General features: G+C 44.1%; 2 pseudogenes; both read left to right on the top strand.

Moving 5' to 3' along the window:
• Positions 1-24562: 24562 nt before the first annotated feature.
• On the top strand, positions 24563-26185 carry LOC147733482 (uncharacterized; annotated as a pseudogene).
• Positions 26186-26232: 47 nt separating this feature from the next.
• LOC147733481 (uncharacterized) lies at positions 26233-28150 on the top strand (annotated as a pseudogene).
• The last annotated feature ends 43939 nt before the right edge of the window (positions 28151-72089 follow it).

Genomic DNA, 72089 nt, shown 5'->3' with positions numbered 1-72089 from the left:
GTAGGTGGCTGTAAAAGGTGGAATGGTAGTGTAAGATGTTGAGAGCAGGCAATATTGGATATGGAGGCAGGTGGTGATATTGGTTATCTTTGGTTGAAAGGATGAGATGAAATGCAGGTGGTGAGGTGGGATGTAGGGTTGTGATAAAGATGTGGGTGTTGGTAGACATTTAGAATGCGGGTGGTGATGCAAGGTGTGGTATACATCTGTTATGGAGTATAGGGTTATTGAGGTGCAAGGTAGTGGTGCTACGGATTTCAGCAGTGTTGTTGGTATTCATGTAGTGTGGGTGAAAGTAGGTGGCCTAGGTGTAGGTTGTACATGATAATTTGCCTGCCTGCAATATCATAGCATTGGATATAGGTTAGTGTGTAGGGTGTATGTGATAGTTTAAGCACTGGAATAATCCTAGCCCTGCCCTTAATTTCTTCCCCTGTACGCTCCCTAATACTGCAATCATTCAAATGGGCCTGCCCTTGATGTTTTTTAAAATGATCCAAGCATCGTTATCTCAGTTGGCCGGGAACATCTGTTTGCTATGAGGAGGAGATGGAAAAATGGCGACGTTGTGATTGATTTCATTGTGGTGAAGGAAAGTGTAAAGGATAAAAACATATAAAGTGAGTTATGGGGTGCTGAAGGACAGTAGATATTCAGCTGGGGATATGTTAAAAGTTAGGAAACCAGGAACAATTCAGAAGGTTGTGTTTATTTACTCCCACCACTAAAGAATATGTGAGGTGGAAAACGGACATGTGGTGTTGTAAAACAGTATGTTGGAACAGTGGGAGGATTATAAATGTGAGGTGTCTAATTGGCATGGTTTAAATTCTTGTGAGTTTTTGGTTATGTAGTACTGCTGTTTCGTCAATTAGAAAACAGGGTGTGTTGTAATGGGTACTTAGGGGAAGTAGGTAGATATTCCAGTTAAGTTGTCTCCGATTGCCAAGGGAATGCTGGGGAGGGCCGTTTGAGGAGAGGAAGGCAGAGGACACTTGATAGTGCTGATGGCATGCTTTACGATCACAATTCGAATCTGATGCTTCGGCAAATACTGCATTATTTGCTTGCTTCAAGGAGGTGAGAGAGAGAACACTGTGAGTGAGTGACATCACTACTAGATGGCCCATTCTACTTTGAAGAGGTGGGTTTTAAACTGCTTTGTGTTTTCAGAAAGTCAGATTGAAACTACGACTTAGAGATAGGACATTTCATGGAGTAGAACCTTTCAAACATGGACAGTTCCAGTGCTTTGTTTGAGCCGGTGGTTGCAGGTAGAGCTCACTGGAACTCATTTTCAGGTACTGGGGCTTATTTTCCTTGAAAACTTTTTGACCCAGAGGAAGACAGAGAAAAACACAAAAGGAGGAAAAAGGAGGAAGAGAGTGAGCATTGACAAAGCCAAAAGGTCACGTCAATGCAAGAGCTATTGGCTTTGTCAATATATTTTAGCAATGTTATACACCAGAGTGGCCTCTGTTTAGCATTGCTAAACGTTATTAGGGTAAAAAGGAGAGCGGTGTTGAGTGTCATAAAGTAGAGTAGAGTGGAGTGTTATGGAGTAGCATAGAGTGGAGTACAGTAGAGTTGAATGGTGTGGCATGACGGCGTGAAGTGGAGTGTCATGGAGTAGCATATTGTGTTGTGGAGTGTTGTGGAGGGAGTAGAGTGTCGTAGAGTGAAAGGACACAAAGCTGATTGGTGTAGAGGGAGAACAGTATCAGAGTTGCATAGAGTGTCGGAAATAAGAGTGGCATAGAGTGTTGTGCAGTGGTGTAACACAGAGTGAAGTGGTGTAGAGTGTGTTGCATAGAGTGGAATAGAGTATTATAGAGTAGAGTGGTATACAGTGGAGTAGATTTTCAGAGTGGAGTAGTGTGTCTTAGAACAGAGAGGAGAAAAGTGGCATTGAGTAGCATAAAGGGAGCTGCGTAGAGCATTGTACAGTGGAATAGTGTCGTAGAATAGCATTGAGTGGAGTGGCATACAGTGGAGTACAGTGTCAGTGGAGCAGAGTTTAATGGAGCTCAATGTAGTAGACTATCTTAGAGTGAAGTATTGGGGAGTGGAGTGTCGTAGAGTAGAGTGGAGTAGAGTGGCCTAGATTGAAGTGGCATAAAGTACAGTGGTGCAGAGAAGACCGGTGAAGAGTGTAGTGCAATGGAATGTATTGGGTTTGAGTAAAGTGGTGTAGCGTGCATTGACGTAGAGTAGTGTAGCGTGCATTGACATAGAGTAGTGTAGAGTTCATTGACATAGAGTAGAGCAGTGTAGAGTAGACTGCAGTGGCTTAGAGTGCAATGGCATAGAGTAGAGAGGTGCAGAGTGGAGTAGAGTGGCACATACTGTAGTAGAGTGGCGTAGAGTGAAGTGCAGGGTGGAGTGCAGAGGTGTAAAGTAGAGTGGCGTAGAGTGCAGGGTCGTAGAGTGCAGTGGCATATAGTGTAGTGGTGTAGAGTGCAGTGGAGTGGTGTAGAGCTGAGTGGTGCAGAGTTAGGTGCAGTGACATAGGGTGCAGTGGTTCAGAGCACAGTCATAGAGAGAAGAGGGTCAGAGTGCCTGGGTGTAGAGTGCAGGGTCACAGAGTGAAGGGTCGTAGAGTGGTGCAGAGTAGAGTGGTGCAGGGTAGAGTTGTATAGAGAGCATTGACATAGATTACAGTGGTGCAGCGTAGAATAGAGTAGCAGTGATGTAGAGTGCAGTGGCATAGAGTGCAGTGGCTAAGAGTAGAATTGTGTAGAGTATAGTGGCATAAATTGCAGTGGTGCAAAGATGTTGGCATAGGTGAAGTAGTTTAGGGTGCATTGGTTTTGAATAGAGTGCAGTACTTTAGAGTACTGTGGCAAAGAGTAGACTGCAGCTGTGTAGAGTGCAGTATAGTGGCATAGAGAGTGCAGTGGCATTTTGTAGATTGTTTCAGAGTAGAGTGAAGTGGTGCAGAGTAGAGTGGTGCAGGATTGAGTGTAGTGGTGCACAGTAGAGTAGAGTGTTACAGAGTAGTGGTGTAAAGTGCATTGGCATGCATTCAATGTTGCAGAGTGGAGTCGCTTAGATTGGAATGGTGTAAAGTGCAGTGTCATGGAGTGCAGTGGTTCACAGTAGATTACAGTGGCATGGAGCGAATCAGCATATATAGTGTAGAGTGGTGTAGAGTAGAGTGTAGTGGCATGGAGTTCAGTGGCAGAGAGTTCAGTGCTGTAGAGTAGAGTGCCCTAGAGTGCATTGATCTAGAGTTCAATGGGCTAGAGAGGTGCAGAGTAAAGTGACAAAGAGCAATGGTGTAGAGTGGGACAGAATGCAGTGTCATAAAGTAGAGTATAGTGGTGTACACTGTAGTGGTCCATAGTAGATTGATTTAGAGTGCAGTGCCATAGACTGTTGGTTTTGAGTAAAGTGATGTACAGAGCATTGCTGTAGAATGCAGTGGCAAACAGTAGTGGCATACAATTGAGTGGCAGAGTGTGGAGTGGCATACAGTCAATTAGCGCAGAGTAAAATAGAATGGCGGAGACCGCATGGGCTTAAAGTATAGTGATGTAGAATACAGTGACGTGGGTTGCAGTGGTGAAGGGTAGATTAGAATGGCTTAGAGTGAATTGGCGTAGATTGGAGCGATGCTCAGTAGAGTGGCGTAGAGTTCAGTGGTGGTGAGAGTAGTGTTGCAGAGTAGAGTGACAGAGTGAAGTGGTATAGGGTGGAGTGCTGCACAGTAGAGTGGAGTGGTGCAGGGTAGAGCACAGTGGCATAAGAGTGGAGTGATACAGAGCACTGGTTTCGAGTAAAGTGGTATAAAGTGAATTGGCATAGAGTAGAGTAGCATAGCGTAGAGTACAGTGACATTGAGTAGTGCAGCATGAAGTGCAGTGGCGTAGAGTAGGGTGGCGCAGAGTAGACTGTTTCAGATAGAGTGAAGTAGAATGGAGTTGTGCAGAGTAGAGTATAGTGGTTCAGGGTGGAGAGCAGTAGCATCCAGTAGTGGTGTAAAGTGCAGTGGCGTATAGTAGAGTGACATAGAGTAGAGCAGCACAGCATTGATTTTGGTGGTGTAGACTGAAATTGGGCAGAGTGGAGTAGAGTGATGTAAAATGCAGTGCATAGAGTGCATTTGTGCAGAGGGGAATGTTTCAGAGTAGAGCAAAGTAAAGTAGAGAGGAGTGGTGCCGGCTAGAGTGGAGTGATATAGAGTAGTGGTATAGAGTGTTTTGGTGTAGAGTACAGTGTTGCAGAGCGGAGTGGCGTGAAGTTGTGTAGAGTGCAATGGCAAAGAGTGCAGTAATGCATAGTAGAGTGGGATAGAGTACACAGGCATAGAGTAGAGTGATGCAGAGTAGTGTAGAGAGATGTAGAGTTATGTGGTGTAGAGTGCAGTGTTAGATTGAAGATGTGCACAGTAGATTATCATGGAGTAGAGTGCGTTGGCATAGAGTGCAGAAGAGTGGCATAGAGTGGTGCAGAGTAAAGTGCAGAGGCATAGACAAAGGTGGCACAGAGTAGAGTGGCACAGAATGAAGTAGAGCAGAGTAGAATGGCATAGAATGCTGTGGCATAGAGTAGAGTATAATGGTGTACAGTGGTGCAGAGTAGTTACTTAGAGTGCAATGGCATAGAGTAGAGTATAGTGCTGTGCAGTACAGTGATGCAGAGTAGATTGGTATCGAGTGGAGTGGTTTAGAGTGTATTGGGTGTGAGTAAAGTGGCATAGAGTACATTGGCATAGAGTGCAGTGGCATGGTGTGCACTGGTGTGGTGTGGAGCGCTGCAGAGTACAATAGAGTGGCATAGACTGCCGTGACAAAGTATATTGTTACAGAGTAGAGTTAAGTGGCGTAGAGTGCAGTGGTGTAGAATAGATTAGAGTGGCTTAGAGATGAGTGACATTGAGTGCAGTGGCATAGAGTTCAGTAGTGTAGAGTTCAGTGGCATAACATAGAGTTGTAGAGAGTGCAGTGTTGCAGAGTATACTGTTGTAAAATTCATTGGTGTATAGTAGAGTGGTGTGGAGTGCATTGGCATAGAGTGCAGTGGAACAGAGTAGAGTGGCATAGGGTGCAGTGGCACAAAGTTGAGTGGTGCAGAGTACAGTGGTGCAAAGAAGAATAGAATGACCATGGGGCAGATGTATCAAAGGAATTTTTAGTCGCAAACGCTGCGATTCACAAAAAAGCAGTTTTTGCGACTAAAAATTCGCTATTTGGAATGTATGAAACAAATTGTATAGCAAAATTAAGGAATCGCAAAATTTGTGAATCTTTAATTTTGCATAAGCATTTAAGGAATCGCAAATTGCGATTCCTTAAATGCTATGCATCAAGCATTTCAATTTAGCGATTTTTCCTTAAGAAATCACAAATTACCACCAACTTCAAGTTCGTGCTAACTTGCAAATTCTTACACAAACACACTTTTTTGCATTTGTGAAGGTGCCATGTGGCGCACATACATGCCCTTAGGGCATGTATGTGTGCCTTATATGCACACATGTGAATTTCAGGGGTGCAGCTGGGTGTCCTTAGGACACCCTTGCACCCTTGAAATGATTCTCAATTTGCGATGCTCAAATTGAGAATCACTTCCCATTCATTCCTATGGGCCTCCTGACCCATAGAAAAGAATGGGAAATTATTCCTTAATTGTGATTAGCAATTTGCTAATCGCAATTAAGGAATTTTAAGAAATCACAAAAAAAATTGATTTTTTATATGCATACCATTTTGCAATTCTCAAATAGCGATTCTCAAAAAATCGCAATTTGAGAATCGCAAATAGGTATTTTGATACATCTGCCCCATAGAGTGCAGTGGTGTAGAGTGTAGTGGTGTAGAGTAATTTGGTACAAAGTAGATCATGTAGAGTACTTTGCTTTTGAGTAAAGTGGTGTAGAGTGCATTGGCATAGGATGCAGTGGCAGAGAGTTTGGTGTTGCATAGTAGGTTTGTATAGAGTGTAGTGGCGTGGAGTGATATAGAGAGCAGGGGCGAAGACTTCAGTTCTGCTGCATAGTAGAGTAGAGTGGGGTAGAGTGCATTGCCATAGAGTAGAGTGGAGTGATGTAGAGTAGAGAGGTGTAAAGTGGAGTGGTGCCGATAAGAGTGCAGTGATGCATGTGGACTGGGGTGGCATAATAAAGTGAAGTGGGGGTAATGTAGAGTATGCATAGTCATTACAGATAGCACATCTTCAATTGAAATGTTGACTCCCTTTGCACTCACATAGGGTTTTACTGATAAAAGCATGCAGCACACAAACAATAATGTGTGGAAATGTCATCACCTAATGAACTGATTTGATCCACAGCACAGTTCATTTATAGACATTCAACTTTTGTTGTGCTAGAAAGAAAAAACAAATAACATCTGTACATCCTTCCACAAGCAGCCCCCACTAGACTAAATGATTGTCACATAAATCCTCTCACTTTGAAGCCAGAGAAAGAAAAATAAATACCAAGCACCCTGGAAGACACCACAGGACATTTGACTTCTGTCGTTGAATGCACAGCAAATGTGATTTTTTTTGTAAATCTGTTTATTACGCTTTTAAAACATGACTAGTCATGTAAAGCAACAAATACAACAATAACTAGAGCACAGTTGCAGACAGGCATAATGAGTAAGACTGGGGTATTCGGCACATCATCATGAACATGACGTGAATGAAAATGTTACAAACGGATAATACAATCATCAGAGGCATTGTATAGAATATGTTGTTCCGCAGGCAAATTCAATCAACATAGTACATGGCAAGGAAGAAAAAAAGGGGCAACCATATAAGAACAAGATTTAAAGGCCTGTTTAAAGAAAGCGAGTTAGTGGAAGAATTCCGTAAACAAAGTTTGGGCAACTAAAGAAATGAAATTGAGCTGGACAGCTTAAAGCAAATAAAGCCAGCAAATAGAAAGCCAGAAATATGAGTTACAAACCACAGAGCCAATGGTAAACATGGGGCATAATGCCTTCCCAGGTCAACTTTCTGAATGTCCCAAGGTGTCTACCTGCAAACCATACATTTGCGCTGTCTGCTAGGCTGCGACCGAAAAATGTAGAAACCGTGACTGAGGGAGAAAGCAGGGATAAGAAAGAACGGGCAGGGATAGGTAGTGTCTTGTGCTGGATGAAAGAGACATGAGGTGCAATCAAGACTACGTTTCCCTGGTATTTGGCAGCGATGGCAGGGGACTTCTGAGAAATTGTTGGGCACCGGCTCTTACTATTTTACAAATTAAGCCCTGGAGAGGTCACCAGATAAGCGATTTGCATTTAACTAGCGAGATGACTAAAAAGTTGCGGGGGTCCTCTATTAGCTGACTACTTGACGGTATAGGGGGCTAGGTTTGGCATGGTGAACAGGTGCTTGTCCTTTCAGTGATGGAAGAGGGGGCTAGGTTTGGCATGGTGAACAGGTGCTTGTCCTTTCAGTGATGGAAGAGGGGGGTAGGTTTGGCATGGTGAACAGGTGCTTGTCCGTTCAGTGATGGACAGTGCAAAGTGATTTGAATTAAAAACTTTCCTTGATTGAGAGACTTGAGGTAAACGTGTCTAAGCTCTTGCTGACTGAGGGTGCATGTTGGCATATGGGCCCAGTCAAATGTCACTGAGCGATATATTATGCTTATTTTAGTAAACTACTCTCCAGAAACCACTTTAATTCCGTGTAATGCAGGTATCTGAGTGAACCAGCACAGGCTGCGGAGCACATTCATAGCCAGCTCCACCGAGTGGCTGATCCTGCAACAGTTAAAAGAAGCTTGTAGCAATCTCCTCTGTTTATGAAAATCTTACTCGAAACATCCCGGGTGTGGAAGGAATCCATTTATCACCATGCCAGGGGAAATTGGTTTTAAGAGAGACATTATAGCTGGTACTTCTTACATTTAGAGGAGAGACTGGGAGGCGTCAAAACGCGTGGTTCATTTGTACTACCCACTTTGCATATGGTGAGAATCTCACACATACTACCACCAGAGTTTTAACCTCTATAATTGGGATCACTGCATTCACACACTAAAGATGCGCATTTCACACATATTACTTCAGGGCTTTTAATAACGGAGGAAGATATATGGGTGGCAGTGAGACAGTATAAAATTAAACACCCTCTGAAGCATTCTATCAGGTTGTAGTAATAATGCAGGCATCCTTAGCCGTTTCAAAGAACTTTCCAAGGCAACAACTAGTGCTGGTCCAGTGGTGTGCTATGATGCAAGGTTGCCCAGCAACCGCGCCACACTTTCCGAAGAGGCTTGTGCTGGCCGCCAATGAAACAGAGGTTTGCTCGCATTGTGGTATGCCCTAACATTTAGCTTGATTATTCAATGCTTCATGGTAAAAGCTATTGTTAGCTTTTACTCTCTCTTGTCTTCTTTGGCTTTTTTCTTATTCCTTTATGTGTGTTTATTTCCATTCTTGACTTCCTCGTTCACTTCAAGCTCGATCAGACTTGCTGGCCATCAATTGTAAATCCTGCTTCTGCCTTTATGTCGATCTCTCCTATCGCCACACATTTTGAATCGTTCATTTTCTTTCTTTTTATATGAACCCGTCTCATTTCACATGTCTCGGTCTTTCACAGATCCCTGCAAATTCTCTTTTTACCTAGATCTCAATTCTGGCCATGCAGCATCTTCATATCCATGTCTGCACTTCCCTAACTCCATCTATCCGTCCCGTCTTATGCAGTTGTTAAGAACAAATGGATATTGACAACATAAGATCATCTTTTTACCATGCAAACATTTAGAGAGGCATAGCATTATGACACATGAGGCTCAGTAGGTTACCCGCTTGTTGCTGACATCTCCTGAGATCTGCAGATCACAAGTTTGGTTCCTAGCAAGGCAAACTTAGGTTTTCATCCTTCCGAAGGCTCTAAATTGAGTACCATTATATTAGATAATAATAACAGATATGTATAGCAGGTAGAAAAGTCAGATGTCTGGTATGCAGTGCTACATAAATAAAAATTACTTAGCAGATCAAGTCAAATTTGAATTTGAAGTGCAAAGCTTGCAAAGCAATTTTACACTAGCAAACTGTCATCACCCTCTGAGGTACACAGGTCAACCAAGGACATCACTGCTGGAAACCCCTTCTTGCTTCCAAGCAAGCTTTGCTGTATCTTAACAAGGCCACAACTATTGTCGCCATCCGAGGCACCGGAGATAAACAGTTTTCTGGAGTTTTTAATGTGACTCGTTTCTCAAAAGTGCTTTCATGGCATGAGGTTTTGCAGCTCTTTGGTACTGCTTGGTATAAAAGCAGCACCAAATCGGAAAATCTTACTTTAGTTAGCCAATTTTACCATGTAAACATTCTAAGCTCAAGTGTCATAAATTGGCATATCCCCTCCAAACTGTGAGTCATGACAAATTCCCTATTGTCTGCTGTGGCCTCTGACCTATGGCCCAAATGTTGTAGACTATTATTGAAACAATTATGAGTTCTTGGTATTATTCAGTTAAGTTATAAAGCTTGCTTATCCTTGATATTGGTTTATCTTTGATGACATATACATTCGTTTTCATATTAGTAATGCTTGTGTATTCTACACACTCCTGTTATAAAAATGAAAAGCTGAGTCAGCATTATTAGTATTGTGCTCTATTTATCTATATTTCTCACACCTTATTTTCTCGTACAACATAGATACAGCACTTTCCCTCTCCGTGTGCTTGTTTTAGATCATGAAACCCAGTATCAAAGGCTTCTGTGTCTGTTTTCAGCAAGCTAGCAGAGAAAAAAGTGTTCATGCATGGGGCCATTCTGAAACACAGGTGCCTTCGATAAGCTCATAACCAATTGCCATTCTCTGGTTGCAAAAGTGAGGTCTTCACGCAGCCTAGAAGCAGTATGTGGGGAGGTGGATATAGTTCTCATCCTGGAAGAACAGGAGGCAGCATTTCTGCTAAGCTCTGTATAATGTTTTGTATCTTTATATAATTTACTTTTTAGTTGTTTGCCTGTGCTTCGTGCACGGATAATTCTTGCAATCAATCAATCAATCATATCATTTGTAAAGCGCACTACTCACCCGTGAGGGTCTCAAGGCGCTGGGGTGGGGACTGCTGCTACTGTTCAAAAAAGCCAGGTCTTGAGGAGTTTTCTGAAGGTCAGCAGGTCTTGGGTCTGCCGTAGGTGGATAACTCGGCTTTTTTATTTTGCATTAGGAGAAAATAAATTAAAGATTTGTAGATGCAAGTGTGTGTCTGTATGTGTGAGTGTCTGTGTGTATGCTTTTGCATAGGCACTAATTTGGGTGGAACTTGAGGCGGTGCTTCTTCTACAAATATTGTTTTTTGCATGTTGCTAAACCGACCTTTCTTGTTATATAGCACATGGAAGGAACTATGAACCTCTGTCTGCTGCTGCTTCTAGCCGTAATACTTGAGAACAAGAATGATCTACCAGGTGAGCCGATTTTCTGAATATCCGCTATAGTGCTCATGAATTAACTGCTAGAGTGCTCAAGGTGGAGTCTCCAGTTAGTCCAGAGACACGTTTTGTATTAACTCTGAAGCCAATCTCAGACCATATCAAAACGCAATTGTCTGGTTGGAACTCATAAAATCCCTATTTAAGAATTGAGAAGGGGCCTCCTTTTCCTCTAAAGTTTTCTTAGCTCAACAATTACAAAGGATGCTCCCCCTGGTATATCTAACGATGGCTTCCTTAACAATACCAACAAATGTGTATTTCCCACTTGCTGTCCACTTAAATTGGCCAGATATCCCTATTACAGGTAACAGCATAATTTTTGCACATTTGTTTTGCTCGTTTGTTGTAGGAGACAACCGATGATATTACATTTAAAAGGTGCACTCCACACCAACAATGGGACCAGCAAGATTTACACTGCACAATAAAAATGTTTCTTGAATTTTAATTTGTCTATAAGCAGCTAATAATGATGGGCACAAACATTTTCATAACTTGTTCCCACCCCTTCTCGAGCTATTAATCCGCAGACCATAAACAAGATAGGTCATGGGCAAATGCTCAACTAAACAAGATGAGAACCCGATCTGTCTTTGAACTAGCCTTGATGATGAAGCTTTTGAAAGGAGGCTTTCACCTTGCAGCAAGTTAGACCCTGGAGTATTGTATAGGCTAGGCTTCACCAATAACTGCTCTCCGGACCTCACCTAGTGTACGCCCACATGCACGCACGGACACACTCTCTCTCTTCTATCTACCACCATGGATCAAGGGACACTCCAAGAAAATGCCCAAAACAAATAACTTTTTTTTTGTTTAAATCTTTTTATTGATGAACATTTATTTGTTTTCACATTTTAAGCATACAGTCAGAGCAGTGCTCATGCATCAAGAAAGAAGGAAAGAAAGAAAAGTGATTGTTAACAGCATAATGTGCAGTACCCAACAGCAAAAGGAGAGACAGATGAGTAGGTCACAGCGATCACAAGAAGTCATGGGATAATATCCATAGACAGGGCAGATCAGTACTGATGAGTCTTACCACCGGGTGCCATGCAAACGGTTCAGATATATTGCAGTTTGAACCAAACTGGGGACATAGGGTAAAAGAAAATGAGGACAACATAAGTCAAGGAAGGGAAAGGGAGTCGCTTGAGACCTGCTTCCGCATCTAGTGTAGTCGGGGGGAGCCAGAGCTGCAAGGACCCAGTGGCAATGTAGTTCTGGAACAGGAGAGCCAAGTCAGCCTGGAGGTCAGTGTTATTCAACACCCCTGCTGGTGGGGGATAAACTATGGGTACCATCCCCAGATAACGTTTTCTGGTCCCCTGTGTCAGTGACCATTTCTTGGAGCTTGGAAATCATTGTGTCCCACTGAGGCGCTTGGGGGAATTTACAAATGCCGAGTAGGTCCTCCCTACGTAGCGCCACACCCTCTGCCTTAGCCCAATTAGGCATGGATCGGTGCCAGGCAAGTGGGTGAGGCGGCAGGGGGGACTTTGATCGCCTGGTGATCAATCGTTTGGCCTTTATTAGAGCCAGGTCGAGAAATCGTGTGGAGGTTCTATATTTTTTGTTTCTGCTAAAGAGGTGTAATACATGGGCTTCCCACCTGGGGGAATGGCTCGGAGGTGCAAGTTCTCCTGGTGACTGTCACATTGCACCAGTATTCAATTAAGACCAAACAATGCCAGAGCATATGGAGAATGTCGGCATCTAACTGCCCGGCATGGGGGGCAAGCCGCATCTGCGCGGAGGAAGTACCTGTTGATTTAAGCTGGAGTAAGTTAAGCCTGATGCAGCACGAAGAATTGAATTTGTTTGAACCGATGATTATGCAGAATGTATGTAGGGCTGCCTCGAACAACAATCCACTCTCTATATGTTAATGCCCTCCCCAGGGTCCCCTCTGTATGATGCCGAAGCCTAGTGAGGTCAGCCTCTGTGTGTTGCCGGATGTCCGATGCGAACCAGCACGTGAGAAAACTAATAACTTATAAGAACTGAGAAGTGTCAGTCAACAAACAAGCCGGAGTGGAGCAGAACAATTATTTAAATACATTCATTAAGTAATCAGGGGGTAGTGTATGGAGTGTAGCTGACTGAGTGTGGTAAACCATTTGCTCGTATTTCGGATAAGAAAGCAATATAAAAGCTCATCCATGAAAATATTTTTTGGTTGGAGAGAGGAGAATTATTTTTTAGGCATCCCCGAGGCTGTTTGGCAGCATAAACACCACTTCATCCGAAAGGTGTTTTTTAGTGAGGCACTGCAAAGTTAGGCTTCAGATGTCTGCTTTTTTCAGCAAACCACTTTGCAGTCATTTTTCAAATTATGTATTTTGAAGCAGGCTAAAAGTACGAAATGTAATTTGAGATCATTGGATTTAATGTGTCATTTTAGTTTTTTTGTCAACTACTTTGGGCACTTTCGGTAATCTGCAGACATTTTTAGTGGTGCACTGACTCTTTTCCATACTGCTTCCAGTTGTAAGTCAATGTAAGGATTAAAGCATGCCTCTGTCTATTGTATCAGTCAAAAGAAGAAGAGGACACCCTTGGTTCTATTACCCCTGTAAACATAGAAGCTATATAGATGAGTTGAATTCAACCAGATATTTGGTTGCCTAAATATTAATGGGTGGATGAAAGGTCCATTACTCCTAGCCTTTCGGAGCATGTACAGTCTGAAGTTATTCAATGCTAGTCAGTTTAAATAATTGTTGAGAGAGAATAGCCTTTCGTTTTTTTTTGGGAGGCCATCTTTGGTTTTTCTTTTCGAATGTTCATTACTCGGTATACAGTTTGAATGCTTCAAGCAACAATTTACTTCATCAAACTTGTCACTAAGATGATTCAGTGGCAGCTTTTTAGCATGACTTGATTCTCCCCTGTGCATAATCTACATATAACAGTACAACAGAAATAGTGTTGTTGTACAATACATCCTCCTTCCGGGCAAGGTCTTTTAAACCGTGCTCCAGCTTGATCTGTTTAAGGAGAACAAGGTAGGGGACCTTCTTCTACCGAGGTGCTCATATTGTTTTTGATTATGTAGTCTGTTGAAATTCCTTCATCTATTTTCCTAGAACTCTGCAACGCATTACCGCCCATTCCTTAGAAATCAGAGGAGAATATGAAAGATGCTGCATTGACTGTCTGCATGTGGTTGGTAATATTAACAAATAACATGTTTTTCTTTTGTGCCCTAGAATTTTGTATGAGCAATTACAAACCCATTTCTTTTTGCAAACGGTTCCAAACAGTCGAATATTAATATGCCAATGCCGGCAATGGCTTTTAATAGGAAATGTAAAGCCAACATTCTGTATAGTTCAAGCACTTTATACTTTTCTTAAAAGGCTTTGAAATGCCGCTATCATTCAAGATGAATTTCAGTGCTCTGTCACAATGATTGACCTCTTGAGGTATATTGTTGTCTCAATGGTTGACATTGAAGACATTTTACGAAGGAAAGGACAGTAAGAGCATCTAAAAATCCATATCAAACAAATAGGTAAAAGTATACAGAGTAAGTGAAACAGTCTACATTAATTATGTGAGAGACTCTACAACAAAGTCTCTTGCTTTCACACCTGAGTTCTAACTTGTTTATCAACACTTCTTTAAAAGTTTGCACTCTTTCCAAGTTCAGAAAATGTTTACACTGACAATGTTGTTTTGTATGATATCACACTTTTTGTAATTACCATCATATTAAATGTCTAATATCATTATTAAGTTTCAGCTACTATCACCACGATCCCCTGATGAACTATCTATGTGATTTAGTCAGCTTAATGAGTAATTGTTGCCGTGATGTTTTAAACTGCTAAAAATAACATTATTGGAAAATGTAGAGTTTGGAGAGAAATCAGAGGCACTCACACTATGGTATTTTGCTACAATAGATATATTTCGTTCTTTTCTACCCTTCCTACTTAATTGTGATATCTCCTAATCCAATGTTTTCTCCCTCTATGTATAGGTTAACACATGTAAAACCTCGCTGGGGAAGATTGTGGTTGAGTGTGCAAGTGGGTAAAAGATTGATCACATTCCTATCGGCTGACTGGATTAAAATGTCCTTAGTCTAGAGAGTTCTCATCTCTTATCTTTTCTAATGACAACTCAAATGAATGAGAAATAACATGTATGACATTTTTCCATACCATAAATGGATTTGGTCTACTCAAGGGATACAGCATAATGTAAGGATGATCGCAGACAGCAATAGTAGACTAGAAGTAGCCTTATTCTATATTACCCAGACATCGTACAGAGACTGAAACGCCCATTCCAACAGCGAGTAATACACCAACTGCCTAACGCCGCCCATGCCCAAGGTTCTATTTAGAACCCAAGTACATCACAATGCCTTGGGCATAGGAACACAATGTCTCCCCATGGTCATACACAGGTCAGCATGAAAGTTAATCACAATACACCTACCTTTTTTTCGGAAGAAAACCTTACATTCTCAAAGGTAACCCTGAAGTGGAAATCTAGAATGTATATGAAATAAAACCTATTCCAGATCTTTTCACTTCTTCCCACATTTACGCACTTTGCTCTCTACATGACATTGCACAACAATTTGGGGGCCTTTGTTGTCGTCCTGCCCTACCACATCATCGATAGAACGTCAAACACACTCTCCACCATCACTATGCCCTATAGGTTCCTCTGGTTCTTGTCTTCTAGGATCCTCAGTGACCCCCTCACCCGTGTTCTATACTCCTTGATGGCAAAAATTCTCTGTCAGCCTGTCAAACTAATGATTATAAGGCCTGAGCATGAAATTCCACTCCATTTGTGGAGTTTGCAGAGTTTTTCACACTCCGCGCACCCTGCAGTAGCGGCTGGTGTGCCATTGCAGTAGCAGAGTGGGGGGACCAAAAACAGTAACATAAAACATTTTAAAAAAAGAACTTACCTGCCGCATCGCGCCCGACAAAACGCCACTCTTCTGTTTCTTCCTTGCTGCAGCACAGGCTCCCAGCCTCCCCTGCGACCAATCGTGACGCTGCTCCCATTCATGAGAGCAGCATCAGTATTGGCCTAATCACCCTCAATTTGCGCTCCCAGGGAGACCGAGAGCCTGTGACAGTTGTCTCCAACCCAGCAATGCAGCTGGGGTTGGAGAGAGCTTCACTGTGCATTACACTTTGGCCAGCCTGAGATGGCCGGCCAAATCGTCATGCGCATTGAATCACAGTACTCACCACTGTCCGTCCTGCCTTGCTCCACTCACTACTGTGCGCATCACTGAAAAGGGCAATGCGCTTCACAGATTGATCAGTGAGCACATCACTGACAGATGATGAACTTGAAAGTGTGCACATCACTTAAAAGGAACATGCGCTCCAATGACGATTGAACCTCTCCAATGGCAACTGAACCATTGATGCTAACCAGCATAGATGAATGAATGCCCTCGTCACAAGGCAAATGCAGTGTATCCTCAAAATGAGCACTGACATAGAGCACGCTATACAAATTCAAAATGGGCAGCTAAATGTACCACGAATCAGGGCGGTTCAACAGACGTGCAGGACAATGCTTATCAGTGATATGGAACAAAGAGCTCCACTGACGTCGAGACTTCCAGCAAGAGACAGTTGCTGCCGACGGTTAACCTGCAAAAGGTGACAAACATATAAATGTCCAAACAGGCTCCATATAGACAGCCTGCAACAATTCTCCATGCAAAGAAACTTGACTATCCTTGCATGGAGACATTCGAACACAATAATCAAGTTAAAGATATTGAGTTGCAGAAATATCTAGTTTATAACACTGTGACACATAAAGATTGTGTGCAAAAATATAGCTGACAAAAAAATTGTTTAGTCATGCTTCTTATTGTACCCTTGAGGCCCATGTTTTCATTCTCATAGATTATCAGAATCCTTCTCAATTGTGTGATCAGTGTCCCTAAAAAGGCACTCTCCCTAGTGCATTTTAAGTTTTCTACTGAGATGATTATGTTGTTGAGTTATGTTTCCCTTCAACAGAGTGTTAGATGTAAGTATTCTAGACATTAAAAACTGAGTTTTTTCGAGGAGCAATTTTATTTTAATGTAGTAAGGCATGCAAAGTGTATTATTTTTCTTAAATATTAAAAAGCTAGAACTGATACTTTTACACCTTCTTCAGCCTCATGGTGTTGTTTTAATTCAGGAAACATTACATTGCTGTGGCCCCTCCTGCAAGGTACTGATAGATGATTGGTCTAATGGATCTTGATTGCGATCATACGTCACTGTTGGTGTTATGATGATTGAGAGACCATTTTATTATGTGAGACAAAAAAGATTTTTGAAGACTGGTCATGTTCGCTCACTTTTACTTATTTCTACCACAAACCGATTTCCAACTTCACTTGCAATAGATTTTGCTTTAAAATTACAATAATACAATGAAGAATCATCCTCACTAGGTTGACTAGCGGTTAGACACAGAGATACATATTACCGTAACCGTTACCCCACTTCACATAGCATATTTTCTGTTTCGCTGTGGGTTTTATTAGGAGTTGTTGGGAGTGATAGTGCAGAAATCAAAGTAATTTAATCAGTCCAACCAGTCTCTTTCAAAGCGGACTCCAGCTCCGCGCTATATTCTTCTTCAGGTGAATGTATTTTTGCTGTCATTTTAGAATAGAGCATAGGTTGAAGAAATCTCAACCAACATCCTCATTATAGTTGTTTAGTTCAGTCAATGATGTAAGATTTAAGGTTTAAGATTTGTTCAACAACCTTTATTTCTCGTTATAAGATTAGTCGATTTGCTTTTCTCACATTTATTCAGTGAGTAAGTCAATTAAATCCATTTACAGAAATATTAAGAAAATCATGGTTAAAGTAAAAAAAGTATGCATTGAATGACAACTGTATTCCTTAAAGGAAATGTTAGTCCATATTCGATTTATATAAGTTCAAAATGTAGGCTGAATTCAGCATTGTATGAGTATGTGGAATCTAGAAACTATAAATACAATAGGAACATAGGCGCTCTTTATGATGGTGGGTGGACCGCCACTGACAGGCCGCCTGTGATGGTCCACCCGCTAACTAGGGCATCGGTCCGACCACTGCATTACAATGCAGCTGGTCAGACCGCAGAGGTGCAGGGTTGGAATGCTGCCTCCGACAGGATCAAAGATACCATTGGGACAGCACTCGGATTCCTAATCCCTACAATGGGGGTGGTGCCAGCGCAAGCACCATCGTAGGGATTAGTATAGTCCTTTCCCACTGCCTGTTCATGGCGGTCCCACCGCCATGAACAGAAAGCCAGAAAGGGACTTTGGAGGCCCCTAGAAGGGCCCCCTTCCACCCTTCAGCCTCTTAGTTTGGAAAGAAGAAATACTTTTTTTTAAGTCAACACATTCTACAGCAAATCATATTAGGGTCATCTATAAAATATTTGCGAGTGGTTCAGTATTTCTCAAAGTCATTTACTTATTAAAGAGAGAAAAAAGGGGTGGAAAGAGGAAAAGGCCTAGTTAGGGCCTAGCAATGAAAATATGATAGAAATGAAAGCTTAGTGAGTTTTGCACCGGTTCTCGACATGTTATTTTTAAAACAAGCTGTATGATAACTATGCACCCAAGATTTTGTAAGTTTAGTAAAGGCATATGTTCCTAAATGTTAATCTACTGTCAGTTCCATTAATAGATTTTCGAGATATATTTTTTCTGCTGTATCAGGAAGAAACTGGATCGAAGGACAGCAGTATTTTCTGGATTAGTTTCTGGTTCAGTGTCTCTTCACAGACTGTTGATTCATCCGTCTTTGAGCACCAAAGAGGAGGGAGTAAGGTAGCAGTCTGGGGGATATAGGGAGAGCTTGCTTAATGAATGGTTAAAGAAAGTGATCATCTCAGGAATTTTGAAACAAAAGAAAATTCCAGTATTTCCTTTTAGGTTTGAAACCTTCTAAAGCAAGTAGTAAGTTAATATTCACAACAATATTTTCCATCATGTCTTTAACAGAATTTAAGCAAATGGTGAGCAAATTTAAATCCCGTACTTGCAAAAGTTGTCACCTTTGTGAAGAAGGATGACGCTTTCTGACTTTGGCTGAGGCGAAGTTTCAGTTAGTGTTGGAACTGACCTTTTTTGCAGGGTCATCCCCAAACTTTTTTGCCTTCATCCTATAATTTTCTGAACTGTTTTTGTTGGTTTTATGACTCTGGGCACTTTACCACTGCTGATAAGTGCCAAAGTTAATGTGCTCTCTCTTGTAAACTTGGTAAGATCGGTCTACACCTGTTTGGAATATTTAATTTACTTGTAAATCCCTTCTACAGTGGTATCTCATATACCCAGGGCCTATACATTAAATGGTACTAGTGGGCCTGCAGGGCTGCTTGTGCCAAACACCAAAGTAGCTTTTCAAACCTGTCTTAGGCCTCTGCCACTGCAGGGCCTGCACACGAAGTTGACTGCCGCAGTGTTGTGGCATGTAAAGTGATTGCCACATCCGAAACCCTCCTTTTAATACATATAAGTCACCGCTAAGGTAGGCCCTAGCGGATCTCTGACAGAATATTGACCTACAGAAATATTGGGAAATAAATATCGTTGTCAAAAATATTGACCTCCTATCTTTATAATGGTAAGTACAAAAATATCGAGAACATTTTTTTTTGTCAAAAATGTCGAAGTACAAAATATAGTTTTTTTACATGTATAAAAAATAATGTAAAATAAATTAACTAATACATTTAACTTATAAAATAAATGTTGATTTATTTGTAAATTTTAACAATTATAAGTACATTTAATTTATAAATAAATTAAACACACACATATATATATTTACTTAAAAATAATAAATAAATATACATTTTAATTAATTATAAAATGTTATAAATATATATGAAATTATAAATAAATATATATATACATACACCTGTAATATACAAATTACAAAAATATATATTATAAATTAAAATATTAAAATATTTAATTTTTTTAAATCTACATTTCACACTACATTTACTTTTAAGGAAAGTGTTGGATAGCGGAAGGGAAAAAATACTATTCCCACTCCAGAGAGGGCAACAGTAGGGAAAGTGTTGGGTAGAGTAGGGGAATAATTTACTATTCCCACTCCAGAGAGTCCAACAGTAGGGAAAGTTTTGGATAGTGGAAGGGTACAAAATTACGATTCCCACTCCGCGAGTTCAACAGTAGGGAAAGTGTTGGATATCATAGGGGTAAAATTGACTATCCCCAATCCCGCGAGTGCAACAGTAGGGAAACTGTTGGATAGTGGAGTTGTAAAAATGACTATTCCCACTACAGTGAGTTCAACAGTAGGGAATGTGTTGGATGGTGTAGGGTATACATTACTATTCCCACTGAAGAAAATGTAAATTTAAAAACAAAATATCAACTACAATACAAAATATATTAAAAATCACAAAAAACAAAACATATATAAAAATATAAAACATTACAAAACAAAGAAACATATTATAGTGTATACAAAATATAAAATTTACATAAAATTATAAAGAAAATTAATTTAAAAAAAATGTACAAATACATATTTTGTAATACAAATTAATTTTAATCTAAAAAAAGAATTATCACATAAATGTAATATTGTTTTCCAAAGAAAAAAGAGGACCTGGCCAAGAAGAAGAGCTGAAGGACTGTGTGAGGAGCACTGCCTTTTCTGTGTTGGGGTGGGTTGGCCTGTAGTTGCTGCTTCTGTCTGTAGTGGTGGGAAAGGACTGACTCTTTTTGCCCTGCTGGGGTATCCTGTTTGTACTGAATCTCGAAGGGCTTGTGTGTTCTATCCACCTGTTTTGGAAGACTCAGGGATATCAAAGACTTACACCCTTGTGCTATTCATTTGCTGAAGCTTCATGAGGATTATTGGAACTTCTGTGTGCTGTCACGCTATTTGGAAAAGCCCTGGTTGCTCTCTTGTTATTCATATGAGCCCTTGTGCTTTCACTGTTCTCCTGGAATTACCTGGTGCTTCACTGAGCTGGAAGCTCCCTTTTTGCTGTACTTTGCCGGGAATGTCGCTGTTGGTTCTGCTCTGCTAAAAATGTCCTCTGTTTTGCCCCCTTTTGCACTGTTGGTGCCACGTGCCGTGCCGTGTTGCGGGGTCCCAGGGAGGAGGGAAGACCACAGAGAAGGGAGCACAACCACTCTCCAGCTGAGCGAGCACTGAGGAGGCCCAAGCATCACCTAGGAACCTGCGCTGGGGCTAGGTGTACTGCTTTGCCTGGCGACACCCACAGAAGCCGAAGAGATCCCCCCATCCGCACCAGCACGCTGTGTCTACGTCCCCCTCAGAAAAAGAGAGTGGACTTGTGAAACCGTTCTGGGTCAAACGACAATGAGGGAAGGACCGAGGAACCTCACACGTCAGCAGGGGGGACGGGGCCCTACCGCAAATAGAAACTGCACTGTGTCCCTAGAAGGAGGCAGGAGAGCTACGCATCTCGCTGTGGTCGGGCCAGAGTCCCACCAGCAGTGCAATATTATAAGGACTCCGGAAAGCACTTGAGGCACCCCCCTGCATCCCAGGCAGGTGGCCCAAGATTGTTGCCAGCTGCGCTGCAGGCCCCAGCCAGCTAAAAGTTGGCTCAGTTGATGGTGGAGGCCGGTCGAGATTTCCCTCCTCATTTTTATGAATCAGGCAGATGCCTCAGGCAGTGAAGGTGTGAGTACCCTCACAATTAGTGAAAACTCCACTTGGGGGCATTTTCTGCAGCACAGGAAGAGCTCGAGAAGAGCATTGGATCGGAAACTGGCCACCTTAAAGGGAAACCTATCTGGGAATACCGTACTGTCCCTGATAGTAGGATGTGGAGGCAGAAATTTCCATATTGCCGATATTAGGAGTGCATGTGTGGCTCCTTGGGTGATTTATGGCTTAGGCCTCACACCTAACTGCTGCATTTTCTTTATGTTCTGATGTTGTGCTTCACCTGTGATGAAGACAGGTTGATGGCCTAATGTAGTGGATCATGCCAGTTGCACCTGGCTATGATATGGGGACGAGTACCCCTCTCAGAAACTGCACCAGATGTATAATGAGGTGCACTAAATGTGCTGGTATGTGTTTTCACAAGGTTTTCAGGCATGTGCAACTTATAGTTAACAGCATGCACTACATGTGATGTCATTAGAATTGTCTTATGGCAAAGTGATGTATAACTTGTACAACTTACAAGTATTTACTTAGTTGCAATACACGTAATGTTATGACCATTGCCTAGTAACACAGTGATTTGGTCTATGCGTTTTATATGCATTCTTCTGATAAGTGCCTAGTGGCACAGTGATTTATATGATTGTGTGTTTTTGTGTATAACACAAAGGTTTTATTCTATATCACCTTGTGTGGAGTCTCTTTTTGTGATGTGTCGGGTGTGTGACTGGTGTGTGTTTGTGCCTCTGGAATAAGCCTGACTGCTCTGACAAGCTACCAAGGGGGTGAGCAGGGGCTATCTTGTGTGTGTAACTCCCTTACCCTGACGAGAGTGGTGGGTTCCGCCTTGCTTAGGTGCACACACTAGCCAACTAGAAACCCCATTTCTAACAGTTAGGCAGACCCATTCCTCCAGTCATGCTTCCAAATCAAGATGAATGGGACATCATATCGTAGAGAACTGTAGTTCCTTGCTATCACTCGCTAAAATAACCTTAATTGCTAGTGGGCAATCATCAGTTTCTGCATGCAGAAACTGCATGTCCTGCAATTTGCGCTGCTGCAGGTTACATTCTAAAACTTAGGGCCTTATTGATGGGAGGCTTACACCAGTTTAACATCACTTTTTTATATTGCTCTGGTGGTGCAGGCCTCTTAGTCATATCTGTCAGGTGATGCAAAGCCACCCTGCAGGGTCTTTGTATGGCCTCATAGATATGGAGTAAGACAAAGCAGCACAAGTCGCTGCATTGCCTTAATCTGCATCAAGGAGCATTCCATGGGTGTTGCGGTGTCTGTTCCTACGCAACACTCATGGGTTTTGACGCTGCCACAGATTTACTTATTCGTATCAACCTGGGGCAGCACTAAAACCGTATGCCTCCCCAGACCAGGCGTTATAAGGGAAATGTTTTTATTTCTCCTAATTATTTCCTCTTTCTAAGTGTGCTGCATTCTACAGTACTCATGATTAGAGAAAGACGCCTCTCAGATTGTTTTTGTGCACGCAGGGGCCCCTTCCTGCACAAACACAAACCTGCCTGCAAGGGAGGTACCCTTACACAATGGTGCAAGGGTGCCTGTGCTGGCGCTAGGCAGCAATTTATGTGCCAGCTCAGGGGGAAGGGACAGGAATGCACAGTATTTAAAAAATGCAGTGTATTCCTGCCCTTTCACATTGGCATAGGGCAGTGCAGCAAGAAGACTTGTGATGTTGACCTACGCCAATTCCTTATAAATGAGTCACTTAGAGTCTTTGTATCTTATGAGCTAAGGTTACACTCTACTCCAAACATACATACATTTTGTCAGTGCGGAATAAGATTGTGTGCAAAACCATCAGCACACAAAAAATAAGCAATTGGTAATTAATGTTTTAGCAGCCATGAGATGCACCAATAGTAATCCTGTTGCATCACAGGGCCTCTATGTTTGTACCGTAATGTTTTACGTTCTGCAGCTTCACACCTCATGTTGCAAGGGCATGGACTTCTCAACTTCACACACCTCTTAGTAAACCTTCCCTCACTTTTACAAGTGAGTTTATGCATTATTTTTTGGGGAGATTATTTGTTGGTATGTAGTAGAAACAAATTCGAAACCCCTAGCCCTTAATACAATTTGTACAAATTTTCTTCACTAGTCCATCATCTTCATAGCTGCAAGAACTGTACTCTGCAAGAATGTAAAACTGGTTCTTGAAATTGGGTATACTTTTAAACAGGGGTTTGTTACTTTTTCACTTCAGATCAGGGGTAGGCTAGATATGCTGTTTTTAAACCTCACAAAATGCCAAAGAGTGAAATGATCCTACAAACAGAATTACTTCCTCTTGCAGAACTTAACATAGGATTGCAGCATGTGCAGTGGATTTTTTAACCGCCACAGTATATAGGTTTTTTTTTTATTCCCAATATAATTTCAGGTGTTTCTACAAAAGTAAGACAACTGGGTGGAAAGGTTTTTCAGACACCCACGAACCAGCAAGGCAGAACTGTTTTAAAGAACGAATCTTCAATATTTCTGGGTAATTTCAAGCCTGCAATATTGCACACAGATTATAATTTATAGATGTATGTTGTCCTTGAATACCTCAAGTTAATTTTTTTCAAACCTGAAATATTGCACACAGATTCTATGTCAGGAGCGGAGGCTTCTGATTAGGCTGTCACTTTCTCCGTTTATTGTACTCCAGCAGCCCTTAAAAGTGTAAACATTATAAACAAACTCCATTTCCCATGAACACCAGGGAAAATGGAAACAAAAAACGTCCCATCAGTAACTGTCCAATCCCGTGCCAGGACTCCTCATATCTTCCTCTGTTGGCACTCTATCCTCCTCTTTCTTCGCTGCTCCAGCAGCAGACAGATGAGTGCCTTTGTTTTCTATGCATTTCTGACTGAATTTTGACGTGTAATGTTATTGGTTAAAATGCGCTGTCTACCGCGTTACGGTTTTATTTGAGGTGACTGTGTGTGTTTTGCCGCAGGGCGATATCCGTCCCTTACGCAGTAGTGTTTCCTTTGGGCTCTGTGCGCGGGCAGCCTCCCGCCGCTAGGGGACCGCGCGTATGGTGCTGCCGCTCTGAAGAGCTTGACCCCCCGTGAGGCGCGAGTCGTTGAGTGCGCTTCGTTGTACGTCGGAGAAGCGGCTCGGCGCTCTCGCATATCACGGGGGAAGACCGGCGGGTATAATTGGCAGCGCTACAGCTAAAAATACAATAATCAGAGCCCCTGCCTGGAGCCTGAACACCCGCGTCGCGGGTACGGTATTTGGTTTGATTTTGGGACTGGCCCAGGCAGGCTTTCTTCGTGACTCATAACAGAGGCTGCTTGGTCCCAGTATCTTATTAACATGACCCCGCTGCGGTGGGAGGACGCATATCTCGGGGCCTTGTCCCATAATTAACCCCTGAGTAGCTTAAAGCCTTGTTGTGGAGGCATAATGGAATATGCAGAATATTACGAGGAGGAGGAAGAGCAGCAGGTCATTTACTTACCGGTGGATGACCACTTCTGTCAGATAATGGATTCCTCCCTGTTGAAAGCAGTGACGAGGGTGGTGGCACCCCTAGAACAGAAACTTGACCAACTGCAAGCGCAGTGCCAACCCCTGGGGCTGGGACCGGCCCTTTTGGGTCAAAAGGATCCTATTACTTTGTGCCATGTATCGCCGAGTACCACAGAACCCAATAGGAAGCGTTCCTCGGACGCGGGGGTGGACTCTGATGCATTTTCGCGTTTAAAAAAGGCCTTTTTAGAAGCTAAGACCACTGATACCCCTTCGACCTCAAAGGAGGTTCAGACTGCGGATTTGAGGGGAGATCAAGACGATGCGGCCACAATCGACCCGGACGAGTCTCCCCAAACCTCGGATGGAGATGGGGATCCAGACCATTCGTGGCCCCCTCCCAACCCACCCAATTGTCTAGTTCCGACACCAGTTCGGACATGCTCAACCCGGACGAGCTGCTCCACCCACGCTCTTCTCACTGGGTTCCCGCTCCCAAAGTGGCAGCTTACATGGCGGCAAGGCTGCGTAAGCCCCTAGACCAGGAGGTGCGTAGCTGTCTTCGGGCCTAGTGCCCGCGCCCCTCCTTGGAGGGTAAAGTTGCGGTTACCCCGGAAATTGACCCCAAGATGTCCACCTTCCTCACCAAATTTGTGAAAGACCCCAAAAAGGGCATAGACCGTTCTTGGAGGGCCTGCCAAGATAAACTATTGGATACAGCAGGGCCGTTGGTGAAAATCTTGGACATGACTGAGGATGCCAAAGCCTCGGGATCCCTGATTTCCCCGGAGACCCGTTCCGGTTGGGCGCAAAGGGCGATAATTTTTCTGGGGAATGCAAATGTAGCCATCTCTACAGAAAGGAGAAGATCTATCCTCATTAAGATAGACCCAAAGTTGGGGGAACTGGCTACATCTGAAGCAGGTCCGATGGCGGAGGGGAACCTCTTTGGAGACCTGTTCGTCAAGGAACTGGGTAAATTCGTAAACACATTTAACTCCCTCGACAAGACACAGACATCAGTGAAACGGATCTTCACCCCTCGTGTTTTTGGGGCAGCCAGCCGAGGAAGGGGCCGCTCGTCTGGCAGACCTTATACTAGAGGTTCCTTCAAACAAGGTGATTCCCATAGAGGCCAATACCAAGATCCCGACAAGTTCGGGAACTTCTACCAGACCAGAGGCTATCCCCGCCGCCGCGGTGGAAGAGGAACAGGTGACGGCGGCTACAACAATAACAGAGGTGAGACTCCAGAATGTGAGGGATCTGAAAGTGGGGGGCAGACTCAGATTTTTTCTTCAGGCATGGTCTTCACTTACCTCAGACGCTTGGGTCTTACAGACCGTCGAAGGGTTTCACATAGAATACTCAGGACTCCCCAATCAGTCCGTTCGTCCCAGACCCATCGGCTTCACGCTGGACCAAGTCGCTCTGATACACAAGGAGGTCGCGGACCTTCTCCAGAAAGGAGCCATTGTACAAACGGAGTTGCACCCAAGGGGTTTCATCAGCAACCTTTTTCTTGTAGAGAAACAGGACGGGGCTATCGTCCGGTGATAAATCTCAAGGAGTTCAATGGCTGGCTCATCTACCGCCATTTCAAGATGGAGGGGATCCATCTCCTGAGAGATCTCCTTCAGGAGGGGGAGTGGATGGTCCATTTGGACCTGAAAGACGCCTATCTCACGATTCCCATCTTCGCTCCCCACAGGCGTTTTCTTCAGTTTCAGTGGGGTCAGCGGACTTACAAGTTTGTCTCCCTTCCTTTTGGACTATCGTCCGCTCCGTGGTGCTTTACCAAGGTGCTCAAACCTGTAGTGGAGCGACTGCGCACGGAGGGCATTCGTCTTATAATATATCTGGATGATATGCTCCTCCTGAATCAGTGTCCCCGAACGTTGTTGGCTCACCTTCAAAGAGCGGTCAGCCTTTTGGAATTGTTGGGGTTCATAGTCAACCAGGTCAAGTCAGATCTCGTCCCGGCACGACGAATGCAGTTCCTGGGTTTTCTGATAGACTCAGTGGAAGCCACCTTGTCCCTGCCTTCACGGAAATTGTCCAATATCAGGCATGAGTTGAGACGTACTCTGGCGCGTCCGACGATCCTGTTACGACACCTGGCCAGGGTGGTCGGTCTCTTGTCGTCTTCCATTCAGGCGATCTTTCCGGGGCCCCTTCATTACCGGGCCCTTCAACGCCTCAAGGCCATGCACCTCCGCAAAGGTCTGACCTACTCACAGGTCGTTCCCCTCACGGAAGAGGCGAGAATGGAGCTTCGATGGTGGATCGAACACATGGACGCTTCGGTTCAAAACCGGACTTAGTAATTGAATCCGACACCAGCTGCCTGGGATGGGGCGCACGCTGCGGCGATGTCTCTACAGGCGGAGTCTGGTCATCAGCAGAAAAAGGCCTTCATATCAACTGCCTGGAGTTGATGGCAGGTTATTTTGCAGTGAGATGTTAGACAAAAGACAAGATTCAGTGCTGTGTCCTCTTGAAGATGGACAATGTGGCGGCAGTGCGCTACATCAATCATCTGGGAGGTACCAGGTCCAGGGCTTTGTCCGACCTGGCCCGCACCCTATGGGAGTACTGCCTATCCAACGAGATTTCCCTGTTGGCGGAACACCTTCCCGGCTCCGACAACCGAGTGGCGGATTGATGGTCTCGTCACTGGAGGGACACCAGCCTATGGCAACTTCGCCCAGACGTGTTCGAGGCGGTCAGGGACAGGTGGGGTCTGTTTTCAGTGGACCTTTTTGCCTCACGACTGGACACCCAGCTGGAACGCTACTTCAGTTGGCGTCCGGACCCGGAAGCAGCGGCGACAGATGCATTTCTGCAGGACTGGGGCAAGGAGAGGGGTTATGCGTTTCCCCCCTTTGCGATGATCATGAGAGTGTCAACCCAGATGAGGAGACAGCAGGCGGATCTGGTGGTTATCACCCGGATCTGGAAATCGCAAGCCTGGTTTCCAGCACTGATGGAACTTTCCTGGGATTTTCCAATCCCTCTACCCCGCGTTCCAGATCTCCTCAAGAATCCCCAAGGGGATCCTCACCACCTCCTCTCCACAGGCAGCATGTGTCTGATGGCCTGGCGGGTTACAGGCAACGCTGGCAAGTCCCGGGACTTTCGGAGGACGCTGACGCATTGTTGGCCAAATCCTGGGCAGATAGCACCAACAAGAGATATCGATCCGCATGGTCTAGGTGGAGTGGTTGGTGTCTGCGATTACAGATTGATCCAATGGGGGCGGACATTGTCCACGTCCTTAACTTCTCATCCTCCATAGTGAAGGAAGGCCTGGCTTACAGGTCAATCAATACTTTTAGATCGGCCATTTCAGCAGGTCATGTCCCGCTGGACAATCACCCAATTAGGGAACATCCTCTGGTCTGCAAATTGCTGCAGGGGATTAGGTTATCCGTTCCTCCAGAACCTCGCTACACAGTCTTGTGGGATGTCAATAAAGGTCTTAATTGTTTCGGAGTTGGCCGTCCAATAAGTACCTGTTGAGAAAGCAGATTTCGGCTAAATTGGCAATGTTGCTATGTCTGATTTCATGTCGCAGGGTCTCGGATGTGAGAGCCTTGGACCTTACAGGTCGCATTTTGTCCCCGGATGGGGTGACCTTCCATATTTCCAGGCGTACCAAGAGTGATTCTCGATCTATCTCATATCCTGCATTTCCAGATGTCCCAAAGTTATGTGTGGTGAGAACGCTAAAGGCCTATGAAGTGGCAACGATTGATATACGCCCACAGGGTGTCAAACAGCTCTTCATTGCTCTTACTAAACCACACGGGCGGTTTCATCACCTACTATCGCGCAATGGGTGCGCTGGGTTATGCAGGAAGCCGGCATAGATATTTCCCAGTTTGGAGCCCATTCAGTGAGGGGGGCAATGGCATCTAAGGCCTTTTCCCTGGGGGCTCGTCTGGAAGACATTCTAAAAGCAGCAGACTGGTCTTCCAAATCCACGTTCAAAAGATTCTACTTTCAGGCAGTTGTGTCTCTGGCCTCCGTGGTGGTAGACAAGCTTTGAACTAGCCTAATCAGAAGCTTCCACTCCTGACATAGAGTGAAAAATTTCCTAGCTAACGTACAGGAAAGTTTCAATTCTATTAAGGAGGCGGAGGCGAGGATTAGCACACCCGTTTCTTCATTCGAACCCTCCCAGAATTCGGTGTTGGGATGGTAAGTAAATCTTTTACGATGAAATGTTCACATATCGGCTGTTGCAAGCTATAACCTTTGTGGTAATTACCTTGTCTGGTGCTGTTGATTGACTTAGACAAAGTTTACTTTTCGGTGGCCTAATGAGTTTCCTTGTACCGTAGGTTCCGATGCTGGCAAGCAGGAATAACGGGCAAAGGACTGTGGCAGTGTCGCAGGAAGAAAGAGGAGGATAGAGTGCCAACACAGGCAGATATGATGAGTCCTGGCACGGGATTGGACAGTTACTGATGGGACGTTTTTTGTTTCCATTTTCCCTGGTGTTCATGGGGAAATGGAGTTTGTTTATAATGTTTACACTTTTAAGGGCTGCTGGAGTACAATAAACGGAGAAAGTGACAGCCTAATCCTCGCCTCCGCCTCCGTAATAGAATTGAAACTTTCCTGTACATTAGCTAGGACATTTTTCATTATTCTTTACAGAGCTACGTAGTCCATGAATACCTCAAACCAAATAAACTGACACACCATGCATTCACATTTCTCATAATTAGTTATGATGGGAAATGACAGAGCTGCATTTTTCAAAGTATGTGCTCTGTATTTCAGTACTTTTAGCACAAATATGCAGGAATCTCTCTGCACAGCACCCTGGTCCTGATGTTTAACATTTCCATTTGCAAAGACAGTTACAAATTACACATTCACTACTGTGAATAGAAAAGAATTGGTGAGCTGAGATGTGTACTAATGGATCAGTTCACAACATTCCAAATCGTAGCAGGTCACAATGTCACCTAACTCTCCAGTATTCAGAGCAAGAACTGTGACCTTCCCGGTCGGTGTCACTGCTCTCCTCCCATGCAGCTCCACCATTAAGGATCTGCCTTTGAGACTGAGCTCCTTCCAGGTAGGTGTTCAAGGCACTCCTCACCCACAGGCTCTTGCTTGTGCCTCATCCCAGGTGGTCTAGTGGAAGAGCACCCTGCTCTTCCGCTCTAAGTTCCCTGTTCTTTTTTGACTGTTTTCTTTTGCACTTTTGACAACTTTGACGACCAAGTCCTCTGCACCACCCCAACCCACACCCCCAACAGACCCTACTTACATGGACCCCTCTCATGACAGAAGACACCCTGAAGAGCATGAAGACCATCCACTCCAGAGCACCTTCAGACCCCTCCCTGCCACACATCTTCCTCAGGGTCGCCACAGCCATCACACCTGAGCTGTGTCGAACCATCAACTTCTCCGTCGAAACCGCCACACTGCCCGACAACTGGAAACACTCTGAAGTCAACCCCCTCCTAAAGAAACCCTCTGCAGGCCCAACAGATCTGAAGAATTTAAGGCCCATCTCACTGCTTCCCTTCACCAAGGTCATCAAAAAGGCCCTCAACATCCATCTAGCCACTTCATCAAAGCCAACAACATCCTAGACACCTCTCAATTCGGATTCCGCAGCAACCACAGCACCAAGAGTGCACTCTTCTCCGCCACAGACAAATTGTGCCCTCCTCGACCAAGGCCAAATGGCAGCCCTCATCCTCCTGGACCTATCATCAGCCTACAACACTGTTTCTCAACACACACTAGCTGCCAGTCTCCACGACACCAGTATCCAAGGAAAGGCCCTAGACTGGTTAAACTCATTTCTCACAGGCAGAACACAGAGAATAAGACTCCCTCCCTTCCTTTCAGAACCAACAGAGATCAGATGAGAGTACCTCAAGAATCCTCCTTCAGCCCCACCATCTTAATGTTTACATGGCCCCCCTCACAACTATCATCAGAAACCAAGGGCTCAAATCATCTCCTATGCCAATGACACCCAGCTCATTCTCTCCCCCTCCAAGGAACCCAAAATCACCAGACACAACGTCCAAGAAGTGATGAAAACTCTTGCCACCTGGATGAAGAACAGCTGTCTGAAACTTAACTCAGAGAAAACAGAAGTCCCCTTCCTCAGCATTACCCCCTCCGCATGCAACGACGCCTGGAGGCCCTCCGCCCTCGGAAACCCACCTACTCTGACAGGTCATGCACGTAACCTCAGCATCAAATTGGACTCATCACTCACTATAAATCACCAGATCAATGTTGTCTCCCCAGCATGCTTCAACACCCTCCGCATACTATGTAAAACATTCAAGGATAACCTAGGAGGGAAGGAAAACAGTCACTCATGCCCTCATCACCAGCAGACTGGACTACGGCAACACCCTCTATGCTAGATTCAACAAAAAAACTCCTCTGCAAAGTCCAGACCATCCAGAACGCCACTGCCAGCCTAATCCTCAATATCCCTCGGCACAACCACATCACCCCATACCTCTGCGACCTCCACTGGCTCCCTGTTGAAAGAAGAATAACTTTCAAGCTGCTGAAGCACACCTACAAGGCCCTCAACAACATAAGACCTCAATACCTCAACGACTGCCTCTACTTCCATGCCCCCAAGAGAAACCTCCTCTCAGCCGACCTCTCCGTATCCACCATCCCACGCTTCTACAGAGCCAGATCGGGTGAAAGATCCTTCTCATACCTCGCAGCCAAGACCTGGAACGAATTCCCTCTCCACCTCTGGCAAAGCCCGACACTGCACCAATTCAGGAAAGACCGAAAGACCTGGATCTTCGAATGACCCCAACGAAGCTGCCCTCACTCTCCCCTCAGAGCCTTGAGGCCCTGACGGGTGAGTCGTGTGCTTTACAACTCCTGATTGATTGAGTGAATATGCATGAGGTAGACAGCAAAATGTGACTCACATCAGTTGAATGCCATGACAGGGATGGTGGCCTGCTGGAGTCAGCAGACCAGCATGACTGTGATCGCATTAAAATAAAGTATCCTTTCTTTTTCCAAAAGCAGCCCATTTTCCTTAACCCCTCCCATGCTCATAACGGAGCCGCTCCGTCATGAGCATCGGCTGAGCTGTGCTCATGACGGAGCGGTTCGGTCATGGCCCTGCCGCCTCGCCTGCGCGGCGCTGATTTCGCGCCTGCGCAGCGCGTTCTATTGAGCGGGCGGGGCCATGACAGAACCGCTCCGTCATGAGCACAGCGCAACCGCGGCTCGTGACGGAGCATGTGAGCGCCACTCGGCCCCCCCCCCCATTTCCCCAGCGCTGCGGCGGAATTGCCGCCGCAGCGAAAGGGTTAAAGGAACACGGGCTGCATTTGAAAAGAAACGTTTTTTTTCTTTTTGTTTTTTCTTTAAAGCTGGTTAGATAGTTGACAAAGGTCCCCTAGATCCCTTCCTGCTCCCCCAACAACTTTTGTTTTTGTTCACAAAAGGAAACTGATTCAAAGGGGATCTCTTACCTTTTGTGAATGTGTAACTGTCCCAACTAGGGAATATATAACTTTTCAATGGCTGTAAAACATTAATACAGATCATAACAAATCACTATTTGGAAGGGATGTCCTAAATACGCCCCTACCAAACAGCTATATAGTATGCCTTTCTAAACCCATTTTGCGATTTGGCAAGTTGTTAATTCCGAGCTTTGCGACCACAACATGGCTTTGTACACCAGTCCACCTATGCAATCAAAGCAAAGAAATACTGAATTTTGCCTCAAAACTGAGTCAATGTTACTTTCCCTTTCTTATAGGATGGCCATTCTATACTACCTATATTGACAATATAGCCGCCTTGAGAAATACGTTGGCACGACAGTTTTCCAATGGTGGAAGTTAAAAGAATGTTATTTGTTTTATCAAATTACTAATATTCCATTGTGCTCTACATTCAAATAAAAAGTAGAGAATGAGACTCTTTTTTTTTATCTGAGCTCTCATTAAAGACTTCTACAATGAGCTATAAAGCGCTATATAGATGCTATAACACAAACAGCGTTGTATGGAACATATTTACCATCCGTACTAGTGTGGGGTTAAGGCAATGCTGCTATTTTGTAAAGTTACTGCGGCGCCAGTCTATTGGTTGGCAAAGGAACGAAATGCACACCTCTTAGACACCATGCCCCACCTGTCGACACAATCCCTCATCCCCCAGCAAGCCGAATGCAGCTAATTGGGAGGCGATGACAGGCCGGCGGGTGCGGGAATCTGCGCTCGGCTGACTGCTTTCGCTTCTGGAGCCAAAGCAACAGGTAAAATGTCTTATTACTTACCGGTAATCTTCATTACCCCGATTAGGGTCCTCCCCGTCCCAGTCCTAACAACGTGAGGCAGTCCTGCCTCCACCCAGCCAATCACAACGCCAGTATTCAAAAGTTACATAAGCCCCTCCCACCTACCGCCATGCCTGTTATCAACAAGACTCCGACACAAACACAGCGGGAGGGCGGGAGGGTACAGGACTGGGACGGGGAGGACCCTAATCGGGGTAATGAAGATTACCGGTAAGTAATAAGACATTACCCCCTCATGGGTCCTCCCCGTCCCAGTCCTAACAACGTGAGGAACTCACAAGCAGAGAACCAACAAAAAACGCAGGGCACCAGGGATCCATGCAGAGTACAAATCAGTAAAGATCAATGAACAGCAACGTCCAAGACGCCAACAGAAAAACAGCCAGCAGAGGCATGTAAAACAACAAGCCAAGAAGGTAGCACAAATACGAGACGGGACAGCGGGTGGCCACCCAACAAATTCCCGGATAGAAAACTCCTGCCGCCCCAGCCCAGGAAGCAGGCACAGAACGTGTCTAACGACCCAGCACCAGAGACGGAGGAGGCAGACCCAAAGGACCACAAAGGCAGGCAGACCGCCAAACGCACCCACTGACCAAACCCAGAACCGGAAAACCATATCCCCCAAGTCACACCTCCACAGGAGACAAACAGGGCAGGAGAAAATGGAAAAACACCAGGGAACAAAGGTGGGAAAAACCGGAGAGTCCAGCGAACCACCAAGTAAGGGGGAACAAGGGACCCCCCCCAGCAGGTAAAACAGGAAAAACACCTCCAGCTGCCAAAGGAAACGGGAAGAACCCCCAGGCAGAAAGACCGGAACAAGCCACAAACCAACCCAATCCGGCAGGAACTCCCAACAGGGAAAAGAAACGAGCAGAGCACCCAAAGCACCCAACCGACGAGCAGAGGTGATGGCCAGCAAAAAAGCCACAGTAGCTGACAACCAGAACAAGACAGCCACCAGCAAGAGCTCAAAAGGGGGCAACAGCAGACCCCCCCAAACAGCAGGCAAAAACCCAAGAAGGCACGAGTACAGGAGAGACCGGCCGACGAAGCCGAAAGCCTAGAAGAAACCGACTCTTCAAAGGGGCAAAAACCACCGAGGAGGCTCCAGGACCCCGACAAGCACGAACCGCCGCCCACTGAGAAGACAAACCGGAAGGGGCAAGGCCCTGTAAAAAAACAGTCCTGAGAAAATCCAACACAGAGGTAGGATCCCCCAGCACAGGAACGGCCCAATGGGAAGAACACAAAGAGAAAAAAGAACCCCAAAGATGACCACAGCACCCAAGGGCCGAAGGCCGACGAGACAACGGGATGCCACGAGCCACCACAGAGGAACAGCCCAAAGACGCCAACCACAGCCGCACAAGAGCCAGGCCGTCAGAAGCAAGTGACATCAGGGCAAAAACCAGCTGTGGACCAAAAAGCGGAGCCGGAGTCAATGAAGTCCGGCCAAACCCGACCCCCGCCAGCAGCAGCAGGAGCAGAAATCAAAGACAGAGAGGTTAACAATACAGACACCTACACACACCCCCTCACATCCCCAGACTATGCAGGAGGAGAAAAAGGAGGGAAGGCACACAGAAAGCCCGAAGGCCAAGGAAACGTGCAGGGGCCATGCAAATCCACACCAAATTGAACCAAACAAAGAAAATGCGCAGCTGAAGCGAGCACAGAGGGCACAAAACAGAGGACAGGAGGAAACGGCCCAAGCAGCGTCTACAAACGAAAACGCAGTCAGTCCTGAACACAAACTCAAAGCCCACAGAGGAGACACGGCCCAGAGAGAGCTGCGGGAGCCCGAACCACCAGAGGCACAAGACACACCAATGAGCCATAGAGTCGTGGGAACAACACATGGAAGCCAGCAGGAACAGAGACATGCAACTGGTCCCCCCAAGAAGGCCCAAGCAGCAAATAGCCACGGGAAGGCCAGCACGAATCAAAAAACTCGGCCGCCACCAAGGACCCGAACGTGGCGCCCAACCCCAAGGACAGGCGTCCAAGGACAAGAAGAGGAGAGAAGGGAGCTGAAAACGCACCCCAAACACCAGGTCGGGAGAGCAAAGCCACCAGGCCAAAGTAGGAACCAGAACAGGGGAGAGAGGAACCAGAGCCATGTAACCTGCACTGAAAAGGACCCAAAGAGCCAATCAGAAGAAACACCAAGGACAGGAGGAACAGGCAAACCCAAGGAACCACAGCCGTGGAGGCAGCCACCACCTCCTGGAACCGCAACCAACCCCAAAGGGCAGAAGGGCGACCCAGCAGGACCCACAAAAGAGCCAACAGGGAAGAGAACCGAGCCGGAGGGTGAAAACAACCCCCTGCAAAGTGATAACAAAGGCCCCGAGAAACCGAAGGCCCCGAACAGGAACCAGAAGAAAAATGGCCAGAACCACAACGAACCCCAGTAACCGGAGCAAGGCCACAACGCCACCATCGCCAGAACAGTCACAAGGAGGGTGGAAGCAGAAACCGGACAAAAGCCACATAGGGAAAAGCCAACAGCACCCCCCAGGCGGTCACCCACCCAGGTATGGACCAGGCCTAACCCTGCAGTACAAAGAACAACAGGTGCAAGCAGAGCGGAACCGCCAACCAGCAAAAAACCTGCACAGCAGGAGCCAGCACCGCGGAAAAAACCTGGGGAACAGGAGAGAGGCCGAAAGGCAACACCCGAAACAGAGAAAGGAACCCATCCACAGCAAACCGCAGGAACCGCGGACCAGCCAGACGGATGGAACGTGAAAAACAGACAACACCCAAATCCAGGGAAGACCAAAAAAATTTAAAAATAAAAAACACCCACCAGGAAGAGGGGAATGACAGACCGCAAGGGGAACAACCGACCAGCGGCACCAAATGGTATAAAGCCCCGGGACACAGAACCGTGCAAAAAGGAACCAACGGGTGCCAGGACCAAGAACAAAGAGGAAGAGGAACCTTGGCCCGCTCCGCCACCGGAACCAGCACAACAGCGCCCAGAGACAAAAAGAGACCGACGCCCAAAGAAGAAGGTAAATGCAACACGGGCCAAAGGACAACGGAGCAACCGTAAAAACAGCCCAAAAAGGGGGACAGCCCGGAATGGAATCCGGAAACCAAGAGCGAAGACCGACAGGACCCACCAGTCGGAAAGCAGACCGGACCAACAAGCCAGGAACAACGGATCCGAGCCCCCAAAACCGTAACAAAAACAGCAACGGAGACAAGGAACCCACTGCCAGATGAACACCAGGAGTGGGACACAGACCCAAAGAAAAAGAGACGCAACCGCAACCACCAGGTCACAGAGACCCCCCTCCCAGGGCACAACAATACCCAAAACCCTGGACGACCAACACCCAGGGGTAGCCGTAGGCGCAACAGAGGCCAGGAACCAAACGGAACACAGCCTCCCCCACCCCCGACCACGAAAGGGCCGAGAGGAAGACAGAGCACCACCACACAGACTGTCAGCAGAGGGAGCCAAAAAGCCAAGGAGCCACAGAAAAACAGACAGTGGACCAAGACGCCAGCACCACGTCAGCCGAGGAGAAGACTCAACCCATCAAGCCAAGACAGGAAGGAAGGCCCGCAAACAGCCAAACTCCACACAACCCATGAGAAGGAACAGTGAAGCACAGGCCGAACAAGAGCCAGCACGCACCCCAAAAGAAGAAGCAACACATGGAAATGCAGGAAAGTGAGAAATAAAGTCCGCCAGGCGAAACCACCATCCCAGAAAACGAGGAAAACCCTGCGTATCTGCCGCAAGCCATGCATCAGACAGGATATCCAACAGGACAACATGGAAGGAAAAGGTCAACCACCACAGAGTAAACAAACTGTGCGGAAAACCCCACAGCATCCAGGGATCTAGGGCCACAACCCAGCATCACCCTAATAAAGACCTATCCTCAGGACAACGCAAAGTAGGCCCTGGCAGCACATACTGGGCAGCCAATACCAACAACTGTGGAAAATCACAGATTGAAACTATATCAACCCAGGTAATTGGACAGCATAGGCAGGAAGATCTCGTGAACACCAGTAGCCCTTCACAGTATTCAGCGCAGCCCCAGAATCTGCAAAAATGTCATCCACCTGCAGAACCTGGAAACTATGCTGCATGGAAACAGCCCAGGCAGGCACAGGTGAAGACGACCCTTCGCACATGGTGAGTGAACCCGAGCAATCGAACCAAACAGGAACTCACCACACAACAAAGGAAGTGCCCAGCAACCTCCAAGCAACACTGCCCCCAATCACCAAATCACACAACGTGAGACCGGTGAAAATTACAGTGGGCAGCCCTGTAGTCTCCACCCACAGCCCCAGGTCAAAAGACCATGACCGTGGGGGCCGGACGCTGCACTAGAACCACAGCGCCGGAACGACCCGGGGCCAGGACACCACGAAAACTCCCCGCCCCAGCCCAGCACATGAACGGGGAGAGTCCCTGACCCCAGAACAGGAGCACAGCTGACCGGGGGACCGGAGCAGCAGCGCAGAGAGAAAAACCCACAGGAAACAATGCAGAAGTAAAAAACTGCAAATGAAATACTCCTGTGAAATACACACAGTAAATAACGCAAAAGCATAAAACTGCAAACGAAACACTCACGGCACCGTCCTGAAGAAAGCCAGAAACAGAAACAGGAACCGGGAGCACCAGCGTTCCGACAGCCGTCGGAGCAGAAAAAAAACAGGCATGGCGGTAGGTGGGAGGGGCTTATGTAACTTTTGAATACTGGCGTTGTGATTGGCTGGGTGGAGGCAGGACTGCCTCACGTTGTTAGGACTGGGACGGGGAGGACCCATGAGGGGGTAATGAGCCCCGACCCTGAAGGCATTCCAGGATTACACCACACACACTCACGCCGGTGGGTGGGGGGGGGAGCCTTTGTCTTATCTTGATGCATTGGCTACTTGGGAAACAAAAAACACACAGCCTGGAATGTACAAAGAGCATTTTCAGTGTTACTAGCAGAGGTATGCGCTTCAAGTTGCAATTGTAGACAATCATTTTAGTGTTGCGGCAATCTGGCTATGGCCAGAAAGGGCCCTCTCAGACCGTTCTGGAAGATTGGGTTACAGGTCACTCATGACGAGGCTTAGGAAAGGATGCCTCGCTCTTTCACACAATAAGACTGAAGTTTTTCTCCAAGTTTTTATGCTCTTAGCTCTTGTTCCATCACCCGGCCTCCCTCCCAGCTCTTAAATCTGCCAATTATTTTCTTGAAGTGTCAGCAGCAAACCAGGCGCACGGAGATATAACCTTTCCTCACGTTGACGCTGTTAAACCATTACTTGAAACCGTAGCCGCAGTTGACAAGTGCTACTCCAGTCACTAATAAGTACTTCAGAAGTGCTCGTGGTGTCTGGGCTCTCACTGTGTTGTGGCCCAGGGCGCAGACAAATGTCTTTACAGGTCACTTACAGCCATCTATCTGATCTGCTGCAGATCAGCCAGTCAATCTCAGTCTGTTCTCTGTTTGCCTTTCCTGTCTGGTGCTGAGAAGTCTCCGATTAGTTCTTTCAAGGCCTTATGGAAACAGAAGAAAGGAGCTGGGTCTTTATGGATTGCAATTTGTAAATGGCTTTTTCCTATATAGCCAATTTGCCAACACTCTCTCCTGGTCTTGGATTACACCATTACCATTGTGGGGCACTGGAGTTGCACAAAAAAAGTTCCAATTCACTTTGCACTGCGGGTCAATGAAAGAACAGGTAAGATTGCCAAGTCCCCCTTTTTCTTTTTGTAAAAACCCTATGGCGTTTATGAGAATGCACGAGCTATTTTTCCTGTTAAATGTGGTCAATAATAAAGATCTAAACTCACATACTTCTGTAAACATTCTACCACACCAATATCCAGTTTTCAGTTCCCTGAAATGGAGTCTGTGAATGCATTGGTTCCTGCTACCAATGTCTTGTCTTACTTTTTTTTAACGTTTTCACATACTTGTATGCTCGGAATCACATGATTTTTTCAGATGTTTACTATTCCGTTTTAAGTTCACCTTTTCCATTGAACTTTTCCCCATTGAAAGATCAATATGTATGCCTATTGAGCTTGGTTAATTAAATAGCACATACTTCCACCTACATCCACAAGCCGGTGGGGCTGGCAATGCTAATTAGTCCAAGTCCATGAGGTGCAAAACTCATGGATATCAATCTGTGGCAGGTGAGTTCTCGAAATACATTAGCAAGGAAGTTCACACAAGTTAGGCTATCCTGTTGTTATCCTGCATCTTTACTGCATGGTTTTGAGATTCACTTATATCAACTTGACTGTTAACTTGTAATAAACTTCTTCACTTTATTTTCTGACTTCTACTTCTCGTTGTGTAGAAGTAGTGGTATACACTGTTAATTAGATTTTTTGGACCACTACTGACTCCCTTTACCTCTCAGTAGACAAAGAAGGAACCATCGGATAATCAATGGTAAGAGGTTGGCTCAGCGCGATCACTATCTAATTTTCTGTTGATTCAGCTTTTTCCTTTCCTCATAACAGTAAAACATAACAAAACCCTTTACCATCCATGCCTCAGAATTGAGCTATCACCCTTAATAGACCCACCAAGTATATGTTAAGTTCTTTTAGTTCAATTAAGTATGTTAACAGCATGATAATAAGCCCTCAAAGAGTAATAGATAGTTGAAGGAGAGTATATGCAAGTGGGTAAGCATCAGGATATCGGAGAGAGAAAAGAGCATGCCATAGGTGCAGTTTCAATCAATGTTTCCCATGCCACATGGATGCTCATTTCCGGCTGGATTAGTCTGGGTACGTTATCCACCCTCTTCATCTTGTTGTCCTCTGACAGTTTTGGATGAGCCTAATTGCTCAGTGAATGAATGCCTTTCATCACTGTTGCTGCTTGAGGTCTCTTTATCCTCGATTCTTCCACACCTTTGAGCTCCAGAGTTTACCACTAGCATAAACTCAGTCTTTGTGTTAGGGCTGGATTGGCTATCTCCACAAGTCTTTATGTTACTGTATCTAATCACATGCTGTTAGAAATGGGGGTCACTAGTTGACAATGATTTGCACCTTTGTCCAAATAGGGACCCTTGCTTCTATTTAGGGAAAGGGGGATACACTCCAAAAATAACCCCTGCTCACCCCCTTTGTAGCTTGGCATGAGCAGACAGGCTTATCTCAGAGGCAGTGTGTGAAGCATTTGTAAACACATACAGTTACACAGTGAAAACACTACAAGTGGACACGGCAATAGCGCGCAATTCTTAGACAAAGTACAAATGAAAATCTACAAGCGCGTATTTGCGTTACCAAGCAATGCATCAGCCGCACAAGTAAGACTTGAATTTGGCTTACAATCACAAGTGTTGCTGAAAAAGTACGAGACTGTCAAATTTTGGTACGATGTCTGGATGAACCAGGACATTGCGGTCTATCGTGCCATGTGGGAAACAATTCGCAGGCGTTCCAACTCCGTCTATGCCAAATACCTCAAACTGTCATTAGAATCGACTGAGTTGGTTGCTCTTTGGGAAACCAAACTTCCAGTACAGGCATTTAAACAGGTGGTGAAGAAGGCAGCCAACAGGCATTCGTTGCTTAAAGATAAACTAACCTTCAGTCATCGAACCCACTCTTGGATGACAATCCAACTTATAAAAAATCTGTACAGGCAGCCTACCTAGACCTTGCTTTCTCACCATTCATCAAATGCAAACACCTCAACACAAGGTTGGGTAGCTTCCCAACGAATGCTGACCAACCTAAATGGAAGCCCCAAGAAAGTGAGGAATGTGATCTATGTGGCGCAAGAAGACAGGATTTCACCCATTTGATTTGTATTTGCCCGACCCTGATTCAGGAACGTCGGAGTTGATTAAAAGCCAAGTTTAACAAACTTGGAATTCGCACTTGCCGGTCTGCGATTGTGCAAATCCTATGCTCAGTAGACCCATAACTTATTTGCAGAGTAGACAAACTTATTACCAACTTTGAGAAAAAGCGAATATCATTGGCAAAGACTTGAACCAGCAATATGTTCATATTTAAATATAAATTTGAATGACTGCTTTATTTTACAATATTTTAACTTTTATACAGCGGTGTTAACTTTCTGCTTTTTAAACATTGTGATATTTATTATTTTGTAATGGTTTTTATTAACTATACAATAAAGTAATTCTACAAGTGGACACCACCCCAGTTTAAAAAAATAAGTATCCTTTATCTAAGCAAGACCAAATGACAAAAATCTACAATACAGTAGTGGTAGAAATAGTTCAGTTCAATGCAAGTTGTAAATGCAACACTTTTCCAATAAAGTACCTTAGATACATCATGCAAAACAAACAAAAGGATCACACAGAAGGCGAAGCGTCAATTCCCTGCTTCGGAGGAGGTGGCGCACCTGTTCCTTACTGCGGCGCAGGGTAGGCGATGCGTCAGTTCCTTACTGGAGAGGAGGGGATTCCTCGGTTTCTTACTGCGTTCCGGTTACGATGCGACAAGATGGTGCCTCGATGCAATGCTACGATCTGGTGTGATGCAACAAAATGGCAGCTTGATGCGATGCAACGGTCCGTTCCGATCAATGAACTTTTGCAGCCACACTGCAGGCACTGCAACGATGTTCCCGATGATGCTTCGGGACTCGGTGTAGATGCGGTGCTCTTCATATCCGTGGCTCGGCGACGCGCCGGGTCCTGGTGGGGATGCAAAATGCTTCTTCGTCATTGTGTCTCGCTTCCAGCTCCCAGCGACAAACAGTCTCTAGAGGCCCTGAACAACAGCAGGCACCTCCCTATAGGGTAGAATTCCAAGCAAGGAAATTCAGAGGAGCTGGTGGTGAAGTCTGTGTATCCCTGAGACTTCAGGCCGGAGGCAAGCTCAATTTCAAGACCTTGGAGATCTTCCTCAAGATGACAAAGCAAACAGCAAAGTCCTTTTCTCCTTTCCTTGGCAAAGAGAAACCACTGCAGGCCAACCCCCAACAGCAAACAGCACACAGGCAGTAATCCTCCTTCAGCTTCTCTGGTTTCTTCTCCTTGGCAAAGGTTCCTCTTGATTTCCCAGAAGTGATCTAAACTTTTGGGGTCTGGGTTCCCTTTTTTATACACATAAATCTTTTATCTCTGAAGCCAAAACCAGTTTTGTTCTCTCTGGTGCAATTTCTTGGCAGGAGATGGAGACAGCATTGTTGAAAGCAGACCTGGTCCAGGCAGGTGAAAGGAAATCTCCTCACCCTACTCTAAATTCAACCCAGGTTCCATTCAGCCCAGCCCTCTCTCAGCTCCTGTCACTCACGAGCCAGACATGCAATACATGCAGCGGCCTGACCTGCCGGACCATCACTCAGGCAGCGCAGACCTCACAACCACATCTATGAGGCCACGCAAAGTCACTTTGCATTGCTTTGCCTCGCCTCATAGATATGGAGTAAGGCAAGGCAGTGCAAATCACTGTGTTGTCTTACCAGGGAGGAATTCCATGGACTTTGCAGTGGGTTTTCCCTCGCAACACCCATGAATTTTGATGCTGTCTCAGATTGACTTAATCACATAAACCTGGGGTAGCACCAAAGCCTTACACCTCCCCAGCGGAGGCGTAATGAGGAGAAATATTTTCCTCTTTCTATTTGTGATACTACTTTTGGCAGCACACATGGACAGAAGAATACTCTTTTTGGGATTGTATTTGTGCAGGAATGTACCCCTTCCTGCACAGAACAATCCTGAATGCAATGCAGACACCCTTGCACCATGGTGCAAGGGTGCTTGCGCTGGTGCTAGGCAGAAAATTGTGTACCAACCCAGGGAGAAAGGACAGGAATGCACCGTATTTCATAAATATGGTGCATTCCTTCCTTTTCACATTAGCATAGAAAAGAGCTGCAAGAAAACTTGTAGTGCTGCCCTATAAATGAAGCCCTTACTGTTTTAGCTGCATCCCTTTACAATTCCCTCTGACTGCCACAAAGGTTTTTCTTTGTGCTTGAAAGTGTTTTAATGCCCTGGACTTTCCTAAGGTGCCAGGAGTTCCATGCAGGGGCACAGGTATAGTCACATTCTGCCGATCCTCCTGTGTAGGGAGGTATTGCAGAAGTCAGCCAAGGTCTGTATCCTAATCACCTGTAGTCATGATGCCAAGTGTGACCTAATGTTTTACTCTGCCAGGTATCTTTAAATTTGGAGGGCAGGGTCTTTCTCAATCTTTATTATGGGCTCTTTTCATTCTCTCATAGGTTCTGAAGATAAAGAAACTGCCAGCATCACTACAGTGATGCTGGCAGTCCAGGGTAGGACACATCAATATTCAACCCCAGATAATCCACGAGGGCCCCCCAACAAGATTTTATATGTTATCTAGGTTCTGTTGGAAAGTACGATGATGGTGAAGTACTGAGTGACTCCACAGGTTAGGGAGGATCTGCTGGTAGGTAGTCTCTCAGTCTCAACTACAGAGAACAGGATTCTGTGGGATTCAGTGGGGTTGGGTGTGGAGCACTCTAAAGTGTTTCCACTGTGTTGGTCCTCCTGACCACGAACACCTTTCAGCTTGATGGAATTAACACTGTGTTTGCTCTGCAAGTTATTAACTTGGTGGATGGTGATTTGTGCTGTGTTAGACTATGCAGTGTTTGCAACACATATGGCCAATTCTACAGAAATGCTCAAATGGTTGATCTTATTCACAATGGTCAGGGTTGTGGCCCGAGAAATTACCAATGTCTGAGATTAATTCAAGCATTCCACCCATCAATTTCTTGTATACCTCAGTGCGATGGGCATGCCAGACCTGTGTCCCATTCTCACTTTGCCACTAGAACCATGTGGCCCCTGACTAATAAGCCTCAACTGGGAAAAAACTGGTCTTATGTTGCTTTTTGGGATGTACTGTTCTTAATGGAGGAGACTCAAGGCTGATTTGTGCCTGACTGGGTCTAATTTAAGGTGGTATTATATGCAAAAACCAATGGACTGGGGTGTTACCCTGAGTAATTACCAGTGGCTGAGATTTTAATCAATCATCCCACCTATCACTTTTTGTATATTTCAGTATGATGCCATGAGGGCAGTGGGTATCCCCAGACATGAGTCCTGTGCTCACTTTGCCACCAGAGCTAAGTCACACTTAACTGATGAGCCCCAAATAAGTCATGTTCAGCCGTGAGTGGCTTGTTTTCGGGTTAAGGGAGGAGCTGGCATGGTAGTTCAGGCTGAACTGTTTCTATTTGAGCTTGAATGTTAGACCCGGCATCTTCTTGTGTGGTTTCCACTGTTCTTTTGCTCCTGATCTCCTGTTTTTGACCGGTTGCTGAATTTAGTTTTTGCTGGTTTTAGGACTCTGGACACTTTACCACTGCAGACCCGTGCTAAAGTGCATGTCCTCAGTGTCTAAAATGTAACGCCATTTGGTTTCTCCATGGTTAGAATATTTGATTTAATAATAAGTCCCTAGTACAGTGCACTACATGTGCCCAGAGCCTGTGAATCAAATACTAGTGGTGGTCCAGCAGCACTGATTGTTCCAAACACATAAGTAGCTCCTTAAACATGTCACAGGCCTGCCACTGCAGAGCCTGTGTGTGCAGTTTTAATCTGATTGTCAACCTCGCAAGTTTACCTACTTGGAAGTCAAAGAGTGTCCCAACTAAGAGGCACAAAATGACCCAGGCTGTATCACAGAGCTTGTGAAGAAACCTATTAACAACTCTAAGTGTTACAATCTAAGTTCCGTTAGCAACAACACAGCACAATCAATAAACAGCAACATCAAAAGTAGTATAAAAAAGTTTCCATATATTTATTACAATCAAAGGTTAAAAACATTTGGTACATAAAAAACATTTAATTGCAGCATTTTTAGAAAACAAGGTTGATGCGGCATTTCGGTGAGTTAGCTGATGTTCACCTTCTTCCGGACAATTTCTAAACAATGGAAACAATTTATTATTTATACATACTTGTGTTGCTGATGAAACCTATACAATCACTATTTACAATTAAATTCCTAAAAATATCATATTCAAATAGAGCAAAGACAAAGCATTATCTATACATTCGAGAAGTTTCCTTGAAACATATCATCTAGTTTATTGTCACACTGTACTTTAAACTATTTTTTTTAACTAGATATCACCTAGACATCAATATATCTAAAACAGTTTTTCTTTTCGCCTCATACTAAATATAATGAGAGCAAAGATTTAGGTCTCATACCTCTAATCTAAGTAATGCTGAGTTTTCTCTTTATCAGTATTACGCCAAAGAAATGATGGCATGGGATCTTGGTGATATCCCAAACATTAAAACCTATATTACATCAAAACAAAAGTTTACTTAGTACTCCCTTCATCAGTCGAGGGTTCATTTTCAAATTCATTAAACTAAATGAATGCCAGATTTATTTTACCTACCACTGAGTCAATGCACAGAATCATATGACATTCGTTGGAGCAAGCGTCTTATTAAGATAAAAAACATATACTGTTTGAGCAAAAAGATAAATCATTACTAATTATTTTGCCCCTCATATCTTCTACCAATTTGAAACAATGTACCTACAAGAAAAATAATAATGAACTATTACTTACCTATACAGATTAAAAAAGCAGGGGGGCCTGTCAAGGAGCCTGTTTAGGTCAACTCGTAGGTCACGACTGGATAACGACTGAAATTGAAATCAGCCCTGGGTTTTATCCACTGTATGGATACAATATTGTATATCAGGTATTAGTAATAATCCATATAGTTCCACTTTTTTTTCTTATTTCTAAAATAGTGTGAGAAGAGAAGGTATGTATTATCTGTGATCGATGTCTGTGTCAGTCACTCTGCAGGATTTAAAAAAATTCTTCCTGGCAGGCCTGTAATTATAGAGTAATAGGATAAGGACTTACTATCTGCTAATAACTGATGTCGGTAGAGCATCATCCAGTAGTTTTCTACACTGTTCAGAAATTAAGGGATTGTGATGCTCTTGTTTAAAAAAACCTCATGTGAAATGGGCCGTTATCGATTTGCTAATCTGTCACTGGCTAAATGTAGTTTGGTAGCGGTGACTGTGCCAACAACTTACAGTGTAATTGATATTGCCCCGCGCAATTATCTTTTAAGTGGTAAAGATATCACGCATTGTTTTATCGCTATGAAATGCTTCATGCAATAGCACTAATATCACATTAATCATTGGTTAAGTATGCATCAATATCGTTTCTTAAGGGAGTTGCAAGTTCGTCACCCCCCCCCCAATTTACGGGTATAAAACATTGTGTCGGGAGACGCTCCTCCTATTTGCTTAACAATACAGCATTCTATGCCTCGATTGAATGGACATAACCTGAATACAGTATTGTAACTGGCACGGCACACATATTTACTAAACAGTGCTGAGTAACTACAACATCTAGTCCGACAAGGAATTCTATGTCTTGATCCTAGGGATATTAACATTCCTACATGGATTTTCGCTTACCTTGGGAATAGGATACAGCTTCCCTGCATCCAACGAAGTCACTTCCGGGTATCGGCGTGACTCGTTGACGCCGTGGCGTGCTGTTAAATACTTAGTCAACGCGGGTCAGAGGTAAAAAAATCAATGTCGCGACTCATCGCGTTTATATGAAAAACAGCTACTGATTGAGGCAAATGCTTTTTTCTTTTTAATATGTTACGAGTTGCCATCCCTCATATTTTATCGCAATACTCTATTGCTATTAAGTAATTTTTTCCAAAGAACATTAAAAACATTTTATTGTGTTCCGGAGGTGGGCATCTTGGACTAGTCCGACTACCTCTTCCGATACATGCTAATAATTTTATGCATGAATAGTTTAGTAGTACGAAAGGGCAGCGCAATGGATGGTGTTTGCAGCCAACTTGTCTCGTTATTGCTAACTTTACGAAACAATGATCTCTTTGTAACTTTGTCATTATGTTCAAAAATAGTATTCTATTACGCTGGTGGCCATCTTAGAGCGGGATGGCTCCCTTTTCAGACTTATTATTGCCATTATCCACATTCAGTGGTATATTTTGTATCTTTAAATATTTGATCTGAACTGATACATGCTAGTCATTCTATGCAGGAATAGTTTAGTAGTACGAAAGGGCCGTGCAATGGATTGTGCTTGCGGCCAACTTGTCTCGTTATTGCTAACTTTATGAAACAATAATCTCTTTGTAACTTTGTCATTATGTTCAAAAATAGTATTCTATTATGCTGGTGGCCATCTTAGAGAAGGATGGCTCCCTTTTCAGACTTATTATTGCCATTATCCACATTCAGTGATATATTTGGTATCTTTAAAATATTTGATCAGAACTGGTCCAGTGGGTAAATCACGATATGACCAGGGGTATGATGGTAAAGGTTTTAAAATCTCTCCTCCCAAATAGAGCTCCAATTTCTTTATGGGAGAGTCTCCTTTTGAAAGACGCCCTATAAGAGTATACATGCCCCTAATATACACCTCAACGCATTTTTAATTGTTTCATTTTGAACCCCCAACTTAGGTAACACTATTGGTGCCTGTCTTGTTATTAGTATCATCATCAATCTACTACTGTATGTGCTGCTCACCATTATTAATTAAGACCTGGTAAAAGGGGCAGAGATTCATAATCAGAGGAATATAAAGGGGCAGATTCATTCATATCAGCCTTCACCAGTCCTCTTTGCTGATCAACCCTTTCCTAAATGTATCGACACAGGACATGTAATACTGCTCCCTTTTCTTTCTTTTAATCATTTGATTGCCTCCTCTGAAACAGGTTTTGATAGTTTCTATGCCACACCATTTCAGTTCATCCAAAGTATGTTTCTCTTTTATCCAATGTTCTACAAGGGGTGCAGTTGTTTTGTTTGTCCTTATTGCTGATTTATGTTCTAGAATTATAGTTCTGACCTCCCGCGAGGTTTCTCCTATGTATCCAAGAAGACACGGACACATAATCAGATATATCAAATTTTTAGAGAGGCAATTAATAAAATTCCCTAGTTTGTGATTAACCCCATTAAGGGTAATGGAGGATCCTTTAATGATATTTGGGCAAACGCTGCAGCCGCAGCATGCAAAGGTGCCAATGGGCTGTTGAGCATTGGCGATACAGGATTGTGTGTTGGTATTGCCATCTCTGTATGTATGAACTAAGCAATTTCTGATTGTGCGGTTTCTCCTGAAGGAGAACATTTTGGAAGGATTTCTTTGTTATGATTAGTGATAAGGTGCCAGTTCCTATGTATGATGTTTTTAATTTTGTTGCTAACATTGCTATAATTTGTGACAAATATTAATGCTAGTCTGGTATTGGTTGTTATTTTTTTATCTTCAAAGTAAGTTTCTCTATTGAAATATTTTGCTCTTTTGTATGCATGTTTGACTAATCTTTTGGGATAACCTCGCATGATGAATTTTTGAGTCATAAGGGCAGCATGTTTATGAAAATCCCTAATCGTGGTACAATTACATTTTAGTCTGAGAAATTGCCCAAAGGGAATGTTATCCCTCTGGCATGCTGGGTGATTGCTCTTGTAATGGAGCATAGTGTTCCTATCAGTACCTTTGATAAAATGTTCCACATTAAGAGATCCTCCTACATTCTTTATTACAATATGCAAAAACTGACACTTATCTTTACTTACATTTGAAGTGAATCTGAGGTTGATAACCCCAAGATTAAGCCATTCGATAAACTCAAGCAAATGTCCTTCAGTGCCTGTCCATATAAAAAACAAGTCATCAATGTAATGTGACCACTGTGAAATGTACTCGTAAAATGGTGCCAGATTGTTAAAGATATGCTTGTCCTCAAAGTTGGCTACATACAGCAGGCCAGACTGGGAGCACACGTGGCTCCCATGCTGGTTCCCATCACCTGTCTATAGAAGACCTTTTCAAATACAAAAATATTGTTTTTAAGGATCAAACTGACACATTTCACAATAAAAGCTGCATGTGGGGAAAGGTCCTCCTCATTTTGTACAAGCAGGTTTCTAATCATCTCTATGGTACTGTCTTGGGGGATATTTGTATACAATGCCTCGATATCTAAAGTAACGAGGCATTGTGTGTCGGGGCAAAAAGTAATGTTTTCTATTTTTTGGATCATCGCCGAGGTGTCCTTGATATATGCTTTTTGCTGTACTACCATTGGCTGCAAGAAGACATCAACATATTGACTAAGTGGTTCTGTTAACGAGTTGATGCTCGAGACAATGGGTCTCATCGGGGGGTCTTGGCTGCATTTGTGAACTTTGGCCAGTCCATACAATGCTGGTATCACACGGTTGTCATTCTGCAAATAGTTGTATTCCTCATTGCATATGATACCATCTTCCTTTGCAAAATTTAACATTTATTTGGTCTTATTGGTCAAAGCAATCCACTCGTGTCTAATTGATCTACAGTAGTGTTGATCATTATTAAGCATGGCATACATCCTACTGTTATAGTCTGTAGTATCCATCAAAACACTACTCCCCCCTTATCTGCTGGTTTCACAGTAAGGTTTGTGTCCTGTTCTAACAATTTTAAAGCTGATTGTTCTTGTTTTGTCAAGTTTCTATTAATCCAAGTGTTATTGTTTAGCAAATCATCTATGCTCTTGCTGGCAATGCGTTCAAAGACCTCAATATCTTTATTAACCTGGTCACTCAAAGGGGTCCATGTTGATTTTGGTCTACGTCCCTATCTATTCTCCAATGGATTTCTTTCTTTCCGCTCAAAGAAGCATTAAGTCTGATCTTTCTAAAGAAACTTTGTAAGTCCCTTTCCATATTGTATTTGTCAATAGGTTGGACAATAGCATAACTAAGACCTTTTTCTAACACTCTTCTCTCATCGAGAGAAGTCTCGTTGTGAGAGATTTCGGATAGGAGCTTTATCTATTAGTCCCACTTCTTTTGACTTCTTGTGTTCATGTAGAGACTTTGTTGGAGTTGATTCTGGGGGTTGAAATTCCGTCTCCCCGCCCTCTTCCCCTTGGGGGCCCAAAGTTCTTTTGTCTTTGTTCTAAAAAAGATAACCATTCTCTGTTTGAGCTAGAACCAGGTTCTCATGCTTGATTTTTGTGATTATCTTGGTGGGATTCATTTTCTGAATCTGAGCTTGTGTACGAGATATCGAAAAACCGTACGTTTTTCTTTGGAAAATGTCTTGTTGGAAGTACCCATGGTTTTCTATAGGTGTTCTCCTCTCTTGGTCTCTCATAAAAATCTTTCTGACGGTCTGGATATACGGACTCAAGGTTATAATTGGTGATATCCTTTCTAAGTTTATTTGATTTCCTATTCACCATATATTCTCTATATCCTGCAATGTCACTCTGAATCTCATTTATCTTCTTTTGGCCTCCTCTAGAGCATCTATATCTTTGAGTTTAAGCTCCATTTCTTCTATTTCTCCTCTCTCTATTATAAGGACTTCCTTGGCTGTTTCAATAATCAGGAACATCCAGTCGCGACTACATCTATTGCCTATGGAGGTCCAGTTCTCAATAAATGTGGGTTTTTTAATAAAAACACCAGGCACATTGGTCACCTGTAGTCCTTTTGGGATAATAGCCTTTTTGCAGTATTCTATGAGGAATTGTGCGTGGAGTTCCGTTCTTATAACTCTTTTTTTCATATACCACAGCATTTTCCATTGTTCCTCATTACTGTTATCCAAGGTAACAGTGGATATGTTTTTGGAGGTCCCATTAATGATCTTTTTAAATTGGTCCTCCGAGAAACCGTATGTTTTTGTCCCTTCCATAGATCTCTTAAATCCTAGACAGAGCGTATAGAACTCCCCAGCTAACAAGCTGTGCAGATAAATGTAACCAAAAAGGGAAGTACCCTAATATTTAAAGAGGGACAGGGTGAGTTCAGTAGTCAAACAGTGTCCCAACTAAGAGGCACAAAATTACACAGGCTGTATCACAGAGCTTGTGAAGAAACCTATTAACAACTGTAAGTGTTACAATCTAAGGTCCATCAGCAACAACACAACACAATCAATACACAGCAACATCAAAAGTAGTAAAAAACAGTTTCCATATATTTATTACAATCAAAGGTTAAAAACATTTGGTACATAAAAAACTTTTCATTGAGGCATTTTTAGAAAACAAGGTTGTTGCGGCATTTCGGTGAGTTAGCTGATGTTCACCTTCTTCAGGACAGTTTCTAAACAATGGAAACAATTTATTATTTATACATACTTGTGTTGCTGACAAAGCCTATACAATCACTATTTATAATTAAAATCCTAAAAATATCATATTCAAATAGAGCAAAGACAAAGCATTTTCTATACATTCGAGAAGTTTCCTTGAAACATATCATCTAGTCTATTGTCACATTGTACCTTTTTAAAAAAAACAGATATCACCTAGACATCAATATATCTAAAAAAAATTTTTATTTTCGCCAGGTAATAAATATAATGAGAGAACCAAAGAATAGACGATACGAGCACTCGACATCGATGCAACATCGACGCTGTGTCACCTTTAGGAACCAAGGCCTTGCCCAGCAACTGGAACTTCACCTCCTCTCTGAACTGTATTGTCCCGGAGTGGCAAAGCTTCAACGGCCCTGCATCGCCTTATGGAACTGATACATCACCTGCATCTGTGATGCCTCACTCCTCTGCAGGATGCATCCTCTTTGATTTCCGACACATCCATGGTACTGTAAGGGGGTCTGCATGACTCCTGTACCCAACCCGCACTCCATCATGGTCAGACAGAACTTTTTCATTTGTCCCAGTCAAACATGACCAGATTGCCCCAGTTGGAGCTATAGACTTCTAAGCACTGCATTTTGATGTAATCATTGAAAATTCATATATTGGCTTGTGTCAGTTGGATTTTTGTTTTTGTTGTCTTGTTTTACTCAGGTAAAAGTTGACTGTTCTTCTAAGCTAGTGTGGAGTACTTTTATGGTGTTTTTACTGTGGTACTGTGTGTGCACAAATACTTTACACATTGCCTCTTTACTTTAGCTTAAGTGCTCTGTGCCAAGCTACCTGAGGGTGATCACAGATAACCTTTAATGTGTACTACACTTACCCTGACTAGACTATGGGTCAGGCATAGAGGCATAGAGGCTGTATACCTCTGCCAATTAGGGACCCCATTTCTAGCAAGGACCAAGGCTGATTTTCATATGGCTGAGTCTAATTTGAGGTGGCATTTTAGGCAAAGAAATAACCAAAAAAGGATGCGGCCCCAGTAATTACCAGTGGCCTAGATTAATTAAAGCAGTCCATTCATCACTTCTTTGTATATCTCAGTGTGACACACTAGGTGCAACGGGCATACCCAGATGTGGGTCTCATACCCACTTTTCAACTGGGCCCAACTACACCTGACTGATGAGCCCCAACTACGACAACACTGGTCTAGGGCTTTGTAGTATTCTGGTTTAGATGGGATCTGGCATGGCAGTTTGGGCTGGACTGCTCTTATCAAAACTGGATCAAGTCTCATTTGCATATGGCTGGTTCTAATCTGAGGTGGCATAGTGGAAAAAAATAATGCGACCTGATTAATTCAAGCATCCCATCCATTCCATTTTGTATACTCCTTATTCACACTCAGGCAATCGAGTTTCCACTTGCTTCAGCTTTGGCTCCCTAATCTTATGTAATATATTGCGTTCTCACAAAACATACAGTGAGTCCAGGACCTCTGCTTTTTGTTCATTCTAATAGGACCTCAATTTCCATTAATCTTCATTGGATGAGAGGGATGTTAATAGGTCATCTAATCACCTATTGGATCATTCACATTCAACTGTTTTCAGATGATTGTTGTCCTATAAGGTTTTGGTAGGGGATAAGGCTTTGCAACCAAGTCTACGAATTTTGCGCAGGTGATTGGTGGGTCTACCACCTTCACCAACATGTTATTTAATTCTTCAGTAATGCTCTGTTAAAAAATGGAGACCTTTTTCTGTTCTTGTTAAAAAATGGAGACCTTTTTCTGTTCTTGCCATTGACATTCAACCCTTCCACTTGATAGAGAGGTTATCATATCTCAATTTTACTGTATCAAAACAAGGTGATCTTTATTGACGGAAGGCATAAAAGGTCACCTATTGAAGATATTCTTTGCAGTTTTAAATTTTTCGAAGACTCATATTTTTTTCACCTCAATAAGTATATGACCAAACTGCAGTCTTCCATTTAATGCAGATAAATGCATGACAATCTTTTGAATGTTCCATACCATAATACCTGCTGTTCTCTCTTCATCCCCACCACCATCTAGTTATTGCCGATCACTTCTGATATGTATGAAAAAAGTAATACCTGATCTGCTATTAATTTTTCCAACACCATCTGTGCATTACCACTCCCTTCCTAACAGAGGATGCACTCGGTATCACATTGAAATCAACTCTTTGACAGTTGCATCAGCGAGGCTGGGAAGCTTCTTGTCAGCTTCGGGGTCTCTGCAGACCCATGGCTGACCAGGAAGGCAGTGTTGGGCTACGCTACGCGACACCAGTATCCTAACACCTCTTTCAGGTTTGTGAACATCAGAGACTGGCAGGAGAAGGCTAGGTGAGACAGAAGGCAATCATACAACATTTTACTGGGTCCTTGAAGAGGGGAAGCAAGTGCTTCCTTTGGTGATTAAAAAATAAACAACTGTTGTTTTTCAACTGCCGTTAAGTCACAGCCGTGACTAACCAGATTAAGAATCCCGAATTCATATTGGAGCCTCTCAATGAGAGACAGACATAGCATCTATGATTTGAGTTATTATTATTTTTCCATTTCACCTGGAAAGAAACAGGTTGAGGGGCTAAAATTAGAGCATATGCAAGAAGGAATGTGCTGTGTTCATGTAGAATACAATACACTTGCATGAAATGCAGTATTTTGTATCTGCTTATGTGAAATTTGGCAATCATATTTGAAACACATTGTCACCACACTCAACCAGTGCAACCGCTGCTAATCAATCCATCCTCAAATGTTAGTTCTCTCATTTACACAGAAAAGCACTATCCCACTGCTCATCTCATTTTGTTTCAGCAGCTTGTTCAAACTGCTAAATTGAGGTTTGAGTGTTGTAATTTTTGTGATGTTGCAAAACAGCTGCCACGTTTCTGATGGGCTGCCAATTGTACGTTTTATGTCTTCACAAGATGCTGTCTGATTCTGGTAACAACATGACAGGCTGCAGAATAGGACGGCGGGAGTGAAGGAAAGCAAAGCAGAATAATATATTGGAGAAAATGTGTAAAGGCCTGACAAATAGCTGAAACATATGTTGTATGGCATGTTTGAGATACACATCCATGCCTAGCTTTTTAGCCAACAGCTGAAACCATTGTGAGATTTGTAGAATAATAATGAAAAGGGGTAAATACAAATTTCAAACTCTGGAATAAATAATGGGTTGACTGAAATAGGAGTGCTATCTAAATGAAACACTTTAAATATGGAGCCATGTGACATCAAAACATTTGCGGTCTCTTCTTATGGTTAAGTTATTCCACTTTGCCCCATCAGTATAGCCCACTGGAGAAGTACAGGTTTGTAGCCAACAGTACTTTGCATTCCAAGACTTGTAGTATTGTTGAAGTACCGAAATTTATTTACCACCTCCCAATTAGAGTTATATTCACAACCAATCCCATTCCCATTACCAATAATCAGTCGGTTGGCAGTGTAGAAGGTCCAATCGTTTATTATAACAAACAAACTCTGCCAGAGGAGCTCCTTCCGACCTAACCCCACGAGGTCCGCTAAGAAGACTGCTGGCACATTATCAGAACATCACCTATATACAGTTACATTCTCGAAACCGTTACCCAAGATGGAAAAATACAAGTTGGTACAGGTTGGTGCAGAGGGAAAGACCATATATGGGAGACAAAGCGCTCTTAGCTTAGCTCATCCTAGATTAGCAAGGTCGTACGGGTGACTCCCTTCTGCTAACGCCGAGAGAGTCTGCCCGGCACCCCGCCCGGAATGGGCCTATCGGGCCTCCTCCTGCTACCTATAACCTTGACAGGCCTAACGAGCTGAGACAGCAGTATTGCAACAGTTGGGCTATTTCTCAGGAGAACCACTTTGGTGTAATAGTTGAATAAGGGCTGCTAATGTAGGGCTTCGAGCGAGGCCACAAAATGGCGTCGGTCAAGTCAAGCAAGTGTAAAACGTGCAAAGCAGTGTTTGTTAGAACCCTAAATTACTGCAATTCGGGTGTATGCTAGTGTTTGCGTACTTTCCGGTAAGTAATCTAGATACATCATGCTAATTCTAAATAATCGATTATATGCTTTACATAACCGGAAATCAATTCCGGTTCCTCAAACCCTGCTTTTAGCATGATGTAGCTAAACAAAAAAGTGACGCTAATCTTGGAAAACCTCCTCATCAATAGCCATTAATTCATGAATCTCCTGATGGAGCATCTGAATCTTAGTGGAAACTGGAGCAGGGACGCACATGGTCGCTACTCTGGAAGCACAATAGGAGCAACAAGCCGTACCACATTGTATTAGGACGCAACAGGTGAAAATGACACCGGCCGCCCCACCCAATATTAACAACACCTTCCATCCCCAAGTTGCCAGGAGTCCCCAGAACCAACCGGACAGTGACCAGGATCCATTGTCGGTATGCATTTCGGCCGCTATGCGATGCAGCTTTTGAATGGCTAAATGAACAGTGGGGGCGGAGTCTGGAATAAATACACAGCAGGAGCTGCCAATCACTCGGCATGCTCCGCCTCGATCGGCCAAGATAACGTCTAAAACCATACGGTTTTGGAGCGCAATGAGCCTGGTCGCCTGAAGCTCAACCGTAATATTGGTCAAGATCTCAGTAGTGATGTTAATGACATTTTCTACTATTCTGGACAACCTTCTTATTTCTCTGCTATTAAATATAGGCCCCCAGAATGGGACCAAACCTTTGCTAAAATCCGTGAACTGCTGCAGGGAGGTGTCAGTCTGATCGACTTCTGTTGCTATGAGCTGCCTACGTTGCCTATTGGGTACTGCTCTCGCTGAGTGTAGCTGGTGTGTTCTATGATAGTCGGACAGTGCTATGTATACAGGCGGGTACAGGAAGGACAGATAGCAGTGCCCAGCCCAACCACGGGGTAATCAAGTGTAAGCATTTTCCCCACATACGAAATACACATTGGGTGGCGTTAACAATGGTGGACTGCTAAGTATCTTCATACGATAGGTATAATTACAAACACTGTCACCAACCTGTACATGCCCCATCCCCCGTACACAGAAATCGGAGGAAGTATTCAAGATAGGAATGGGTACAATGCGTTCGCTTGTAACATTTCGATCAACAAAAAACTGGAAATATTGGAAATCATTAAAATGGTTACAATCATAGAGCTCATCCTGCAGCCAGGTACTATTCTTAACCTTAGTATACCTATTCATACAAGCCTGAGGGTCTAATGATCCCCATCCCCCATTACCTTGTGGGTCAAATCCCTGATGCGCTTCGATATATGCTAAAATCCTATTATAATCTTTCTCGGTGTACTGTCTGTTATTTTCTATATAATGATTGTATATGGCGGAAAACATTTTGAACCATGCTTCACAACTCCCTAAATAGGACAGGGGTAGCGAGAGGAACAGATCATGATTGTGCACAACAGAAGGCAGAAGCCCACAAACCCAGCAGTCAGTGGTGTTGGTAGCACTGTGCGTCTGATGAAGCATTTCATACAAATACATTTTTCGCATAGGTCTGGCGATGTCGTTCTTTGTGGGGTGCTAAGGTGAACATAAAATGCTCAGGCGGTGCAACAGTAGAGGGTAAAAGAGTTTGCAAAGGGTATTTGTGCTCTAGATATACGAATAAGCCCATGAGAATAGCTATTATAACAGTTATAACCAACACAAAGGCTACCTTGACCCTCGTGGACAAGGTTGAAAACATTGGTTCATAGAACGGCACGTATCGAGGTGCAATGGGAAGTTCTTCTTCAAGTACAATACGACCAAAAGGGTACATTCCTAGCTAAAAGTAAATGTGGGTGTACTTGTAAAGCGCACTGCGACTCCATGGTGTATCCTGGCGCTGAAGTCCGCTGGGGAACCCGTCCCGGTTTTCCCTGTGAGATGGTCCCTTTCTGGGTATCTCAAAGGTGAAACCAGGCATCCCCGGCGTCTGTGGGGGGCCGTTGTAGAGATGAGGCAAGCTTAATCCCCAGAGTTGCTGAGTGTGATCCCTGGTTAGAGTAGGCACCGAGGCGAGAATTATCGAGTCTGTTTTGACCCTGGTCCACGACCATGCCGCGTCGGGAATTGAACCCTGGTCCCGGGCCGTTCTCTGCTTACGGGTCTGCCACCTCTAACCAGTGAGCCACACCACTCCACTGTCCAAAGTCCAAAAATAAACTTGGGCCTAATGTCCGTTCTGCCAGAAGGTTCTTCTCCCTGTGTCCGTCAGAGTCTCACAGGCAGACTACTATCGTTCATCTCAAGAAAACAAAGAGTTGTGATCCGAATGATCCTGTTGTACAACCTGGCCGTTCACAGGAGTCAGTCTTTCTTTCTGAACAGAGCACAGTGATCAAAGTTCCAGCTCTCAACCGGTTCAGTCCAGTGTCCTGCTCAGTACCTCAGACCTGCAAACTAGCAAACCCTATCTATTCAATTGAGTCTTTCCTTATCTCGTAGTGGTGGGGTCTGAGGCACCGTGATGTTTTCTCAGCCGCAGGTTGTATCGCACATGACCCAGAACTTCCTGATCAGAAAATAGCACTCTTTCTCATTAGAACTTTTGCTTGCCGGGGTACTCAAAACAGGATTTAAAGCAATTGCAGATTCAGCAGGGACCGGTTCACCCGATCTCGTCACTCCCTCACCTTGCCTTTGTTCGGTTTCGCAGGCGTCGGAGAAGGGTACGAATGCAGTAGCTCTCTCAGTTTCCTGTGTCAGAATTCCCCCTGGGCGTCGCTGATCATGTGGAAGTGGAAGCGGCAAGTGGGTGGCAAGCAGGATCTGTCGTGGCTCCGACCACCTCGGAGCCAAGCTGGTGTCTCGTTCAAACTTCTTCACCAAATCCCACTGGCCGGGTTCATCTGTCTGCTATCGGGATGGATAGGGATACTGAAGAAAGCATTCTTCAGGTCTATGACCGAAAAATACTGGGCAGTTGGTGGAATCATCGTAAGGATAGTGGTGATGTCCGTCACCACAGGATACTGTGGTACAACAATCTTATTAACGGCTCGACAATCAATCACAAAACGCTAGGCATCACCATGTCCCTGTGTACCGGAATCAGAATTCTTTTTCAAAATCGGGAGAATCAGGTTATTTCAAATATTAGCAGCAGTTTCTTCCACCACCCCTTTCTCAATGAGATCTTGAATAATGGACAGCAGAGCCCGTTCACCGGCCCGTGCAATCTTATACTGCGGGATGCGTGGTAATTTTGCGCCATTTTTCAACGTAATATGAACCGGGGGAATATCCAACTTACCCACGTCCGCATCCCCTGTTGCCCATAAGCCCATATTGCGGGAATGCCATCAAACTCAGGGGGGAAAGGTTCATTTTTAGCAAAACATTGTTTCATGCAGTCAGTAGGGGGTTGTATCGTTAAATAAACCCCATCAGCGGAGCAATGCATTTTGGCATTCAACTTTTTCAGCATATCCAAGCCCAACAAATTCTCCCCACAATGCGAAGTTAGCAGAAAAGGTGTTTCAACAGTGGCGGGACCGATCGTAAAGGGGAGGGGTTTTGAGATGGGACTGACAATCGGGACTCCCGAGAATCCCATGGAAACAATATTTTGCCCGGACAGAGCCGCCCCTGGAACCAATGATCGAGCAACTGAACTATTCATTGCTCCCGTGACAATTAGGAAATTCTCAGAAGTCCCCATCAATTCCTTTTTTACGTAAGGTCCCTGTTGATTGACCGGGATCGACACTTGGCCCCAACTCTGTCCCTGGCTGTCCTATGCATGGACATACGTATCCTGATCCTCAAATGCGTAATCATCATGATAATACTGCCTGCCTTGGTGACCACCAAAATGATTTCGTTCAGACTTGCCTGATCCTTCCTCTCTGTGCATATCACTCCGATCGGGGCCACCTCGTCCTCGTCCCCGCCCTCGAACTGCACCGTTCTGGGCAGGCAACAACAGACAGTGCGCTTTCCAATGCCCTTCCTCCTTACAATATGAACATTGGTTTATCCCTACTGTCGGAGCCCCGCCCGTGCCTCGGCCTACGCCCGCCCCTCTGGCCCCTCTCCCCCCACCTTGTCCCCGGACAACTTGCAGCACCCGAGTTTTGAGGTCTTTGGCCTTTTTCTCTACTTTATCCTTACTTTCGTTTTCTCTATATTCGTAGTACTGAGCCATACTCAAAATCACGGAAGGGGTGGAGGTAGTCCAGGTACTTTCTGCAGCCTGTAATTTCCGGGGCCTAGTTCGTTACAAACCTGTTCACAAACAACCTAATTCCACCCTCCGTGGCCAAATCTTGCCCACTAAGGTCAATGAAGACTCCTTTGAATCTAGTGAAAAAGTCAGATACACTTTCATCCTTTTTCTGCCTACAAGCTGTCAGTTTATCCCAGTCAACTTTTCGCGGATGTATTAAAGAGTGCATGTATGCTATTATTTTTGCCGGCAGAGAAGTTATTTCATTCCTAGGCTTATTCCCTGGTTTACGATCTCGGTCCCAACCTCTCAAGTCTTCCGAGGTCCCCTCTAGTTCAGCATGATCAGTGTTGTGTACCTGCCGCCATATATCAACGGGAACTAGTAACCCAAAGAATAACTCGACATCTGCCAGGGTCATTACGGCAGAGGCCGCAGCCTCGGTCAGTTCTATAGTAGGCGGTGGGATTCTTACGGGGGTCGGGTAGCTGGGATTTCAGAGCAAGAACTTCACTTCTTTTCCACAGAGTGTATACCCATTGCTCCTGGAACCGGGCTTCCACTCGAGCCCGTATTACTTGCTGGGCATTATCACGCTCTTCAGGAATTTCGGGATGGTAAATAGGATGTACCTCTCGCATGGGATGTTGAGAAGTCCAGATGGGACTCTTTAAAAACATCCTGCCTCGATATTTAACAAACGTGTCTACGTTCTTACATACCTCCTGTAGATCCATGTTGAATTTATGGGTCCAATCTCGGATGGTATATAGTATCTGAGGGGCACGTCCCTCTCGGAAGCTGACTTCCCAAGCTCCTATGAGGAAATTGGACATTTGGTACAACACGTGTTGCTGCATCACCGGTTCTACATCCTTTAGAGTACTCCATATGTCAGCTACAGTATATACATCGTTCCGCATCCATTGGGTGGCCTGATCTGCTAATGCTTCCTTTTCGCCATACTCCACACATGCTCTAGTGAATAGTTATTTACCATCCAAACCTCCCGGTCCCCCTTTTGGTGTCTGTCCCGATTTTCCGGGCGTTGTGCTGGCTGATTGGGAGGTCCATACGGGGCTCGGGACACTTAACAGTGTACGGAGTGATTCCAGGGTATGCCTGGGGTCAGGGATGAGGGTGGCCAGGTCTCTCACTGAGGTAGATGTGGCACCGACATTCCCCTGAAGGGTGAGAGACCCGTGTTCCTCCGGTGCGTAGGCTTGGGGAGCAGCCACCACTTGAAGGGGTACCGCAGGATATATGCGTAATGGAGCATATGGTGGGGGAGGTTTTTTATCTAAAAGATCCTCTACCTCATCTTCGGTCTCATTTCGTGTTACATAACTCTTATCCACCTGCAACCTAAACTGTCTATCTGCGTACTCAATGTTTTTCTCTGTCTTATTCTTGTCATGTGCAATGGCTTTCTGAGTTACAGTTTGCCCTTGCTGTATTTTTAGAAGTTTCTCAGACTGAATGCGTCTCCTCTTTGCCTCTTTCTGCCATTTGTTAAGGGTGTAAAACATAGCCTGTCTACTGCGCTTAGCAAAGAGACGCTCTTGTAAATACTGAATCTTTTTCTCGTCAAAAGACCCAGTTTTCGGCCACTGTAGTTCCACATTATCTTTGGTGTACTTGTGCCATAAGGTAATGAAAAGAAGGGGACCTATCCCGTGCTTGCAATACATATCATGGCTGGGTGTTCCTTCCGGAGGGGCTGGCTGGCTTTCGTCTAACCTCGTGCTCCCTCGGTGAACGCAGCCAAAGCATAATTTACTAAAACACAGCATTGCCCTTTTTCTACCTAATTTGAGCTGAAAAAGAATCGAGGATTATTAATAATAATAATTTCTTTATTTAGATATATAAAAACATATCTTTAAAAGATTCTTCCAACACATTAAGTACAGTTTTACGGATTAAAAGAATATAAAAAATGAAATAAAATGTGGCCTTCTTATCAGTGTTTACTGCAACGTGTCAATTTAAAAATTAACACTCCCTGACAATGCAGATGAAGTTAAAGTACAAATCATTCTACACAGTTATCAGCGAAGCCTTAGCCGTTTCCAATTTTTCTAAAATACTGTAAACTTGCTGAATGAATTTGGCCAATTTTATATTTAAAACAGTGTTCTCTAAAGACAGAGCAGCAATAAGGGCGTGCCTACAAGCCCGAACTCCCAGCCTGTTCCATTCTGGCCTGAGTAGGCGTCTGGGTTTATTGTTCATAACACAGAAGAATCAACGATCATTAATCATATTACTCTCATACACATGGCCATGTTTTCATTCAAAGCCATTGTTTCATTGAAAAACAAACCTCCAATTTTGACAACAAACCTTCAATTTGACATAAACAAATGGAAACACAGATATTTGCAAACAAGAGGTGGAGCCCGTCGACTCCCACCTGTGGAGAACCCTTTCCTAAGTTTCAAAGCTGCAAAACGTCTTCTTATAACAGTCTTGTCCTTAGACTGCCTAGAGATAGCTACACAGGTTTCTAAACCACAGACCTACAGGCCATCCAACAGTATTCATGGTTCACCTCCCGAGCTGTGCTGGCTAAGCCCGCTTTCTCAAGCGACGCTCCAGATCTGTCCGGGTGCTACCCAATCTCAACTGCCGGAGTTCCCGAGAGCAGTCCGGCCGAGTGAAAACCGCAGTTCCCACAAAGGCGTCTAGTCTCTATCTCTAGTTATCCCTCACAGACCAAACCAGAGGCATCTGCACGTGCAAATTCAATGTTGCCCCGTCAGACCCCCTATTTCCAAAGTTCTCCGTGACCACAGGTCACCAAATGCCAAGTTCCAAGTCCAAAATTGCAAAAACGTTATCCAACACAAAACGAGACAAGACACTCACCTGGTGCACGCAGGTCAGATTGTACGTTCTTCACTGCCAACTCCTGCTAAGGCCAACGTGGCTGGTTCTCGGGTTACACCCGAAGGACTCCGGCGTGGGGCCACTAGCAGCTGGGGTTCTCGCGATCGGAAGAGCGGAGCAGACCCCAAATTCTTTTTGGTCTATTCTTCACCCCCCCGATCAAGATCACCGCTTTCAATGTCCCGCTTTTCTTCTGATTACAGAGGGACGACCCCAACGCGGAGTCCCGGCGGAGTCGCCAACTGAAGTACCGAAAATTATTTACCACCTCCCAATTAGAGGTATATTCACAACCAATCCCATTCCCATTACCAATAATCAGTCGGTTGGCAGTGTAGAAGGTCCAATCGTTTCTTATAACAAACAAACTCTGCCAGAGGAGCTCCTTGCGACCTAACCCCACGAGGTCCGCCAAGAAGACTGCTGGCACAATATCAGAACATCACATATATACAGTTACATTCTCTAAACCGTTACCCAAGATGAAAAAATACAAGTTGGTACAGGTTGGTGCAGAGGGAAAGAACATATATGGGAGACAAAGCGCTCTTGGTTTAGCTCATCCTAGATTAGCAAGGTCGTACAGGTGACTCCCTTCTGCTAACTCCGAGAGAGTCTGCCCGCACCCCGCCCGGAATGTGCCTATCGGGCCTCCTCCTGCCACCTATAACCTTGACAGGCCTAACGAGCTGAGACAGCAGTATTGCAACAGTTGGGCTATTTCTCAGGGGAACGACTTCGGTGTAATAGTTGAATAAGGTCTGCTAATGTAGGGCTTTGAGCAAGGCCACAAAATGGCATCGGTCAAGTCAAGCAAGTGTAAAACGTGCAAAGCAGTGTATGTTAGAACCCTAAGTTACTGCAATTCGGGTGTATGCTAGTGATTGCGTACTTTGCGGTAAGTAATCTAGATACATCATGCTAATTCTAAATAATCGATTATGTGCTTTACATAACCGGAAATCAATTCCGGTTCCTCATTGTTTTTCCTTTATTAGCCTCGGCCTTCCCATCACCATCCACAGCACTCTTAAATAAAAAGCAGTAGTGACAAAGCCAATAGGCCTAGTGTTGGCTGTCAGTGTTTCGGCAGCTACACTACTCCAGAGCTCTACTCCTTGAACTCCAGCTGATCCAATGAGCACTGGTGCCACGCTTCACTACACTCAACAGGCGGGCCATTCCTACTGCCCCAGCTGCACCTTCCACACCAGCTGAACCACCACATACTCCATCACACCGACGAACGCCATTCCAATCGCCCACCACGCCGTACCAGAAATGGACCACCAGCTCCGTGTATACTCCTCAACAGGCACTCAATGTGCAAACACATCACCAAACTATGGTAACTCATTGACATCTTTGCACCCAACATCATCTTCCAGGGCACCATAAATCCAACCATAATTTGTGTATCACAGCTGATATGCCTCTTTGACCTTCGTCTAATGCATATAGTCATTTGAAACATAAACTTGTAGGTACTAAAAGCCTGTCTCCTCTCCTAAGGTTGCCATTAAAACATGACAATTCGGACCAGACATATTATTAATTGGCAATAACATAATTTTTGTCCAAATCTGTACCTATCCATTTGGCAATCATTCAATAATTCCGTGATAAAGTTAATCATTTTCTGTATCAGCCGCCATTCTCATTCTGAAATTGCTTTGAGACTATCATCCTCTACCTTTGCTACCATCCAGTCATATTTGGCCTCACAACAGTTTCCTTGTGATGGTAACCATGATAAAAAATCTGCATTTACAATTTTTACTCCATGTGCATATTTTACTGCAAATGTGTACTCGTGCAATCTAAATAACCATTGCGCTATATGTATAGGTGATCTTCCTTAGTTATAAACAAATCAATTAAAGATTTATGATTGGTACATAATTCAAATGTTGTGCTCCTTATACAATTCCTAAAATGTTGTACATCCCATCAACAGGCCATAATCTCTTTCTCAATTGTAGAGTAATTTATCTCCTCTCCCCTCAGTGTCCTGGAAGCGAACACAATTACCCTTTCATGTCCATTCTTCTTCTTCTGCATGTGCACAGCACCTATTTCATCCATGATCACATCCGTCGCAACATTTGACAGATCCTGAGGATCAAACGGTGACAATGGTACCAAATTAATTCTACAATTCTTAATTTCAAAAACTGATGACCACAAAAAGTTACTGCAGTTTTTTATTAATTCTCTCATTGATTGTACGCTGTTGACAAAATGATTTCAAAAAATTGCGTAAGATTCCAAAAGATCCAGGAAAGACTAATTGATCTTTATCTGACGGGCTTGGAGCCTTTTCTTTAGCCTGCAATAATTGTAGTTTTGGTTTGATTCTACGACATGAGAGAGTATGACCCAGGTAACCCACATCTTGCACTGCAAATTTACACTTGTTTAGCTCTACAGTCAAACCAGCCTCATCTAGCTTTCCTATAACCTTCCTTAAAACCTCATCATGTTTTTGTTTGTTATTGCCCCACACCCATACATCATATTGGAAAAAACTAATTTGTTCCTATTCTCCAAACAATGTTTGCATCACTCTGAAAATGGCTGATGCTGAGGCTAATTCAAACAGCATCCCCACAAAATGATATGCCCCCTCAGGTGTGACAAATGAGGTTAAGCATTGAGAATTAGAATGCAATAATATCTTGTGGTAAGTTCTGGAGAAATCAATGGTCGAGAAGTACTATCCCTTTGTCACTCTAGATAGCAATTCTCTCATATTCTGTAGGATATAATGATTAAGCTCCATGTTTTCCATTTTTACTGATTTTTACAGATAAATACAGGCAGAAAAGCAGTTATTTTCCTGGCTGTATTTATATTTAAATGTGGATAAAAATGGAAATATGGGTTGTTTTTGAGTGATTCTAAATGCTGTCAATCATGACTGCCAGGCCAATAACTGTGCAGATTGACAAGCAAGGGGATAAAAAAAATAGGGATTTTAGTAAAGCGCCTTTAACAGCAATAGATTTGCACAGCCTTGAAACTAAAATGAACCATTTTTCTTAGAAGTGCATATTTTACCAATTGACTGTGTATATATCATTGAAACCTGTCAGGCGTTGAGGCACGTGTGCACATTAACTGGTTTAATAAATGCAGAAATATACACATTTTCGCAAAACATAAAATAAATATGGATAAATACAGGTAAAATTGGCAAAAAATACATATGAATAAATACAGACGGAAATGACAAAAATATAAATACCATAAAACCGGGAGCCCTAATAATGATCAACCCAGATGCAAATATTTAAGACAAATAGGGCCAGATGTATCAAGATACCCTTTAGCGATTCACAAATAGCGATTTTTTGCGAATCGCTATTTGAGAATTGCTAAATGTTCTGTATCTAGAAATTCGCTATTTTTTAGCGATTTCTTAGAATTCCTTAATTGCGATTAGCAAATTGCTAATCGCAATTAAGGAATAATTTCCCTTTCATTTCTATGGGCCACGTGGCCCATAGGAATGAATGGAAAGTTATTCTCAATTTGCGATTCGCAATTTGCAAATCGCAAATTGAGAATAATTTCAAGGGTGCAAGGGTGTCTTAAGGACACCCTGGTGCACCCCTGAAATTTACATATGTGCACATATGGCGCACATACATGCCCTAAGGACATGTATGAGCGTCACATGGGACCTTTAAAATTTTCAAAAAGTGCATTTTTAAAAGAGTTCACAAATTACCACCAACTACAAGTTGGAGGTAATTTGCGATTTCTTAGAGTGAAATCGCAAAACTTTCTTCTTTCTTACATACCATTTAAGGAATCGCTTTTTGTGATTCTTTAAATGGTAGCGCAAAACTAAGGAATCGCAAATTTTGCGATTCCTTAATTTTGCGATGCAATTTTTTTAATACATCGCATTTCCCGTATTTTTTGTCGCAAACGCTGCTATTTTGCGATTCAAAGCGTTTGCGACAAAAAAACGCTTGATACATCTGCCCCAATGTTCCAAACACATTGTTATTTTCCATTCGGCTTTCATACTATAACATTTTAACTTAACCAAGCAGATTACTCAATTGGTTCAATTATGTTATGCTTGCATAATCGTTCAAACACTTCTTTCAAAGGAATATCAAAGCATGGGAACACTTCTCACCTTCTAACCACAGGTGTAATATTTCCCTTCAAAATTAACTTATGTACAAATTGCATGCGTAATGCATAATTGTTGGAAATGCCCCTTTTTGCAGGGTTATCCCCAAACTTTTTGCTTCTTCCTCCTTTATTTTTCCTGACCTGTGCTTGTTGGCAATAGAACTCTGGGCGCTTTACCACACGTGATCAGTGCTAAAGTGCATATGCTCTCTGTGTAACTTGCTATTGTAATTGGTTATCCATGATTGGCATATTTGTATCACCAACAAGTCCCTAGTAAAGTGCACTGAGTGTGCCAGGGCTGGTGATACAAATGCTACTAGTGGGCCTGCAGCACTGATTGTGCCACCCACATGAGTAGCCCTAAAATGGTGTCTCAGGTCTGCCACCGCAGGGCCTGTGTGCAGTCTGTGAACTGCCATGTCCTCCTGGTCAGTGTCCCCACTGACCAGGCCTAACCCTTCCCTTTCTATGCACATTAGTCAACCCTATGGAAGGCCCAAGGTACCCCCTTGGGCAGGGTGCAGTGTAAGTGAAAGGTAGAGCATGTACCAGTGCAGGTGACATGCTCTGGTAGTGAATGACAGCCATTTTCATTTTTCACTATTGTAAGGCTACCTTGCCCGTAGGCTATCATGGGGAATGCTGGCTACAGTGGCTACCAGCATATCTTCCCATATGAGCAAGGTAGGACATAAAAGTCTGGTATCCCTGAACTCAGAATTTCATAACACATCTTTTAGGAAAGGTGTTTTTTAAATCCTGTGTTTGAGAATAGCACTTTTAGAAAGTGGCTGTTCTTTTGTCTGACCTTTCTGTGTGCCTTGGCCTGTTTGTGAATTGACTGTCTGGTTTGTGAGTGACAGGGCTGGGGGATTCCAGGAGACAGAATGAGTCCGCCAGTGGAAATAGAGAGATCTGCATCTAGATGGGAGGAAGGAGTTGCATCTGGGACCTGAATAGGACTGTGCCTGCACCCCACTGTGTTGGCTCCACCCCCTTTGGTGTGTCTGATGTCTCTGCCCTGCACTGTGAAAGGAGAGAAGGAATCCTGTCAACAAAGTGCTCCAGGGCTGTGCTTTCCCTCCACAATGCTGGCTCCACCTCCTGTGCGGCGTTTGATGTTTCTGCTCTGCACTGTGAAAGGAAAGAAGTAGTCATGGAAACAGAGTGCTCCAGAACTGGTTTGTGCCGGGCTCAGAGGCCTCCTGCCCAAAGGGAACAAAGACTTTTTGGGGTATAAGTACAAGACCCCAGACCACTGAACTTTAGATCATCCTGGAATCAAGAAGGAATCTCTGCCAAGGAGCAAGCTGGAAGACTGAAGAAGGAAGACTGTCCTGCTGTTGCTGTGCTGGACTGACCTGCAGTTTCTTTGCTGCCAAGGAGAGGGGAAGGACTTTGTTGGTGCTTTGTCCCCTTGCTTGAAGAGATCTCCAAGGGCCTGTTGTGAGCTGGCCTCCTGTTAAGAAGTCCCAGGAACAAAAGGACTTCACCCCCAGCTTTCCCTGAACTCTGCTAAGAGAGTTCTGCCCTTCCTGAGTGCTGAATCCGACTGAGGGGCATCTGGAAGTTGTGGCCTGCTGTTTGGAAAGCTGGAGAACAAGAAACTGAGACTATCTGCAAATTTTCACACATCGCTCGCTTGTGGAGCGCATCCCCGTCAGTGCAAGGAAATTCCCGCCACCGCGAAGGTCGAGATCGTCGCAGCGCCTGTTGCCGCTGCAGGAACCGATAAATCCTTCGCTTGCGGAACGCATCACTCCTGAGCGGGAAAAGTACCATCGCTGCGAGCATCGTCACAGAGCCTGTCATCGCTGGGTGAGATGGCCGCACCGCTTGCTTGCGGACCGGATCACGTTGCTGCGAGTATCGTCGCAGAGCCATCACATCGAGGGTCCGAAAGAGGAGAAGATAGACACTGCACTGCGCATAAGCATGAGCGAATTTTGCGGATCTCGCGTTCGCGAATTTTGCGGATTTGCGGATTCGCAATCCGCAAAATCCGCGAATTCCCGCGAATTTGCGGATTTTTTTTTTTTGTGTGTTCGCCCGTGTTTCTGCCAGTTCGCGAGGGTTTTGTACACTTTCGCAAATTGCGAACTTACCTGTCGGGTCGCAAGTTTCGCGAACTTGTTGTTTCTACGTGTCCAGCCTGTTTGGGACACTCTTCTTCATCACTGCCACTCTCTGTCACCACTGCCACTCTCTGACTACTCATGCCACCCTCTGGCCCACCCATGCCACCCTCTGTTTCATCACCACACCCTCTGGTTGTCCAGTGTACATTATTTTCGGCAAAGCAAAGCACACCTTCCCTGCCTCAAGTGACCTGAATTAATTTGGGGCTGATTCATGTGTCACAGAATATTTTTTTAGCTGGCACCTGCTTCCTTAGTGCGCCCTGATTAGTGATCTTTTGCACTTGCTAAGTGCTTTCATTGTTGCAAAATTAGTTACAACACCTGCCCTGCCCCAACTGACAATAATGAATTAGGGGCTGATTAATGGATTTTAACTTCCAGCCTGGCTCCTGCTTGTCTCCCTTAGCTGTAATTCAGGACCTTTGTGGCATATGTGTAACTATTCTGAGGTTCAGAGCAGGGTCACATAATAGTTTCAACTGGCAACTGAACTCTGGAGGGGCCCCTCAGGAAGCACTCCAGGAAATGGCTACTAATGATGAGCCTGAACTTTTGAACCTGGTAAGTAGTTACTTTCAGTTTTGCTAAGATCGTATTTCTGCAATTTTGCACTTATTCGCGGGGCGCGAACTCACGCGAACAGTGCGAGCAGTGCGAGCAAAATCCGCTGCTCGCGGATTTGCGGATTTTGCGGGAAATTCGCAAATCTCGCGGATTGCGGATTTCCCGAAAATCCGCAAAATCCGCGAGCGGAACGGATTTTCCGCCCACGCCTAACTGCGCATCGCCGCCGCACCGGAGATCGTCACCGTCCCGAAGATTGTCACATCGTAGCTTTGTGGGATGCTCCCTACGGAACCTAAGCACTGGAATCCACACAAGGTATCGCCTCCCTCCCCATACAGACCCTATTTCCTTGCAACATGCCCGCTGCGTCCAGTGGGGCTGTCGCATTGCCTCCATAGGGTCTCAGGAGTGACGCATCGCTTGTTTTCCACCGCACCAGTTTCTGTTTTGGAACTTTGTCACATCTAAAGGTACTGTTGGCTAAATGTGACGCAACTGTGAACTCGTTTCACGCAACTGTGGATTATTTTAATGCAACCTTAAGAACTTTTTTGAAACCATATTCTTGAACTGTGTGTTCGCACTATAGAAAACTTTATAAATATAAATAAAAAATGAATAAATGTGTATGTTGGATTTTTGTCGTTTTGGTCTTGTGTAGTTTAGATTAAAATACCTTTATTTTTTCTAAACTGTTGTGGCGTCAGTTTGTGGTGTTTTCACTGTGTTACTGTGAGTGTTGGTACAAATATTTAGCACATTGCCTTTGATAAGCCTGACTGCTCATGCCAAGCTACCAACTGGGTGAGCAGGGGTTATCTAAAGAGTGTATCCTCCTTACCCTGACTAGAAGCAAGGGTCCCTATTTGGACAGTGGTACTAAGCATTGGCGAATTTTGCGAATTCGCAGATTTTTGTTTTTTTGCGTGTTCGCAGGGTTTTTGTGTGTTCGCGGGGTTTTTTGCGTGTTCGCGGGGATTTTTGCGTCTTCGCGAGCCGCTTGCATAGCGAAGTTACCCATGTAGTCGTTTATGGGAGAGGGAGAGAGATAGATAGATAGATAGATAGATAGATAGATAGATAGATAGATAGATAGATAGATAGATAGATAGATAGATAGATAGATAGATAGATAGATAGATAGATAGATAGAGAGGGAAAGAGAGAGGGAGAGAGAGAACGAGAGAAAGAAAGAGAGGCCGGATCTCTGAAGGTCCAGATTCCTGAGTTGCCCCTACAGAACATACAGCTTTTTATTTTTAGGAAAATGCATATGAAAATTGTGCTGTAAAGCTGTCTTTTAGTTTAACCCCTCCTGGCAACTCAAAATGGGTGTATTTGCCATCCTCACCCTTCTTCCTGTTTTTTATATCTGCAAGTGCTTCCTGATGAGGTTTAATTCTTTGGACAGGTGCCTCGTTGCCTACTTGTAACTATTCTCTGACCCTGCTTCAAGGGTCAGAGCAGGGTCAGAGAATAGATGCAAGTAGGCAACGAGGCGCCAGGAAGCAATTAGCAGCAGGTGTCCAAGTTGAAGTTAATTTGTTTGTAACCCTTTTGTAAAATGTTACAAAGAAATTAGGTTCAACTTTTGCACCTGCTGCTGTAACCCTTGCTTGGCTGAAAATTCGTCCCCGCTGATTCGCGGATTTTACCGCGATTTCCGAGATTTGCGGATCGCGAAATCGCGGAAAATCCGCAAATTCGCCAGCGAAACGGATTTTACGCCCACCCTTAAGTGGTACCTACCTCTGCCAAATGACAGTTCTAACAATAATGCATATGATCTCTCCATCCTAGTAAGATCCATCTTTTGTCTACTACATACACCATACATATTGCACTTCTGCCTTTAAATAACAAGTTAGTTTGAAAACTCCCAATAATTGCCAGCTTCCTATCACAAAAATCTTCCAATTCAATGTGTGTTTTACTTGTACATACACTTCCTAATTTCTCCCAAATTTCTTTGTTAATCAAGGTATTGGGAGGACATGAGTCTGCTCACATCTTTACATCTACTTTACATACAGTCACTTGACATCTGGGAGGGCGATATTCTTTTGAACCAATAGATTCCATGTTCAATGTCTTTACAACATCTTGAACCAGCAGAACCTCCACATCCTTATCAGAATCTGATCTGTCCTCTGCAACTTTTCTTCCCTCAGCTTCCTGAGGAACCACATTCACTCAGTTTACTCTATTGCTACTTCATTCACTTTTGCAGATTCTTGCAAAGCATCATATCTATTTACATGCGTAACATTTTACTTTAAATGCAGGACAATATCTCTGTGTGGCAGTGTTCATTGTAATCCCACATCTATAACAGGTTTCTTAAGATTGTGTTTGGAATTTTTCCCTTTCTTTGGATGTATTTGTATTCCCTGACACCTTTATTTTTCAAACATCCTCATGCGTTCTTAATTCTTCAACATACTTAAAAGTGTTCACTACTGCAATAGATTTTTCTAATGTAATTTCCTTAATTTCCAACAATTTCTCTTGTATTTTAAGATTATTTGTCCTATTGATCCGTTGATCCCGAATTATTTCTTCCTGAAAATCTGTACATTTGCACGTAGCAGGTAAATTGCATAAAACCTCTACGTACTAATCTACCAACGTATTCACATCTTGTGCTCAATAAAAGAATTTGTCTTTCCACATCCACGCTCACCTTACATCCAAAATTCTCTTTTAATACTCTCATTGTTTTCACATTCTCAAGCTTGGATTCTTCTTCCATATAGGAATTCTCTTCCACATCATTCTCTGGCACTCTCACTCCTGGTAATGCTTTCAGTACCACCTACAACTAAACTATTATTTCGCATAACTACTTTTCTTTTTGCTATAAATGCATCACCACCTATTGCTTCCAAATACATCTCAAGAGCCTCACGCCAGTACCCCGTGGCATTATGAGAACACCTGGATTAACTAGAAAAGTAGGTGGCAGTGAAACTGACTGCATCAATGCTATAATACCG

The sequence above is a fragment of the Lissotriton vulgaris genome, chromosome 2_1 (assembly GCF_964263255.1).
Source record: "Lissotriton vulgaris chromosome 2_1, aLisVul1.2, whole genome shotgun sequence".
Lineage (NCBI taxonomy): Eukaryota > Metazoa > Chordata > Amphibia > Caudata > Salamandridae > Lissotriton > Lissotriton vulgaris.
This window is presented reverse-complemented; position numbering and strand designations above follow the sequence as displayed.